Source organism: Herpailurus yagouaroundi, unplaced genomic scaffold (genome assembly GCF_014898765.1).
Source record: "Herpailurus yagouaroundi ecotype Mexico unplaced genomic scaffold, PumYag 193, whole genome shotgun sequence".
NCBI classification, from domain to species: domain Eukaryota; kingdom Metazoa; phylum Chordata; class Mammalia; order Carnivora; family Felidae; genus Herpailurus; species Herpailurus yagouaroundi.
In genome coordinates, this window is record NW_024412424.1 from 2,101,281 (window position 1) to 2,169,358 (window position 68,078).

The 68,078-nt window shown below is 55.9% G+C and overlaps 3 protein-coding genes across 10 annotated transcripts in view; all 3 read left to right on the forward strand.

Moving 5' to 3' along the window:
- MAP1S (microtubule associated protein 1S) overlaps positions 1-6,022 on the forward strand; it is a 20,747-nt gene extending 14,725 nt beyond the window's left edge. For 2 of the 3 annotated variants that reach the window (XM_040444879.1, XM_040444880.1), the window contains exons 6-7: positions 1,452-1,687; positions 2,501-2,746. In XM_040444879.1, coding sequence (XP_040300813.1) covers positions 1,452-1,687; positions 2,501-2,656 — 392 coding nt within the window. In that variant the 3' untranslated portion in view covers positions 2,657-2,746. Of the gene's footprint in view, positions 1-1,451; positions 1,688-2,500; positions 2,747-3,107 lie in introns of those variants that run through there. The other variant, XR_005781448.1, reaches the window with a different exon arrangement.
- A 9,474-nt stretch (positions 6,023-15,496) lies between these two features.
- Positions 15,497-41,829, forward strand: FCHO1 (FCH and mu domain containing endocytic adaptor 1). 6 transcript variants are annotated; one of them, XM_040444881.1, is made up of 29 exons: positions 15,509-15,571; positions 20,800-20,844; positions 21,076-21,162; positions 21,606-21,676; positions 24,773-24,864; positions 25,896-25,970; positions 27,020-27,161; positions 28,511-28,663; positions 28,763-28,867; positions 30,195-30,293; positions 30,387-30,483; positions 31,454-31,498; positions 31,616-31,694; positions 31,947-31,971; positions 32,298-32,355; positions 32,790-32,968; positions 33,054-33,078; positions 33,404-33,455; positions 34,295-34,386; positions 34,745-35,020; positions 37,112-37,224; positions 37,341-37,428; positions 37,565-37,673; positions 38,370-38,525; positions 38,849-38,981; positions 39,461-39,660; positions 40,551-40,606; positions 40,977-41,141; positions 41,549-41,829. In XM_040444881.1, exons 4-29 carry the CDS (start codon positions 21,650-21,652, stop codon positions 41,569-41,571), a joined length of 2,664 nt encoding a protein of 887 aa, XP_040300815.1. In that variant the 5' UTR covers positions 15,509-15,571; positions 20,800-20,844; positions 21,076-21,162; positions 21,606-21,649; the 3' UTR covers positions 41,572-41,829. The 6 variants fall into 6 exon arrangements, with proteins under 6 accessions (XP_040300820.1, XP_040300815.1, XP_040300819.1 ...); XM_040444882.1 differs by lacking the exon at positions 15,509-15,571 and adding an exon at positions 18,876-18,951; XM_040444886.1 differs by lacking the exon at positions 21,076-21,162 and having other exon boundaries at positions 15,497-15,571.
- Positions 41,830-62,671: 20,842 nt separating this feature from the next.
- On the forward strand, positions 62,672-67,037 carry B3GNT3 (UDP-GlcNAc:betaGal beta-1,3-N-acetylglucosaminyltransferase 3). Its single transcript, XM_040444888.1, is given in 4 exon segments — positions 62,672-62,735; positions 63,771-64,369; positions 65,974-66,210; positions 66,212-67,037. Coding segments are annotated over 4 exon segments (1,206 nt in total). The 5' UTR covers positions 62,672-62,680; the 3' UTR covers positions 66,527-67,037.
- The last annotated feature ends 1,041 nt before the right edge of the window (positions 67,038-68,078 follow it).

Genomic DNA, 68,078 nt, shown 5'->3' on the forward strand with positions numbered 1-68,078 from the left:
CGGTTGCAGGTGCCTCGGTGGCCCTGCCCTCCGGAAGCTGACCGATGTCCCAGGCTTCTCTCGCCCCGTGGCTTGTCGTTAGTTCCCAGCCTCGGTGCCCCCCTGAGCTGCCCCCTCTTGATCCTCGTTGGGCACTTTCCGGGGGAGACACCTGATGGGCCCCTGCGAGCTCTAGCAGCTCAGGGGTCCCCAGCCCAGAGTGGCTACCCAGGCCTGTGGCCGAGGCTGGCACCTGGAGGCTGGGAATCATCCGAGCCCCTGTGTGCCTGGGCGTTTGGCCCCTTGAGGGTCTCCTTCTCCCGCTGCCTCGGACAGACTGACCCTCTGCTAGTGTCAGCAGACTGTGTCTTAAAAGGGCCAGAGGGTAAACGTTGCCAGCTTTGCAGGCCAGGTGGTCTCTGTCCCAGCAACTCGACTCCGTGCCGCGGCAGAACAGCAGCTTCGTATGGAACCCAAAGGGCGTTCCGGTAAAACTGCGTTTACGAAAGCAGGCGCTGCTGTAGTTGGCCGGACCCTGCCCCACCCCGTCCTCCTGTCCTGCGGCCTCTGCCCATGTTCCCCTTGTCTGGCTGTTCCGCCTCTGCTGCTCCTGTCTCCCTTGGGCTCGTCACGGCCGTGGCGGCTTTCTCTTCTTGAGACTTAAGATCCTCACCGCCACTGTTCCCAGCTATGAGTGAGGGATGCCGCCTGCCCAAAGCTAGGGGATTCACTCACCCCGCAGATGCCGCGGCAGCCCTCTGGGCCCACGCCCTGAGCCAGGCAGTGTTTACGGTCCAGAGATGTCAAGCATCTGGCCAGTTTCCCGTGCCTCAGATCCCGATTTGTCCTCAATTGATTATGATTATGAGACACTCGCCTGGGACCGGTGGCCTCATTCCCCTTTGCATAAGCTCTAGGTTCAGGGCCACGCATGAGGCTCTGAAAGCAATGCCACGTCCAGTCTCCCTCTTGCAGTTCTGTCCTTCCCACACCCACTCTGTCTCCCCATTGCCCTTGGGGGCAGGGATTTTTGTCTGTCTGGGTCACTGGCACGTCCCCAGTGCCTAATGCCCGGGAGGACTTGATAAATGCCCTTTGAGTAATTGAGCAGATGGATGCTGCAGAAGCAGCAGATTGTTCTAGATACTGGCTGCCTTGGGAGCTTAAGCTCTAAAGCCCCGTCTTTCTGGAAGCCCTCCCTGATTGCCTCCTCCTACCCTCCTTACCTCTGGCCCTGGGCATGTCTGTGTCCAGGGACCAGCCAGGGAGGGTCCAAGCACTGAGGATATGGCCAGGGGTCTTTGCAGAGTTCGTTGAGTAACTTCCCATGCCAAGGAGAGCTTTAAGATAGTGAGATCAGGCGTCCTCCTTGAGGAGGGAGCCACTCAGAGAGATGTAGACAGAGGTGGGAGCCCCTTCCCAGGCCCTGGGTCCCAGGAGCTCAGGTCTGACCCCGTCCTTCTTGCCCGCAGGGTCAGCTGGCAGCCGGCCAGGTGGGTCAGCAGCCCCTCCCGGCTCCCCCGTCTACCTCGACCTGGCCTACCTGCCCAGCGGGAGCAGCGCCCGGCTGGTGGACGAGGAATTCTTCCGAAGGGTGCGTGCGCTCTGTTATGTCATCAGTGGCCAGGACCAGCGCAAGGAAGAGGGCATGAGGGCTGTCCTGGATGCACTGCTGGCCGGCAAGCAGCAATGGGACCGTGACCTCCAGGTGCGTGACCACCCCGGGGTCCCAGACAGTCTTGGCACGAGGTCAGGCCGCACACCTCCTGGCGTGTTCCTGTTGAACTTAGTCCTGGGAGGTCTGTGTGACCTTCACCCGCCCACAGGAGAGGGAGTGGGGCTCAGAGAGCCCGAGCTGTGTCCCCAAGGCCACGGAAATGAAGGCAGGTTCATGGGTCCCACCAGCTCTCAGGACTCTGTTCCCGTTGTCCCCTCCGTCTGGAGCAGCCTGGATGAGGGTGCAGGACGGGCCCGGTTTGATCCGCTTCCCTGACTCCTGGGCTCTTAACCATCCCAGTCACGAGAATTGGCCAGGAGGAATAGGCGAGGTGTCCACGTAGCTGCGAAAGTTGAGAATTGATCCTGTGGGCTGGGGCTGTCCCCCAAGGAAGCCTTAAAGCCCATCCTTGAAGGTGCCTGGCCACCCATCCGGCATGTGAGGTGCCGACGCCCAGCCTCTCAGGGAGCATGCGCAGCCCCTGTCCCCCCCCCCCCCCGCACCCCCTCCCACCCCACAGCTTGTCGGGAGCCAGGACGGAGGGTTCCGGGCACCGGGTGGAGGTAGGGCAAACTTGGTGTGTGTGAGGGAGGAGCCGGAGAGGGGCCCGGGTCCTTTGGGTGCCGTGGGGACAGGAAAGGACCTCAGGGATGGGCGGGTGCAGACAGCCAGGCGAGAGCTAAGGGAAGCAGAGCAACTGTGGTCAGAGAAGAAGGGCCTCAGATGCCGAGGGTGGAGCAGGGGCCTGGGCCCAGAGGTCACAGGTGCTCCCCCTCACCGTCAGCCCGTCTGTCCCACCCACAGGTGACCCTGATCCCCACCTTCGATTCCGCGGCCATGCACGAGTGGTACGAGGAGACACACGCCCGGCACCAGGCGCTGGGCATCACCGTGCTGGGCAGCAACAGCACCGTGTCCATGCAGGACGAGGCCTTCCCCGCCTGCAAGGTCGAGTTCTAGCTCGGCGCCTGACACCCGCCCCCGCAGCCCGGCATCCGCCCCGACCCTGAGATTCACCTGCGTCACAAATAAACCAGGTACTCCACCCGGCTGTGGCCTCAGTTCCTTCCGCTGGCGGGAGACTTGGCAGCCTCCGGGACGGTCATCGCCGCCGTGTCGGCCCCCAGGTCAGGCGTGCTCCGGCCTCCGTGTCGCAGGCCGCAAAAGCCAGGCCCGGGGAGGGGGTGTGCCTTTCCGGTAGTGACCGCCGGCAGCCGGTGCCCGCCGCTGACCGCGGCCCTCCGGCCCGACCCGGCAAGCGTGAGAGGCCGATTTTTACTGGCGGGGAAGCTGGAACCCCTGAGGGCAGCCGGACTCCACTCTGCCACACAAACCGGCCAGGGACGGGGTGAGACTGGAACCCCAGGCTCCGTGCTCCGAAGCGATAGAACAGGTCACTCTCCGTTCCTAGAGATACCTCATGCTGGTGGCAGGAGAGTCACATGCCACAGGGAGGTCTTAGAGGAGAACCTGGAACCCAGAGATTACAAAACATCCATTCCCGAAGAACCCCTTGCCTGCTCTCTGCACGCGTGGAGATAACCTAGCTAGAACGTTAGACGAGGTGCCCTGCGTCCTGGGTTGAACGGCGACCCGAAAAGCGTACATCTGAGCCCTGACACCTGATATCTGTGAGTGTGACTGTTAAGTGAAGGCTCTTGAGATTCTCTGGATGGGCCCTAAGTCCAATGACGCGTGTCCTTATAAGAGACAGAGGAGGTGACACAGAGGGGAAGAGCACGCGGAGATGGAGGCAGAGACTGGGGTGATGGGGTGATGGGGCCGCAGCCAAGGAATGCTGCAGCCCCAGAAGCTGGTGAGGAGTGATTCTCCCCTAGAACTTTCTGAAGGAACCGACCCTGTGCACACCTTGATTTCAGAGCTGGGCCTCCAGAACTGCAAGAATGAACTGTTGTGTGTGGGACCTTGTAACGGTCCCGGGAGATGTTCTGAGCTGGTCGGCACACGGCTCGCTTCCCCCCACACGGTGGCCCGAGTCCCTGTGCGTGGTCGCGTAGGTGTCCTGGTACAGACTCCTTCCTCCGGCCGTCTCGGGCCCCGGCTCGGCGCGTCCAGGCTGCTGTGGCACAATACCAGGCGGCTTCCCCGACAGACGCTTCCTTCCCGCAGCTCCGGAGGCTGGACGGCTGAGACCAGGGTGCCAGGGGTCGGCCGAGGGCGGGCCCTCCGGCTTCCAGATGGCTGCCTTCTGGCTGTGTCCCCGCGTGGACAGGGAGGGGGCGTGGGGGCACATCCTCTCACGGCCCCTCCTTCGGCAGCACCAACCCCGGGATGGGACCCCCACCCCCCTGGCCTCCGCGACCTAACCCCCTCCCGAAGCGACCCCCTCCAGACACCATCACGAAGGGGAGTGGGGCTCACGCATAGGAAATGAGGGGGTGTTTTGCACTAGTTAGGGCTCAGCTGATCGATGACTAGTGTCGTGGTTGGACTGGCCTTTGTGGTTCTGCTTACAAGACGCCCTTCCTCCGGACACCCATCGGGAAACTGAAAAAAAATAAAGGTTTCTCACTTACCAGACCTGGAGATCACCCAGCGCCCCCAGGGCCACATAGTGAGAGGGGCGAGGGGGGACTGAGACAGAGCTGCTTGGTCACTGGCTGGGCCTCTGCTCTTATTGGGTCCAGGATGGGAGCCCAGGGTTTCCAGGGCCCATTGTTTCTTGGTAAACTTAAAACCTCCCGGTGGGAATTTAAAGCGATGGGAGGGAGCAAAAACAAAACAAAACGAGTGGCCCGAAAGGCCAGTTACCAAAATCAACCAAGACCTCTAAAACAAGGAGCCACAGTCGGGGCAGGCAGCCTCTTTCTCTAGAGGCGTGGCTGGCGAGTAGGTTCATTCCAGCTACCATCTTTGAAGAGGATGCCTGGGCAATCAAAGCTTACGTCCCGCACTCGCATCACAAGAAGGAAACAAACTGGCCTTACCCCACAGGGGGGCACACAATTCCGTCTGGAGCTGGCAGGGCCGCAGCAGCCAGGGACACGTCTTGCCTACCAAGGGTTGGTTTGTGGGACCTGACTGCTTCGTGTGGGAGCCACCGAACCGGCGTCTGGCGGTCTTCCTGTGGGATGTCGGGACTTGGCAAGGCCGGGCATCAGGAAGGGCAGGTGGACGCCAAGGGAACCTGCGTGGGCGCCCACAGGGACAGGGCCCACAAGGGCACCGTCGCTGAGGCCGCGACCAAGGTCAATGCGCACCTGGCCGGGACAGGTGCGGCAGCCGCCTGGGGAGCTCCCCAGCGCCTGGGACCTGGGTCTGTGACCCTGCGCCCTCTGTCCGTTTACTGGGAAAGCGGAAGTGCTGGGATCCGAGCGCCCCCCCGCCAGGCGTGTCCTTCGCAAAGCATGCGGGTTAGGGTTACGGCCCTTTGTCTTGCCTTTTCCTGTTGCGGTAAGGGTGGGCTTCTTCGCTCAGGGCCTGGGGGCGGGCCGCTGTTTATAACACTGCCCGAGGTGACATTTTGGCCAGACTGCCCTGTGGCAGGTGCTGCCTCCAATTCTCCATTTCGATTATCACCAGGGAGGGTTTCGCATTGGTATTAATTGTTTAATTGGCTGCTTCCACTGTTTTATTATAGGTGTTTCTTCTCACTGATACGTCACAACTCTACTTTCTCAAGAAACGTGAGAAGGTTTTTAATTGTGCTAAAAAACACGTAAGATTTACCATCTTAACCATTAAGCTCTTGTGCGGTGAGTTTGTTTCCCTCCCCCCCCCACATCTTTCCACTTTATGAACAGTTTTTCTGTAAGCATTTTGTTTTCATGGTTTTCAAACCACAATCTTTAAAGGTCTTCCTCGCGGCTGGCACAAGTTCTCCCATGGTGTTTTCTCTGTGTTTCTCATGTTAACTTTTATTTTTATCCGTCTAGGACTTATTTGGGCATGAAGAGAGATGGAGGCGTTGCCCGAGCCCCAAGGGCCAGCCGATTGTCCCGGGCCTGGTGCAGATTTGAAACGCTCCCTCCTCCCTAAGACCCCAGTGGGTTTGCGTCTGTTTCTACATCTGCTCTAATCCATCACCAGCTTTTCTGGCCCTCTCCCCTCTATTTTCACTGGTATATAGTCTGGTGTCTCTTAATAGCTGCTTAGCAGGTTCTTTCTCCTTAATTTTATTTTTTCCCTTCTTAAATTCCCAGCTGTTTTCACATGCTCCTTCCTCTTGGGAGTTCTAGAATCTGCACAGAGGGCCCCAAACACATGTATGAGAAACGTCACGGGGGCGCCTGGCTGGCTCCTCTGGTAAAGAATGTGACTCTTGATCTTGGGGTTGTGAGTTCTAGCCCCACGCTGGGTGTTGAGAGGACCTAAAAAATAAAAATCTTTTTTTTTTTTTTTTTAATTTTTTTTTTTCAACGTTTATTTATTTTTGGGACAGAGAGAGACAGAGCACGAACGGGGGAGGGGCAGAGAGAGAGGGAGACACAGAATCGGAAACAGGCTCCAGGCTCCGAGCCATCAGCCCAGAGCCCGACGCGGGGCTCGAACTCACGGACCGCGAGATCGCGACCTGGCCGAAGTCGGACGCTTAACCGACTGCGCCACCCAGGCGCCCCAATAAAAATCTTTTAAAAAGAAAGAAAGAAGGAAGGGATGAAAGAAAAGAAAAGAGAAAAGAAAAGAAAGAAATGTTATAAACTTCTGCTTTTGACCACGTCGTAGACTAGATTCTCACGCCGATCTTCCAAGAAAAACAGTGAAAACTGCCGAGTAAAAAGAGTTAAATCTTGATGAATGCGTCCGTGGGCAAACAGAGGTGAAGGAGCACTCAGAGCCCAGAATGTCCACAGAGGCGGGAGGCAGCTTTTGCGTTAGGCTGGGTTTGGTCTTTCGTTTTCACGGACCTTCACGATGGTGGGTCTGTTACGTCAAGACCTCAAAGGGTGAAATCACAATCAAAATAAGATCTTCCCAGGAATGGAAAGGAAACTCGGTTATCTCCAGCCTGTCTGTTGGGAGGAAGAGGGGGGGTAGAATCTAGTCCAATGATTGGTGACCTCGCTTGAGTTTGCAGCTCTAGCGGTATCTGGGTGTCCAGAGGCCTGCAGTAGACAAAGCAGTTTAAAGTCATCCAGGGTGGTGGTGACCCTGAAAGTTTGCTGTTTGAGCCTCCAACCCCAGCCTTCGAGAACTCCCCCAGTCATGGGGCACCTGGGTGGCTCAGTCGGTTAAGCTTCTGACTTCAGCTCAGGTCGTGATCTCGTGGTCTGTGAGTTCAAGCCCCGTGTTTGCTCTGCGCTGACAGCTCAGAGCCTGGAGCCTGCGTCAGAGTCTGTGTCTCCCTCTCTCTCTGCCCCTCCCCCACTTGTGCTCTGTCTCTGTCTCTCTCTGTCTCTGTCCAAAATAAACAAACATTCAAAGAACTCCCCTAGTCACGTCCCAGGAACTGCGTATGAACTGCTATCGAAACTCAACCTGTCCACGTGGCGGGGGAGCCAGCGGTCCTGAAGGCAGCAGAGACTTCCAGCTCAGCATCATTAGACCCAGAATTAGTGCGTTTAATCCTGAAGTGTGGAACAAAGGGCAAGACATATGGAGAAGAGCCAAAAATAACTAAGAAATTAGCAAATAATGGAGGTCTCAAACACTGGATGCAGCTAACCATGGATTTGAGCTCTCCGAAGAGAAAACTGATGAGTTAGAAGATGGAGCAGAGTGTGTTGCCCAAATACGGGAAGAAAAGGGAGGGTAAGAGAGAAAGAGCAGAGGCAAACTCTGAAGAGGATGGAGGCAGAGAATTTTCCAGAACGAACGCGAGACGTCAATTCACCAGTATTCAGAAAGCCAACTGCGTCCCAAGCAGGGTGTATAAAAAGACGCGGCCGATTCAGCGCAGAAAATCCAAGTCAGCAAGAAAAAGCGAGCCTGAGGATGGAAAGCCAGCTTCTCAGACCCAGAGCCTGGAACTCAGGACCCAGAGGGGCACCACATTCAAGGCTCTGAGAGAAAGCAGCAGCCCAGAAATGCTCACCCGACAGAAATGGTAGAGAAGTGAAGATCCCCGCTGGAACAAATTCTGAGGGAACTGTTTCAGGCAGAAAGAAAATGAGCCAGGTGGAAGGGCTGACACGCAGGAGGAGACAGCAGAAAAGGTGGGAAATGCCTGAGCAGAGGTGAAGAAACATCACCTTCATTAGCAAGGATTAAAATGTCCAATGGGTACGATTAAAGTCTAAATTAGACAACAATGGCAAAACATAGCCGATTGGAGTCAGGCTTTAAAATCTTTGTATCTAGCAATTTTTACGAGCTGAAGGCTTGGAGCAACCCTGTGTTGAGCAAGTCTGTCAGTGCCGTTTTTCCAACAGCATCTTCCACTTTGTCACGTTTTGGTAATGCTTGGTAGTATTTCGGACTCATATTTGTTATGTTGACCTGTGATCAGTGATTATTTAAGGTATGTGCATTTTCTTAGACATAATGCTATTGCACGCTGAATAGACTACAGTACAGTGTAACTATAACTTTTATATGCACTAGGAAACCACAAAATTTGATTGACTTTATTGGAATATTTGCTTTATTGTGGTCATGGTCTAGAACGCAACCCACAATATCTCTGAGGTATGCCTGTATTGTTTGAGGAGAGTGTGACATATTACCCGGTTGAGTGGAGTAGGAACATTAATGGTTGTAGTAAATAATAAGAGACTAGAACTAGTCTATAACTTCCAAACTAGGAAGGAGCAAAAATTAGAATGAAAAGGAAATAATCCAAAATAATCCCTCCATAGGGAAGGAGGGACAGATAGCCCAAAATAAAATAATGGAAATGCATAAAATTTACTAGTGATTACAATAAATGTAAATGGTCAAGATAAAAGACAAAAGATGGTCAGACTGTTAACTTTTTTTTTTCTTCAAGTGTATTCATTAATTTTGAAAGAGACAGAGGGAGAGAGAATCCCCAGCAGGCACTGCACTGTCAGCACCGAGCCGGACCCAGGGCTTGAACTCACGAACTGTGAGACCATGACCTGAGCCAAAATCAAGAGTCAGATGCTTAACTGACTGAGGCACCCAGGTGCCCCAGACTGTTATCTTTTTTTTAATTCAAGTTTTTAAGCCATCTGTAAGAAATATCTAAACATTTATGCGTAGATGCTGAAAACTTTAAAGGTAGGGAAAAAAATAAACCTGGCAAATACTGAAGAAAGAAAGCTCACATACATTAGTAAAGTTATATTTTTGTGTATTTTTAGAAATAAGGAATATCAATAAGGAATATCATATCAGAACTTTTAATTCACCAGGAAGATGTCACCATTCTGAACTTTTATGCACCTAACAATGGAGCCTCAAAATAACCCCTGGAGGGGATCATAAGTTTACCTTTTTTTTTCTTTTTACCCTGTTAGTAGGTTTTCTAACACTGATCTATCCTCACATTCCTATGAATAACTCCACTTTGTGTTTTTATTTTAATAAACTGGGAAGGGGGCGGGGCCAGGGGCGGGATCTGGGCTTTTGCCCTCCGTCCTTGGTGGATCTTTCCCTACCCTTCGGATTTCTGGCGTTGGCTCATCACCCTCGCTGAGCCCAGCATTACAGGACTCTTACTGCCTAGAATATCAGGTGGCAAGGCGGGAAAGGAACACGGTGAGTCAGGGCTTCCTACCAGAAAGTGACAGTCCCACTTGTCATTTCGCTGATGGAAGTGGGTCACATGACTGCCCGACTCTGGGGCTGAAGGGAACACTCCTCCCTGGATGGAGGAGAATCAGAAACAGTGGTGAAAATCAACTGATTACTGACAGGTCCCTCTTGCAAAGACAGAGTTTTGTCTTGGCCAGGGGCTGGCAAACTTTCCGTAGAACCAGTTAGTAAATTTTTTCAGTGTTTCGGGCCATACGGTCTCTGTTGTAGCTGAACAGATGGAAATGACTGCATTAAAAACTTCAGTGAAACTTCACAAAGAGGGGACGGGGCGCCTGGGTGGCTCAATCGGTTAAGCGTCTGACTTCAGCTCGGGTCACGATCTCATGATTGGTGTGTTTGAGCCCTACATCAGGCTCTCTGCGGTAAGCCAGACCCCGCTTCAGATCCTTTGTCCCCCTCTCCCTGTGCCCCTCCCCTGCTTTTTCTCAATAAATTAATAATAAAAAATAAATTTTAAAAAACTACACAAAGAGGCTGTGGGCTAGAGTTGGACTCTGGGCTGTGGCTTGCCAGCTCCTGGTCTGGGGCATCTGACTCTTTCGCATCTATAGCTAGAAGGGGTTGGGGCCTGGGGTCTCACCCCTCCGTTTCCCTCTTTCTCCCCTCTCTCTCTTTTCTCTGTGTCTGTCTTCTTCCTCCCTCTCCCCACAAGCCGTCCTGACAGCTGTCTGGCCCAGCCTCTGCCAGAGTGCGCACTAAAAATATCCCGGCAACAGCCAAAGCACCTGGGGGCCCTGGAGCATGCGCCAGGAGCCGGATGTGCGACCTTGGCCCGGGCACTCTCAGCACAGCCTGCTCACGGGCAGCCCCTCCCTGCTTCCCTGAGCCCGGGCCACAACTGCCCCCTGATTTCTCCATGTTCCTTCAGCATCCAGGTCAGACCTCCAGGCCTCTGCACCCATGCTGTCCTCTCTGGGAGGCCACCATCCAGCCATTCATCAGTCAACAAATACTGGATCCTCACGGGGAACCGTGTCCGGTGGGAGAGTCAGACACGGAGGGCGATACAAGCACCCACGGTGTCAGGGGCGGGGGGCGGGAAGCACGGGGCCAGAGGAGGACCCACGTGCCCCTTGGGGATGAGAGAAACCCTCGAGAGGAAGCAGAGAATTAAACCACTTTAGGGGAGGAGGAAGAGCGCACCTGGCGGAGGGACCACAGAGGCCCAGGCTCGGTCTCTTAAAGGAATGGGGGGGGGGGGGGACGGGTAGTGTTGAAGCTCCCCAGGGGGAGGCTGCTGCGGGGCAGGGTGGGCCCTACAGCTGCCCGGACACCCCCCACCCCAAACACTTGGGGCTTCTGCTTCAAGGGGCTCGGGGGAGCAGTGTGGGGCTGGGAATCTGGGGCATTTTTCTGGGAAGAAGTGGACTTTTAGGAGGTGGTTATGAAGGAGGGGATGGCTGCCTCTCCTGGGAACAGCAGTGCAATAAGCTCTCGTCTTCAAGCCCCACCTGCTAGGACCTCTCCTCCAGGAAACCCTCCCTGTTCTCCCTCTGGTTCTGTCCTTCCTCACTCCAGGCCCTCCTCTGGCTCTTCCCGACCCACTCCCTTTAAATGCCAAGCTGTCCACCAGAAGTCACCCTCCTCTGTTTCCTTCTCATCTGTAGCCTGGGTTGCAGCCATGACGGGACAAGGTGGGCACCCATCTACACACGATATGTGCCTTTACCCTGCCTGGCACATAGTAGGTGCTCAGGAAATGTTGATTGCACTGCTGGTGACCTTGGGGACGTTACTTAACCTCCCTGTGGGCCCCTGCCCCCACCTCTCCCTATCTTAGAAGGAAGAAAATTGGCCTGAATTTCAAGGTGGCCTCAGGGCTTGAGGCCTCCCCCCCCACCCCCACCCCCAGGGCTTCCTTCCCCAACAGACAGTTCTGCATCCTGTCCTTCCCATCCCCACAGCATCGGTTTTTAGGAGCCAAGGTCAGGGCCGGTGAGAGCTTTGGCACCAGTGCACCCGAGTCAAGTCTTGCCTCTGACCTGTCTTCGGAGTGGGACTTCAAAGAGTAGCTTCTTGTCCCGCAGCCTCAGAGCCTCAGTCCTGTAACATAAGAATCACCACCTCCTTTCCCCTGGCCGGGGCGGGGGGGGGGGGGGGGAGGCTGTTCAGCATTGGGCCGGAAAGAAGCCTGTGCATAGAAGCCTGGAAGGTTGTGGGGAAGGTGTGGGGGGTCTTTACTAAGGGTGCTGACCCCTCAGGAGAGGGCTTGGAGCTGGAAAGGAAGGTGATCTGTCTCTGTCTGGAAACTCCGCCCAGACCCAGGGGCACATGTAAACATCCTGAAACCACCGTGCACACACTGGAATGGGGCACTTAAGCAGAGGGTGGGGGCCAGGTTTCTCACCATCGGCGAGGCATGTTATAGACAGGCAAGGGGAGGAGACTAGAAGGATCCGTCTGCTAACGGATTAGGTGTGGAGACATCTGCATGAGTTCGTGTGTAACTTAATATAGACACAGTTACATATGGAGATATTTACAGACCTGTGTATATACACAGTTAATAGACACATTTTGGATCCTTGCTCCGTCAGCTATGAGGGCCTAGAAGCAATGACACCCCGGTGGCAGGCCACACACACACCCGCCCAGATCTTGGTTTATATTAATACAGCACCGCGCCCTTTATCTGTGGGGAATACATTCCAAGATCCCCGGTGGATGCCTGAAACCACAGATAGTAATGAACTGTATATCTATCCTATGTTTTCTCCTCTCCATCCATACCTATGATAGAGTTTAATTTCTAAATTAGGCACACAATAACAATTTACTGCGGTCTGTCTGTCAGATTAGCATCTTGTACTGTACTCGCTCTTTTCGCTCTTCTCATGGTGATGTGAGATGATAAAATGCCTATGTGAGGAGATGAAGTGAATCGAATGACGCAGGCGTTGTGATGTAGCACCAGGCTACCGTTGACCTTCTGACCATCTGCTTCTGGACTGCGGTTGATCACAGACCACTGACACTGTGCAAAAGGGGAGACTATTTGTACTCTCCAGCAAAAGGCACCAGGGCTGCTCCTTGGAGAAAAGGCCGACGGTCAGAGGGGGGGCAGGAAATATACAAGAGGAGCATGAAGTATTTCGTAGGGACAAAGTAAGGAGGTGCTATGGGTGGAAACCATGGGTGTCATGGGGGCATGTCAAAGAGCCCTGGGAGCCAACTGAATGAGCTTCCGATGGCCAAAGCTGACACAAATTTGAGCAAGAAAATCAACAAAGTAGTATTGGGTTTTAACCCAAAGTAGGAAATAAATATCCATGACTCCATAGCGATGTGAATGATTGAAGAGATAAATAAACAGGGAGAAGAGAGGAACTCAAAATAATTTGTGCAAGGGGAAACATGACTCCCCACCCCTCAGGCGTGGGCTGCACACCCCGACTTCCTTCCACGGGGCACAGCGCCAAAAGAGGGAAGAGACTAACTTCACAGTAGAGACACTTGAGAGATGCCACTTCCGGCAGGTGAGCAAGGTCAACGTCACAGTCAAGAGTCACGCTCGTGGCATGTTCTGTGGACTTGGTGTGACAAGAAGGGCACTTCACCTCTGTGGTCTTCCCCAGAGCTGTCACCACCCCACCCCCCCCCCCCCCCCCCAGGCCAACCATGAAGAAACACCAGACAAATCACGGCTCAGGGATTTCCCACAATACACTTGACCAGTTCTCAAAACTGGCAAAGACATCAAAAACCAGAAAGCCCAAGGGGCTCCTGGGTGACTCAGTCAGTTAAACCTCCGACTTCAGCTCAGGTCATGATCTCCTAGTTCGTGAGTTCGAGACCCCCATCGAGCTCCCTGCAGCCAGCTCAGAGCCTGCTTCGGGTCCTCTGTCCCCCTCTCTCTCTGCCCCTTCCCTGCATGTTCTCTCTCTCTCTCCAAAATAAATAATAAACATTAAACAACTACAAGGAAGTCCAAGAAACTGTCTAAGCCTAAGGAGACCTGAAGACGAAGTGAAACATGGAGTCCTGAGACAGAGAAAGGATATTAGGGAAAGTGGAGAAAATCTGAATAATATATGGACTTTAGTTATTAGTAATGTCTTGGTATTCAGTTCACAATTGTGACAAATATACCGGATTGATTTAAGGTGTTAATAATCGGGGAAATTGGGCATGGGGTACACAGGAACTCTGTACTATCTTCACCATAATTCTGGAAATCATAAACTAAAGTAAACTGTGTATTTTTTATTTTATTTTATTTTATTTTATTTTTTTAGAGAGAGTGTGAGCGGCGGGGAGCAGAGGGGGAGAGAGAGAGAGAGGTAATCTTAGGCAGGCTCCATGCTCACCACCCTGGGATCATGACCTGAGCCAACATCAAGAGTCAGGCTGTTTCGAAGGGACACATGCACCCCCATGTTTATAGCAGCACTATCAACCACAGCCAAAGTATGGAAAGAGCCCAAATGTCCATCAATGGGTGAATGGATAAAGAAGATGTGGCCGAGGGAGTATTACTCGGCAATCAAAAAGAATGAACTCTTGGGGCGCCTGGGTGGCTCAGTCGGTTGAGCATCCAACTTTGGCTCAGGTCATGATCTCACAGTTTGTGAGTTTGGGCCCCTCATCGGGCTCTGTGCTGACAGCTCGGAGCCTGCAGCCTGCTTCGAATTCTGTGTCTCCCTCTCTCTCTGCCCCTCCCTTGCTCATACTCTGCCTCTCTCTGTCTCTCAAAAATAAATAAATGTTAAAAAAAATAAATTAAAAAAAAAGAACTCTTGCCATTTGCAACTATGTGGATGGAACTGGAGGGTATTATGCTAAGTGAAATTAGTCAGAGAAAGACAAATATATGACTTCACTCATATGAAGACTTTAAGACACAGAACAGATGAACATAAGGGAAGGGATGCAAAAATAATATAAAAACAGGGAGGGGGGCAAAACAGAAGAGACCCTTCAATGTGGAGAACAAACAGAGGGTTACTGGAGGGGTTGTGGGAGGGGGGATGGGCTAAATGGGTAAGGGACATTAGGGAATCTACTCCTGAAATCATTGTTTCACGATATGCTAACTCATTTGGACATAAATTTAAAAAATAAAAAAAATTTTTAAATAATGAATTAATTAATTGTAAAAAATAAATCAATGGGGAAAAAAAGAGTCAGGAACTCTACCAACTAAGCCACCCAGGCGCCCCTAAAATAAATCGTGTATAAAAGAAAAAAACAGAACAAAACAAAAACCCTATAGTTGCCATGGGAACAGGGACTGTTCTGGGCAGGGGTGGAGGCAACCAGAGGCCCAAGTAGGAAGCCAAGGCAGCATCCAGGCTGGAGATGACTCGGCCTGACCTTGAGCCACGGGGTGGGGTGAGGAGTTACAGGAAAATGGACAAATTGGGGTGTTTCAGAAACACAGGGCCAGCAGGACCAACGTGTGGATGACAGGAAGAAAAGACTATGGGACTCGGGGCGCATGCTCTTGGGCTACCCTTACTGAGCTAGGGGAGCAGGCCTGGGGCCGGGAGATCATCCTAGTGTTCCGATGGAGGGCTGAATGACAGGTACATTGTATAAATCTCATTTTATGAGGGCCCAGGTGAGGGGGGCGGAAGCCTTTCTGATTTGTGACATGACAGCATTCTTGGGGGATAGTTCTTCCCAGTCCTGGGGCCAAGGATGCGGACTTGCTGTGTGGCCTCCGAGGGAGTTCTTCCCTTCTGAGTCTCATTTTCTCCATCTATAAACTGAGAATCAATAAGGTCCGATAAGGTTCCGCCCACAAGCTTGTCGGTGGGGGACATCAAATAGCTCTGTTCAGTACCTGGCACACAGTGGGCCCTCAATAAACTGTGGTCACCCCGTCCCTCTCCCCCTGGGTCTCAGGTGGCGGGAGAGGAGCCTGTTGCTTTAACTTATGCAAATAAGCTGCGGGTGGTGGAAGGGGGGGGTGATGAAAAAAAAAGGAGCCGCTCCTCTGGATCAGCCAATCAGCTCGCCGGACCGACGGAGCCAGCCGCCTGAATGGCCCAATGGCGGACCGCGCGGACTCCAAGCCCGCCCCTGCCCCCGGGCGCCGTCGGGTGGGTGGGGACTCTCTACGCCACGCCCCGGGGGCGGAGCCAGGCGGCTGCCGCGCCGCAACCGCGGAGGTAGGGGCGGGGCGGGCTCGGGTGTCAGAGACCGAGCCGCAGGTGGCGGCGGGCGCGGGGCTCGGCCAGAGCTCGGGAGGTGAGTGCAGTCCTCGGGACCCCTCGAATCCCCTGGCCCGCGCACTCCCTCATGCGTACCGCGCCCAGTAGCCCAGGAAGCCCCTGGGGGCAAAGGCGCGGCAGGGCATGAGGGATGGCGAAATTGGGGGCTGGGGGCTGCGCGGTGGGCGCCCGGCCTCCCAGCGGCCATAATCGGGGGTCTTTGGAGGGAGATAGGGACCCTTCTCCAATGCCCCCGTCTCCTGGCCTAGAATCGGAGCGTGCAGGAGGGCGGCTATCACGTGAGACCCCTCCCCAAATCTCTTTATTCTAAGCCTGGATTTGGGTGCAGGTTCCAGGGCTGCAAAGATGGGGGCGCCGCTCTCCCTCCAGCCTGGGACCCAGGACAGCCGAAGTGGAGACCACTCTCAATTTCCCTCTTCCCAGCTCTGGTCTGCAGACCCCTGAGGACAGAGATGAAGAACCCCCTTCCCTTTTTTCTCCACTGTGAACCCTGATCTGCCTGGAGGAGGAGCTGGGGGGTGGGGGGTGGTCCCCGGGCCCCTCCCCTGGACTGTTCTATCCCAGCCCCCTACCGCAAGGATGAGGTGGGGGGCGTTTCACGGGCATCCTCTGCAGGGACCCCCCCCCCAAAGTTGGAATTCTGGGGAGGGGTCAGCATGGGGACTGGCCAGGCAAGGCCTGGAAGGGCCTAGAGCACGGACTTGGGGGTGGTCCCTGTCTCAGTGGGGGGTGGGCAGCCAGCATCTGTTCTGGAGATTAAAATAAATCGAGGTAAATTAGGATCTTGCCGGAGGCTGACTGCGAGTGGGGTGCGGAGGAGGGTTGTGGGGTGGGCGGCCCCTCCATCTGCCTCAAATCTGGGAGTTGCCTGCCCCAGCCGCAGTGGGGACCAGGAGGCAGCTTTGATGGACCTGCCTCACTGGTGACCTTGGGCAGGTGACAGCACCTCCCTGAGCCTTGGTTTTCTCCTTTTTTTTTTTTTTTTTTTAATTTTTTTTTCAACGTTTATTTATTTTTGGGACAGAGAGAGACAGAGCATGAACGGGGGAGGGGCAGAGAGAGAGGGAGACACAGAATCGGAAACAGGCTCCAGGCTCCGAGCCATCAGCCCAGAGCCCGACGCGGGGCTCGAACTCCCGGACCGCGAGATTGTGACCTGAGCTGAAGTCGGACGCTTAACCGACTGTGCCACCCGGGCGCCCCTGGTTTTCTCCTTTGAAAATGGGGCTGAGGGCTTCAGAGGCTGTATTCCACAGATCCTGAAATCCACACACTCCATCAGTAGCCAAACTAGAACTTCCCCTTTTGCTTAAGATGTCAGTGGTTTGGCGGTGAGAGGGCAGTGGGTTGGGAGACCCCCTGACATGCCTTGCCGGCCTCTGAGCCTCAGTTTACTGCACCGCAAAATGGATTCGTGGTCACTCTGGCATTGCTGGAAGGGCTATTCTGCTGGACGGTAGAATATATTACCAAGCTGCGATCATTGGAACAGGGGCTCCACCACCCTGGTCTTACCGGTGGGACTGCCTGGGGCACACCCTGACCCACATACTGTCACCCACGCCAGGGGTAAGCCAGTTCCTGGGTGAGGTCCCGGGTAGGAGGAGGTGGGAGGCACCAGGCCAGCCCATCTCTTGTCTCTGCAGTGGACACAGGGCTGAGTGTGGGCCTGGGAGTCCAACACCCCCAGGTTTAAATTCGATTCTCCCCCCCCACCCCCCACCCCCACCCCGGGGACTTGGCGTGTTCTTCTGTGAAATGGGCTGAATCCCCCTTGGAAGATCATAAGAGACGTGGGAATATGGGAGCACTGTAAATACAGACATGGTCATTATAATACTATTACAAAATTCGTGATCATAAATGGGGTCACAGCTGCCTGGGAGCAGGGAGGAGAGAGGAGAGTCTTCAAGGGTGTTGCCTGCTGTGTCTCTAGAGCCCGGCATCCAGGTAGACAGTTGGTGCTCAATAGGTGTTTGCCAAATAGATGACAAAGAGGGAAGAGACTAGTGGGGATGGGGAGGACTGAAAACTTCCCGAGCCTGACAGTTTGGGCGCCGTATGACATGGGGCGTGTGCCTCAGTTTCCCCAGCGGGGTAATGGCCACACTGAGACACCGCCTTGAAGCGAGAATGAACCCGGATTGTGCAAAGGTCACTGGTGGCTGGGCCTGGAAGGGAGGAAGTTCATGACAGAAGATGGTCATTGAAACAGCAGGGCCAAGAGGCCAGTCACAGGAAAGGAAGAGAAAAACCCCAAACGGGCCCTACTGGGTACAGAACTGGAGTCTGCGGGGAGCAAAATGTCAGAGCCTCTTCCATAGGACCCTGGAGGCCCAGAGGTCAGGGTAGGCCCAAGGTCACAGCAGGAGGTCAGGGGCTGTGGACAGGTGGCTTAGAGTTAGTGAGCCCTGCCTTCTTTGCTGACTCTATTCCTGTCTTTTTTTTTATCTGCTCCTGGGTCTGCTCACATGCTCGACCCAGTGCAGAGCCCCAGGTTTTGGGGGGAATTGGTGCTGGCAGCTCCTGGGGCAGGCGTCAGACAGGCTCTGTTCTCTCCTCCAGGCAGCCAGAGGATGGGGGCATCCCGGTCAACTGACAGCCTGCTGTGTGACCTTGGGCAAGTCCCTGTCCATCTTTGGGCTTTGCCCTGGTGCTATGGACCTCTTTTCTCCATCAGATACAGAGGCCACCGTGTCTCAGACACGATACTTTGAGAGGTCCGTGGAAGTGTCTTAACCTCTTTCAAAATCAGAAGGGAAGAAGATGAGCTTTGGGGTCAAAGAAGACATTTTCACATGTAATATTAATATAGGCATTTCTGTGCCAATGCAATCGTAACATGTAGTTTAAATTCTTTTTTTTTTTTTTTTTTTTTTTTGCTAGAGGAAGGGGCCCATGAAAGTTTTCACGCAGCCCTGCGTTTGAGCCTCGGCTGTACAAACACGAGCATGTGGTCTCCCCCCCCTCTCTGAGCCTTGGTTTCCCCTCTGCAAAGCAGGCATCATTAGCCCACCTCAGGATGGGGAGATGTGGAAAGCTGAGCCCAGGACAGATGCAATTTAGGGCATGCTGTTATTTCACAATTGTTGTCATGATTGTTATTTGTTGGGTAATAACAGCCCCAGCCGTGGGGCCCCAGGTTCAGGTACCTCAGTTTACCCGTCCTCGGCCCGGCCCAGTTCCAGGGAGGTCCCAGGGGTGCTGGTCTGGTGGGGGAGGTGAGGTGGCGGTTGGGAGGTAGGCGGGGCAGGGTAAGCTTCCTGTCCCCCAGGCACACAGGCCTCCTTGGGGCTTGGTGCTGACTGACGGAAGTGGCAGGGGCCCGCGTGGCTATCTCCTGGTGCCCACCCTGTCTGTCGGGGGGGCCCCCAGCCCCGCTCGCTGCCCTGTCTGGTGAGTTAGAGCCCTGCCAGGAGGTCCCCATTGCCCCCCTCAGGAACAGAAGTTGGGGGGGGGGCTCTGCCTGGCCTGGGGTTTCTGGAGAAGCAGCAGGTGTCACTTCCTGGGCCGGGCAGGAGCTTGCGTGGCGGCCACCTTTCGCTCTGCCCCTCTGCCCCCCATTACGGTTCGGAGTGGTGAGCCTAGCTGTGGGGCAGTAGGGGGGTACACGGACCCCCAGAGCCGCGTGCGGTGGTTCCAAACGAGAGTTCTTTGGCAGGCAGGCCAGGGACAAAATCACAGGGACCTCGGGACAGTGAGTTCTTTCTCTGTGGCTCAGTTTCCTCATCTGTAAAGCTGGGGTGGAGCCCCATGGTGTGGCTGTGAAGGCTGAATGAACAGGTACCTGTGGGGGGGGTGCTGGGTACCGACCCACAAACATACTGGCTCTCGGCGCGTTGTGGGGGGAGGGGCAATCTAATCGGAGCTGTGAAAACAGTTGAGATTCTCGGTTTCTGAGGAACTTGGGCCCGGGGGCTCCTAGGATCCTCTAAGCAGCATCTTCTAGCAGAACTTTCTCTCTGTGTGCTGTCTGATATGGTGGCCACCAGCCCTGGAAGCACGGTTGGCTCCAAGGAGCTGGGAGGGGGGGGGCGGGGGAGGGGGCCTTCATTGTATTTCATTGCACTTCGTTTAAAATTCACTTGCCACATGAGGTTAGTGGCTCCCATGTCACTCAGCTCAGCCCTAAGGGATCTGGAGATACTCTGGGTCCAAATCATGGTCAGGAATGAAGAAATGAGATGGGAATTTAGGGCTTTTCCCCCTTGGGAGGTCAGCCTAGCTCCGGACCAGACTGGGTTTCCTCTGGGAGGGCACAGTGACTAGGGTTTCTCAAGGTCCCCAGCATCACCCCGGCACAGGGTGGTTATTGGAAGTAAATATTTTTTTTAATACACGTATTTTTAAGTTGACTTACTTATTTTGAGAGAGACAGAGACAGCATGAGTGGGGGAGGGGTAGAGAGAAACAGAGAGAGAGAGAGAGAGAGAGAGAGAGAGAGAAAATCCCAAGCAGGCTCCGTGCTACCAGCACAGAGCCCAATAGGGGGCTCGAACCCACCAAGCCGCGAAGATCGTGACCTAAGCCAAAACCAAGAGTCCGATGCTTAACGAACTGAGCCACCCAGGCGCCCCGGGAATATTTGCTGAATGGAATAATTTTTTGCCTGGTGAACTCCTATCCATGCTTTAACCTCCCACCTCCCATGCCCCCCTCCTTCAGTCCAGGCTCCCACAGTCCCTTCTAACGTTTGGCCCAGCCCTGATCCTGCAGGACTGGTGCGTCTGGCTCTACACCCCTAGGCTGGGGGCTCCTCAGGGACCAGACCCAGGACCCAGACCTCGGGTCCCTCTCGTGGACCCTTGCATTGCCCTGGCCACATGGGTACATGGTAGGTGCTGGGTGACTTAGAGAAGTCAAAGGACCTGGGGCTAGACGACAATGGTTCAAATTAAACTCACTTTTAAGATTAGCTAAACTGAGGCTCGATGAAGGCAGCCTTGTCCAAGGTCCTTGCTTGGTCCTTTCCCAGTGAGGCCCAAGGAGCTTTCCCTTTTGCGGTCACCAGCCCTGTCCCTGCTGCCACTGTGCCTCCTAGGCTCCCAGCTGCTGCTGAGCTGCCCGAGGGGTCATGAATTATGGATGAGGCCTGCGGGCTCCTGTGACAAGCCCAGCGTCGAGAACGTGCCAAGGACACCAAGTGTCCCTCCTTTGCCGGGCAGCTTGGCCCAGCCCCCCTCTGCGGGGAGGCCTGGGTTCCCCCAACAAGACCCCTTCTAGGCATTCCCTCTTGTTTTGCAGATGGGGAAACTGAGGCACAGAGCTGGATAGTGACTCAGACACCAGGTGAACGGTGGCTTCTGGGAGTCGGGCTTGGGACTCATGGGGGCCCCCACTGCCGGCTGGGTCATCATGGTGAGGGGTGAGCTCTCCATTCCAGAGCGTGCATGAGATGCGGACTGGTGTAGAGGGATTTGGGAGACCCCCAGGGGTCCTTGGGGACACTTCAGGGACCCCAGCCCCCATGTGGCTGATCACAGTCCCAGTGTCCATTTCTCAGCAGACCCTTTCCAACAGGAGCTGCCCAGCGTGGAGCTGAGTGCTCAGGTCTCGATTCAGCTGGCCCAGGGTGAAAATCTGTCATTTCCTGGCTGTGTGACCTTGGCAAGTGGCTTCCCTCTGCAGGGGGCGGGGGGGGGGGCTCAGTTTTTCCATCTGTGAAATGGCCCTGAGGTTTTCTGCTCAGGCTGAGGGGCTCATCCAGTATTCCAGCCCCCAGTGAATTCCTATTTGTGCTTAAAAACCCCTACTCTTGTGCCTTTCCCTCTAGACCAAGCTCCCCAGCCCCTATCCTTCTATCTAGTCCGGCTCTGACTGCACAGGACTTGGGACATCTATATCCTGATCTGTCCCCGCTAGAATGGGGGCTACTTTGGGCCAGGCCTGGGGATGAATCATCTCAGGGGCCCTGGCATGCCAGCCTTGGGGCTTTTGGTTCCTCCTCCATCCTTTCTCTTCCTCTTTCACAGGGAGGATAGTTGGAATTTCCCCTCTAAGGCCCAAGCTGGCCATGGCTTTGTAGCTCAAATTTGCCTCTCTTTGGACAGGCACTAAACAGGAACCTGCGGGGGTCTCCACAGAGGCCATCAGGATGTCGTATTTTGGGGAGCACTTTTGGGTAAGTAAGATGCACTTTTATTTTGATGGGGGCTCCTGGAAGGGCTGTGGGGACTTTTACAGAGCTGGGGGTATGTGGCGGCCTATGGGCAGAGCCTTGGACAGGTGGAGGGTCTGCAAGGTATCGAAGTTAATGTGGGAGGAGTCAGGCTGGATATGAATCTATACCCTCAGACCTCATGGACCTTGTGACCTTGGACAAGTCCCAGCTTCAACAGGGAGACTAAGGCCCAGAGTAGGATTCTTTTTCCTAAAGTTGCCTAGTGAGAAAGTGCAGAGTCGGGGCTCAAACCCAGCGCCGGACTGAACTTCCAGGATCCAGGGTCATTTCAGCCAGGGAATTTCCAGGTCTTTCCCACCCTGGAGAGTTGCGGGGTTTCTTGACTTGGCCCCTAGTGGCCCCCCTCAGCCCTGTGCCTTCCGGGCTGGGGACCACATACTGTGACCCAAGGCGGCCAGTGAGACAAAGTTGTTTTCATTCATTCATTTGCTCCCTCCCTCCCTTCCACCATTACTCCGCACCCAACCTACTGTGGAACCTGAGGAGGCCCCCAAGAGGCTTCATCCTGGCTCTGACCCCAAGAAGCCCCCAGTCTGGGAATCATAGAGCCAGCCAGAGATCCGCAGCCCTGCAGGGTCGTGGCTGGGCCCCCCAACTTGGGGGCAACCAGAGGAGGGCTGAGAGCCATGTTTCCCCTGGGCTTGGAGGGCTGAGATTTTCCAGGATGTAAGAAAGGCATTCCAGGCAGGGGGAACAGCCTGAGCAAAAGCCCAGAAGCTTTGTGACAAGGTTGACTAGTTGAGGGCACAAGGACTCCTCTTCCAGGGCCGGGCTACTGGGAAGCCACAGGGAATGTATGAACAGAAGAGTCTAGGAAGGACCAGGGCAGAAAGCCCCTTCCCCAGTTGCACGCCCTGAGCTTGCCAGAGGAAGCTTGTTGCTAGGTAACTGGTTGCCCCTGGCAACAGGCCTTCTCCCTCCCTTTCCCCTCCCCAGCTGGGGCTCCTCTTACTGCCACTTGCTTTCTTAAAGGGGCCTCACCCCCTTGCCACCTGCTGGGAGGGAGTGGGGGGAGGGGGCAGAGGGGGGAGGGGGCCTGACCTCCACCGGCTCCCCAAGGGTCAGATTCCCGGGATTTGTCTCTGAATAGCTATGTGACCCCAGCAAGGGGCCCCGCTCCTCTCTGAGCCCCTGTTGGTGCCTCTATGTAAGGAGGTTGACTGTTTGCTGATCAGTTGTTGCCCACGTTTTGGAACCCTGACAGCGGCACCTACATTTATTTTAAATTCCACTTAATGGCATGAGGCACCTACATTTATTTTAAATTCTTTTTAATTGCATGAGGCATGCAAGCTTGCTGCAGAAAATCCAGATCAGCAGAGAGAAAATAGAAGCCACCCCCGATGCACTCCCCACCCAAAGATAGCCTGGTGCAGAGTGGATAAGGGCTTGGAGTTCAGGATTTGATCCGGGGCTCTGCTGGGAGCCCTTGGGCAAGTGACTTTGTGTCTCCAGGCTTCAGCTTTCCCATCTGGGAAAGGGGATATAATTCCTGCCTCCCAAGAGGACTCAGGGAAGACCCTGGGATGTCTTTCACTGGCAAGGTTTCTTTTAATCAATTGTCTGTAATGGTGGCTCTTTGCTGGGTGTCGCTGGCCTGAAGGAGGCTCCTCCAGTCAGGGGAGATCAAGCCAGAGAGGGAAGCCCTGGTCCCACTGGGCCAAGGCAGGGCTGGAGGCATAGAGGGCACTGGGGAGCCATGAGGGAAGTGTGAGCAGGACAGGGACATCATCAAGCTGTGTTAGAAAGATCCCTCTGGGGTTGGCCTGGGGGCAACACTGGAGTCCAGAGAGGTTCTGATAAGAGACACAGGCCCAAGACACCCCCTCCTAGGACCCTCACTGCCAGCACAGCCTGAGAGAGGCAGATACCACTGGGGGCCTTGCCAGGTCTGGGAAACGGGCCAGTGGTTGGCTGCAAGTCAGCCCCAGATGCTGGCCTGGCCAGCGGTGCCTGGTGCAGCCTTACTCGAGGATCCCCTGGGTGGGGCAGGCGGGGGTGGGGGTGGGGGCTGCTGGGCCTGTTTGCTGAGCCCTCCCCACGGTGCAGGAAGCCCTGTGTTCAGCACGCTGCGAGCCTCATCCCACCGAGACCTGTGGGAGGTGGGTGCTGTCCTTGTCCCCATTTGTCAGATGAGGAAACGGAGGCCCAGAGAGGTGAAGTTACTAGCTCAGAGTGACCCAGGGCACAAAAGGAGGCTCTGAGACACACCCCTGGGAAGCAGGAGGGAGCACCACTGAACATTCAGGGAAGTGAGCGTCTGAAGAGGGTGGGCCTGGAACGGATCCTTGACAGGTGGAAGGATTTGGATGGATGGGAAGAGAGGCACCCTGGTGGGGTGGAACAGCCCAGGCAAAGGGACAGTGGTAGGAAGGCACGGTATGTCTTTGCACATTTTTCTGGCGAGGTCAAGAGGAAGAAGCTGGGGGATGGGATTGGAAAGCCAATTTTGAGGGGCGCCTGAGTGGCTCAGTCGGTCCAGCGTCCAACTCTTGGTTTCAGCTCAGGTCATGATCTCACCGTTCACGGGCTCAAGTCCCGCGTTGGGCTTCGTGCTGACAGTGTGGAGCCTGCTTGGGATTCTCTTACTCTCCCTCTCTCTCTGCCCCCGCCCCTCTCTCTCAAAATAAATAAATAAACTTTAAAAAATGAGGGGCACCTGGGTGGCTCAGTCGGTTAGGCTTCTGACTTCAGCTCAGGTCATGATCTCGTGGTTCGTGAGTTCGAGCCCCACACTGGGCCCTCTGCTGTCAGTACAGAACCCGCTCCGGATCCTCCGATCCTCTGTCTCCCTCCCTCTCTCTCTCTCTGCCCCTCCTCTACTTGTTCGTTCTCTCTCTTTCCCTCTCCCTCTCTCTTTCTCTCAAGGCCCCCAAGGGGATAGACAGCAGGCTGATTGGCTCAGGCCTGAAGCAATCCCCGCCGCCAAGGGGTTGGGCTTCCGCTGGTTGGCTCCTCCGGCCACGCCCCCGTTGCTAGGCAACCTTTGATGCCTCCTCCACCCCTTTTCTCAGTCTCCACGTCCATCCCCTGCAGGGTGAAAAGAACCATGGCTTTGAGGTCCTGTACCACAGCGTGAAGCAGGGGCCCATCTCCACCAAGGAGCTGGCCGACTTCATCCGGGAGAGGTGAGGATCCCTAGGCTCGGTCCGCACCTGGCCACGCCCCGCAGCCCAGTCAGCCCCGCCTGCCTCGTGGCCCCGCCCCGGCTCCGCCCCACCTCTCCCCGGCCCGTCCCACCGCCTCCACTCCACACCCTGCCCAACCTGCTCGAACGCCCTGGAAACCAGCGGTTCTCAACACTGTCAGCCCTGTGCCCGCTTGTCAACAATTCCCAGGTTTCTGACGCCTCCTCCTGAAGAGACGGTGATATGACCTACTTACAAGGGGAATTCTGAAAACTCAGTCTCATGCCCTGAATATGATAAAACACACGTATGAGGAAATAATCGACATTTCGGCATGGAAATGCTCTGCTCCGACATCTATATCCCAGAAAACATAATCCATTGAAATTGCAAGGCAGCCTTCTGCCCCCCGGCCACTCGCTAGCTGAATGCGCGTTGAATCCGGGCAGAGTTCAAAAGATTATAACCAGGTTTTTCTCTTTGTGGCTGTCTAGCGAGACCTGTCTGCGCTGTCTAGGACAGGGGCCACTCTTTATTTAGAGAGCCCTCCCGGACCCATCCACGATTGCCCGTGGTACCCTCTGGGTGCCTCTATCAAAAAATGAGCCCGTGGGTAGTTGGTTTTCACGGGGCATATTGTGGCCCCAAACAAAATTGAGGTTCTGTTAACCTGGACAAAAATGTGAGTGGAGATTAGGTAGGCATTAGCGGTGTCTGTCCAGAGGCAAAAAGGTAATAGAAGTTCGTCTCCCGCAGTTAAACAAGACGAAGCATATAAAGCATTTGTAGTATGTGCTCAAAAATTTTTTTATCTGATGCTGTTACTTCTGTTACTCCTGCTGTCGTTAGTAAAAGCATATTACTTAACCTCGCCCATGACTTTCCAAAATGCCTCCTCCCAGCAGGGGACTATACCATCCTCCTTGAGAGCTACTGCTCAGATGTCTGAATGAGGAAACTGAGGCCCAAGGGGATGGAGCGTCTCCCAAGGGCGCCCAGAACCTTCTGCATCTTTTCTCCATTCTGTTCAGGGCCACCATCGAGGAGACCTACTCAAAGGCGATGGCAAAACTTTCCAAGCTGGCCAGTAACGGGACCCCCGTGGGGTGAGTGGGCCTTGGCTGAGGCAGGGGTCGCCAAGGATGCAGGGTCCTGGGGTATCAGGGGCCTACTCTTGGGTGGACATCTCTTCACACAAGTGATATGTAGAATAGGGAGTCAACCCTCCCCCACGCAAGGGGCTAATTGGACAGGAGAATATAAATCATTCATTCGCTTCCTCCTCATTCATTCATTCAACACATATTTATCTGTTGTGTGCCAGGCACCATTCTAGGTACTGGAGGCCCAGGAGCGATCAAGACAGATAAAACCCCAGTCACCTGCATGCCACGTTCATGTAGGGCGTGCGGCAAGATAGATGTTAACTACAAACATGAACAAAGTCCCTTCCTGGGGTGAACAGCTCTAGGAAGGGGATGAAATGGGGGCGTGAGACAGGTGCTTCCTCTGGGGGTGGCTTGGTTCCGTGAGCTGAGACCTTGATAGCGGCGTGGAGCCAGCTACAGGGGTGTCTGGGTCAGAGACCCAGGCGGGCAGCTGAGCCAGTGCAAAGGTCCTGAGGCAACCATGGGTTTTGCATGTTCGAGGAAGAGCAAAGAGGCTGGCTGCAGGGTCTGAGTGAGGGACAGATGAGACGGTAGGTTGGACAAGGGTGGGGGGGGCGGTGCACGCCCGATTCACAGGTGACGTGGTCCCATTGGCATCTGCAGGATTTCCTGGGGCTGCTCTGGGGCAAAGGTTCTGGGGTGGGGGAGGGGGGGGAGGCCAAAGAGGTCTTCTGACGATGTAGCCCTGTGAACTTGATTTGGGCAAGTTGAGCCTTAGCTGCCCTTGAGTATCAGCTGGGGCCTGGAGTCCAGAGTGAGGATGCTGGGGCCTCAGAGCCTGGGTTTCAATTTCCTAAGGAGCCTTGGGTGAATTGTGGAGCCTCCTATGCCTCAGTTTCCCCATCTGTCACAGACCTGCCTCCTAGTTGTGGTGCAGCTGCCTCAGCAGGGCCTGGGGCGCGCGGTGGGTGCTGGCAGTGCTGTTTGAGGGGAGCCCCTGGGGGGTGGGCCCCGCCGGACCCTGGGTGTGTGTGATCTGTTTCCAGGACCTTCGCCCCGCTGTGGGAGGTCTTCCGCGTCTCCTCAGACAAGCTGGCGCTCTGTCACCTAGAGCTGACACGGAAACTGCAGGACCTCATCAAGGACGTGCTCCGCTACGGCGAGGAGCAGCTCAAGATACACAAAAAGGTGTGTGTGTCGGCGCGGGGCGGGTGGTGACAGTGGCAGGAAGGACCCCAGAACTTACGGGGCCTTTGAACCTCCAGCTCCTGGCGTGTGTTCCTCCGCGAATTCTATTCCTGTCCAAAGAGGGAGTTGGGGGGCTGCCTGGGTGGCTCAGTCAGTTAAACGTCTGACTTCAGCCCAGATCCTGCTCTCGTGGTCCGTGGGTTTGAGCCCCACATCGGGCTCTGTGCTGGCAATGTGGAGCCTGCTTGCGATTCTCTCTCTCTCTCCCTCTCTCTCTTTGCTCCTCCCCTGCTCTCTCTCTCTCAAAAAAAAGAAATAAAGCCCCCCCCCCAAAAGAAATGTTTTTTTAAAAATGGCTAACATGATAGATTTTATGTTATGTGTGTGTTACCCTGAGTTTTTTTTCTTTCTTTCTTTTTTTTTTTTTTTTTTTCTTTTGGAACTGGGGGACAAGGACGTTTTCTGCGGGCTAATACACAATAACCTTGGGAATAGATTCTTAAGATGAATAAGCTGTGACTTAAACAGAGGTTGCCCCTACTTGTCATTAAAAAATGGCCTAGGGGCGCCTGGGTGGCGCAGTCGGTTAAGCGTCCGACTTCAGCCAGGTCACGATCTCGCGGTCCGTCAGTGAGTTCGAGCCCCGCGTCGGGCTCTGGGCTGATGGCTCGGAGCCTGGAGCCTGTTTCCGATTCTGTGTCTCCCTGTCTCTCTGCCCCTCCCCCGTTCATGCTCTGTCTCTGTCTGTCCCAAAAATAAATAATCGTTGAAAAAAAAAATTAAAAAAAAAAAAAAAAGGCCTAGAACAAACACATCTGCTTGTCTATGTGCTGATTATTTCTGGAGACAGATCTACTCCTAGGCAGAGGCTTGGGAGGCTGGGGATCAGAGAGGGGTAGGTTTTTCCCTGAGCTCACCCCGTGAAACTTTCTGAGATAGGAACTATGTGTAACTATCCCCTATTTTAAAACGTTAAAACTTTTTTTTTTTTAATTTTTTTTTCAATGTTTATTTATTTTTGGGACAGAGAGAGACAGAGCATGAACGGGGGAGGGGCAGAGAGAGAGGGAGACACAGAATCGGAAACAGGCTCCAGGCTCTGAGCCATCAGCCCAGAGCCTGACGCGGGGCTCGAACTCACGGACCGCGAGATCGTGACCTGAGCCGAAGTCGGACGCTTAACCGACTGCGCCACCCAGGCGCCCAAAACGTTAAAACTTTTGAAAGCAATAGAATACTCAGAAAAAAGTAATCGGTGGAACCTGGGTTTAAGAGCCGGGAATTTCCCAGTGGACACCTGCTGGGGGTTTCAGGGCCACCCACGCTCCCCCTGCCCCCGCCCCCTGCAGTGCAAAGAGGACGCGGTGGGCACCCTGGACGCTGTGCAGGTCCTGGCAGGTGTCAGCCAGCTCCTGCCCAAGTCCCGCGAGAACTACCTGAACCGCTGCATGGACCAGGAGCGGCTGCGGAGGGAGAGCACCAGCCAGAAAGAGATGGACAAGGTGGGCCTTCGGCTGCGGGTCCCCGGCTGCCGTCGGCCCTCTGCAGACCCAGGGGATGCTTGTCCCCTCCCGACCTCATCCCCTCCCTGTGCCTCCTAGGCAGAGACCAAGACGAAGAAGGCGGCAGAGAGCCTGAGGCGCTCGGTGGAAAAATACAACTCAGCCCGCGCAGACTTTGAGCAGAAGATGCTGGATTCGGCTGTGGTAAGAAGCAGGCATCGGTGCCTTGGAGACCCACACATCCCTTGGCCCAGGATCTATGGGCGCCGGAAGTCCAGAACCTCTGAAACCCTCGCCTCCCGGGAGCCTTAGAATCACAGGTTTAAAGGCATAGAATTCTAGAGACTGTTAGCTGTTGCGGTGGTGGTTGTTGTTGTTGGCATTATTATTTCAAAAGCCAAATCCTTTTTGTGCCTCGGGTTCCCCATCTGTAAAATGGGAACAGTAACAGTACCTGCCTCACGGAGTTTTTGTGAAGATTAAATGAGCCACTCTATGTGATGTTTTCAGACTCGTACTGGGTGCATGGACACCTCTCTAGGAGGGATTACAATTTCTTTTCTTTTTCTTTTAATTTTTTTTTCAACGTTTTTTATTTTTATTTTTGGGACAGAGAGAGACAGAGCATGAACGGGGGAGGGGCAGAGAGAGAGGGAGACACAGAATCGGAAACAGGCTCCGAGCCATCAGCCCAGAGCCTGGCGCGGGGCTTGAACTCACGGACCGCGAGATCCTGACCTGGCTGAAGTCGGACGCTTAACCGACTGCGCCACCCAGGCGCCCCAGAAGGGATTACAATTTCTATCGTTACGGATGAGGTTTTTGAACAGGGCAGGGCAGGGTTTAGAAGCCAAGAGCCTACTGATGGTTCATGGTGGCTGAAAGACCTGAGTTCTGCCCCAGTCTCCATTCTTCACCAGCTATGTAACCTTTTTATAAGACGCTATACCTCTCTGGAACTACTCAAATGTGTGAAAAGCAGATTGGAATGTCAGGGTTAGGAATCGGGGATTTTTTTTTTTTCTGACTTTCTATCTGCAAGTGATAGAAAGTTGCAAATGATAGAAACCTTCATTCAAACTGACAAGGAAGATTAAAGGCTCAGGGGACTGAAAAGTTTGAAGGGAGAGCTTCAGGCATGGCTAGATCCAGGTACTCAACTGGTGTTAAAGTTGTGCCTCTCTGCTTTTTGAGTCTGTTTTTCTCCCTGGGGACTTCACTCCCAAGCAGAGATGCCCCTCCTGGGTGTGCGTGGGTGTGTTTGTTGCGGGGGGGCGGGCAGTGGCACACGCTCGCAGCAAAGTGGCCACCTGCAGCCTCCACATGGATCCCACCATCTCATTGACTCAGGGTATGAAAGTGTCTCTTTTCCCATAGTTTTAGCCAAAGTCCCAGGGAAGACTCTCATTGGCTCTTCCCCGCCCAGTCACTGAGGCCAGGGGGGTTGGAACGTTCTGATTGGTCAGGCTGGGTCACCTGGCCGCTCCTCGTGGCCTCCACCTTCCTGTTTGCCCCTTCCCTCCCGGCTCAGCGTTTCCAAGCCATGGAGGAGACCCACCTGCGGCACATGAAGGCACTGCTAGGCTCCTACGCCCACTCCGTGGAGGACACCCATGTGCAGATCGGGCAGGTGAGTGGCCCCAGGGGTGGGAAGCGAAGCAAAGGGTGCCAGGCAGGAGGGCCCCGGCCGTGCCTGGTTACACGCTTCATCCGCCTGGCCCAGGTGCACGAGGAGTTTAAGCAGAACATAGAGAACGTCAGTGTGGAGATGCTGCTGAAGAAGTTTGCAGAGAGCAAGGGCACAGGCCGGGAGAAGCCTGGTGAGTTGGGACATCGTGGGGATTGGGTTCTGGGGCCACAACTACAGGGAAGGAACAGGACTCAAGAGGCAGGAGACTGAACCTCCCTGCACCTCGGTTTCCTCATCAGAAAAACGGGCCGATGACAAATCTAACTCCCCAGCCCACATAGGAACAGTATTTGATGCCCCATCTTTTAATTATTATTATTATTATTATTATTATTATTATTATTTTATTTATTTATTTAAGTAATCTACACCCAGGGGTGCCTGGGTGGTTCAGTCGGTTGAGCGTTGGATATGGGGCTTGAACTCACGAACCGGGAGATCATGACCTGAGCTGAAGTCAGACGCTTAATTGACTGAGCCACCCAGGCGCCCCTTCATGGCCCATCTTATGTGTAAATCTCTTACAACCAGATACCAGAGGGACCTCGAAGGCCAGGCCCATCCTTTCATACTTTACCCTGAGGGCCCAAGGGAGCCATTGAGGACTGTTGAGCAAAGGACCAATTTGAAAAAACAATGTCCAAATGAGAGGTCAGGGAGGAGTTGAAGAGCAAAAGTATTAGGGTCAGATCTGGGTTTGTGTCTGTTCCTCACTACTTGCTATGTGACCTTGGATGTCTGTCTTGACTTCTCTGAGCCTCAGTCCCCTGTACAGACTCACGGTCCATCCCCTGACCCACTCAAGTGCCTGTGAGCAATGCCGGAAGTAGAAAAAGTAACTCAGAAAAAAAAAAAAAAAAGAAAGAAAAAGTAACTCAGGCATCGCTCCGTCCGGTGCATCCCCAAGGGGGACCTGGACCCCTGGCCCATCCCACTCATGACCATCTCTGGGGCTGGCTCAGCCCCTTGGCTTGCGCACTGGATGCCCGCTGGCCTCGAGCTCCGATGCAGGTGCCATTGTGAGCCCGCGGGTGCTTCGCTGCCCTTCCCCGGGCCGGGTCTCCCAGCCAGGCTGAGTTTCTCCGTCTCTTCCATCCCAGGGCCTTTGGATTTTGAGGCATACAGTGCAGCTGCCCTGCAGGAAGGCAAGTACGTCTGGGCCTGGATGCCCAGGCTGGACGGACGCTGGGGGTGCGGGAGGCAGATCTGAATGGGAAGAGGGCACCCCCAGGGCTCAGCTGCACCCCCTCATCTGTTCTCAGCAATGAAACGTTTGCGGGGAGCCAAGGCCTTTCGCCTCCCAGGACTGAGCCGGCGGGAGCGGGAGCCCCCTGCAGCTGTGTGAGGAAGCACCCCTGCCCAGCCCTGGCCCAGGCTAGCCCGGGATCCCTTCCCCCTTCCCAGGCTATCCCAGAAGTCCCCTGCCCCCAGCCCCAGGCAAACCCCTGGGTCCTATCACCGGGAGGACCAGCTCAGGACATCGTGGCCCAGGGGCCACCCCCAGGCGCCATGTCTAGTGTTGGGGGGGGGGGGGTCGGGAGCATGCAGGTGAGGTGGGAGAGCTGACATCGGTATCTCTTTCTCCATCCCCAGAGATTCCCTGGAGCCCGATTCAGGGGTGAGTACCGGGCTGCGAGTGCGAGGGGTTCAGTCCCACCTTGGGCCCCAAGCCTGGAGCTCAGGGGGCTAAATCTCATCCCCGGCTGCGTGTGGAGCCATGTGGGAGGGACTGATGTCCCCACTTAGCTTCAAGGTGCCCCTCAGTCTTACCGCCATGGTGTACTCTGTTCCCTCAAGCCCCTGCTTGCACCAGGGAAGACTGTTACTGCCACTGGGGCTGTTTTTAGGTCCGAGTCCGGGCCCAGAGGTGGGAGGGGCCGTGGCAGGGAGAGACGGGAGGGAGGTTCGGTAGCGGGGAGCCTGACTCCCTGCCTGTCCCCGCAGACGTGTCCAGAGGTGGATGAAGAAGGTTTCACTGTCCGGCCTGATGTGACCCAGAACAATATCCTCCTGGTGCCCCCTGGCGGCAACTGTGGGCACAGCAAGGACAAAGAGCTGTGGGGCAGGGATCCCTCCACGAATAGCGACCCTCTCTGCGTACATCCTGGCGGGGGGGCGGGGAGGGGGGGGCGGCCTTCAGGGTAGACAAAGCAGATTGAAACGAAGAATCCTCAGGGCTGAGGAAGAGAGGCAGGGCGAGAGCCAAGGGGGCTTCCTGGAGGAGAGGGCACCGGTGTTGGGGTTTAGCATCTGACCAAGAGTTTGCTGGTTAGGGCCGGGCGTGCTTGTGCAAAGACTTGGGGGCAAAACCGTGGTGTCGAGGCCCGGGTGGCAAGTGGTGATAGACCGGATTGTGCAGGGCCTTGAAGGGTTTGAGCAGGAAGGGGTGGGTGACCCCCGTGTCGGGATCCGCTTGGCCCCTTGACTGCGGTGCACGCACGGCGGAGCCCTCCCGCTTTTCCTCCAGCGACTCGGACTTCGATGATGAGGAACCCCGCAAGTTCTACGTGCACATCAAGCCCGCCCCTGCCCGCGCCCCGGCCTGCAGCCCCGAGGCAGCTGCGGCGCAACTCAGGGCCACGGCTGGCAGCCTCATCCTTCCTCCCGGCCCAGGGGTGAGGCGTAGGAGGGGTGTTCGCGGGTGCGGCCGGTGGGGCTGGCTGGCTGCGCCCGACCTGACGCCACCCACTTTGTCCACAGGGCACCATGAAACGCCACTCTGCACGTGAGCAGCCTCCGAAGGGGTCTCGGGTGTGGGGAGGAGCACGAAGAGGGGCGGCTGGGCCTGGAGTATGAATCCCAGCCCTGCCGTGTTAGCAGGCTGCTTACCCCTTCTGACCCTCAGTCTCTTCTTCTATAAAATGGGGTCATTGCGAGAGTTAAATGAGAGCTGAGACAGGTTGGCTCGGGCGCAAAGCCCTCTCTGCCCGACTGGCTGATCACCTTGGACAGCTGGCTGGACAGACCCAAGCCTTAGTCTCTTGGTCTGTGACAGAGGGGGCACTGGAGGCAGGGTGACAGGAAGGCTCAAGGTGGTGTATCTCTCATAGGGGACGCTGCTGGAAAACCACAGAGGCCTCGATCTGCCCCAAGAGCCAGCAGGTGGGTCCTATAGCGGGGGGGGGGGGGTTGATGGGGACACACTGGGCCAACATGAATGAGCAGGTGGGGGCTGTCCCTGACTCCTCTCCCCTCTTCCCCTGCTGCCTCCCTGTGTCTCTGCCTCCCCTCCTCTCACCCTGGCAGGGAGTCGAGGGCATGCTGTATTTGAGGAACCGCTTAGTCGTTCATTTGACGAGCATTTATTGAGCACTCGCTGTGTACTCCTTCTATTCTGGGTTCAGAGACATATGCCCAAGATAGGTCTTCCTTCTCAGATTCACATTCTCGTGGCCCGGGGTTTTTTTTTTTTTTTGTTTTTGTTTTTAAGCGTTTATTTATTATTGAGAGACAGAGAGACACAGAGCCTGAGCAGGGGAGGGGCAGAGAGAGGGGGGAGATACAGAATCAGAAGCAGGCTCCGGGCTCCGAGCTGTCAGCGCAGAGCCCGACGCGGGGCTGGAACTCACGAACCGTGAGATCATGACCTGAGCCCAAGTCAGCCGCTTAACCCACTGAGCCACCCAGGCGCCCCATCGTGGCTCGGGTTTGAAGAACAGCAAACAAGTTAGAGCACGTTGGATACTTCCAGATGCTGTGAAGAAACTAAAGCAGGCAGTGTGGTGGGAGATAGCAGCGGGCAGCTTTAGTGGAGGCCCGGGAGGCTGCTCTGGGATGGGGATGGGAGGTTTTGAGCCCAGCCTTGAAGACGGCAGGACGTGGCCTCAGGGAGGGCTGGGGACACAGAGCTCGGGACCAGGAACGGTCTGTGCACGGGCCCTGAGGAGGGGAGGAGACATGGAAAGGATAGAAACCATCCCTGTGTTCCGCTTGGTCCACAGCTGTGCGGAGAAGCTGCAGTCAGATGAGCAGTTTTCCAAGAACCTGTTTGGGCCGCCCCTAGAGTCGGCCTTTGACCACGAAGACTTTACAGGTGATGGGGGTGGGGACTTCGGGGCCACAGGCTTGGCTAGCGAGATGGGTGGGTCCATTGCCAGGGCAGGTTTGGCGGGGGACAGGCTGGAGGGAGCACTTGGGGGTCCTGTGTAGGCAACTGAGAAGAGAAGACTTGGCAGTGAGATGGTGGGCGGGGCCGACGAGAAGGCGGGTAGTGTAGGTGACGATGGGCAGATGGGCGGAGCATCGGTGGAGATGGAACTGACCAGAGGGCCAGGCCTGAGGGGGGTGGGCCCCTCCTCGGCGTGGGCGTGGCCTGCAGGAGGAAGGAAAGGGCCTCCGTGTGGGCGGGGTCTGGAGCTGGCGCCCCCACCCCCCCCAACCCCCCCCTCTAGGCTCCAGCAGCCTCGGCTTCACCTCCAGCCCCTCACCTTTCTCCTCCTCGTCGCCCGAGAATGTGGAGGACTCCGGCCTGGACTCGCCATCCCACGTGGCGCCTGGCCCCTCCCCGGATTCCTGGGTCCCCCGCCCCGGCACCCCGCAGAGCCCACCTAGCTATAGGGCACCGGCCTCCGAGTCGAGGGGGACACGGCCCCTGCCAGCATCGGACTCGCCGCAGCCCCTCGCCCCATCCCCGGGTCCCTGGGGGCTGGAGGCTGTGGCTGGAGGAGGTGAGTCCAGGAGTCTGAGAGTCGTCAGAGCCCTGGGTGGGGAAGACTGAGCGCCTACTGTGGCCAGGGCCTGAATGGGCGGCTGGGGACACAGCCCAGAACCTTCACCCTGGCAGGGACAATAATGAGATAGACATTTCTCATGAGATAGACATGTCTAATGAGATAGACAAAGTGGAGGTCGCAGGTGCCTGGTGAGGGCTCCGAAGGTTGGAACCTCCCTGAGGAGGTGGCATTTGAGCTGAGATTTGTTGGAGGTGAGGAAGGAGCCATTGGGATGTGGTGGGGGGTTGGGGGGGGGTTGCTTCCCAGCAGAGGGCGCATCCTGTACAAAGGCCTTGTGGTGGGTAGCTGCCTAGGCCCTCTGAGGAACAGCTCGGGGGCTGGGGGGTGGGCCGTGAGGCCAGAACAGAGTGATGACCCGGAAGCGGAGGGAGAGGAGGGAGTGATGTCAGCAGGGAGATGGGCCCGTGCGGGGTCTGGGACCTGATGGGAATGATGTGAGCTTTACTCCTAGCAAGGTCTGGGCCACAGAGGGGCTGTGAGCGGAGGAGAAGCGGCACCTGGCTCAGATCGCAGGCTCCCTCTGTCCACCTGGGGGGCGAGAGTGGGAGCTGGAGACCAGGGACGGGAGTCCAGGGAGGTGGGGAGACGCGGGCGCGAGGGCACAGGGCTGAGACAGCAGAAGGATCAGGGAGGAGGGCTTGCGGGCAGCTGGCTGTTCTTCCAGGAAGGGACAGGAGGGGCAGGGAACGTGGGGTGGAAGAAGCCCGGGGCGTGTTGGGACTGGGCCTTTAGATGTCAGGCGGACAGTGGGCCCTGAGTTCGGGGGAGTCCAGCTTGGGGCACCCCAGGCACCGCTGTGTGAAGCGGGAGGGGAGGCCACCCGGGGGGAGGGCAGGGCCTAGTGCTACAGGTCGGAGGAAGAGGCAAGTGAAGAGGGTGGGGGATGGGCTCTCCTGGGGGCCTGAGTCACAGGGCTGTGGGCTTCGACCCCATGAGGTCCCCAGAAGTGGTGACAGGGGTGCTTGGCACCATCCTTTTTTTTTTTTTAATTTTTTTTTCAACGTTTTTTATTTATTTTGGGGACAGAGAGAGACAGAGCATGAACGGGGGAGGGGCAGAGAGAGAGAGGGAGACACAGAATCGGAAACAGGCTCCAGGCTCTGAGCCGTCAGCCCAGAGCCCGACGCGGGGCTCGAACTCACGGACCGTGAGATCGTGACCTGGCTGAAGTCGGATGCTTAACCGACTGCGCCACCCAGGCGCCCCGGCACCATCCTTGAATAGAGAAAAGAGCCGGTTCGGAGCTGGGTCAAGGAAGGGCCCAGGAGAGTGAGTGTAGACCACGGTGTAGACTAGTCCAGTTGAGTTGTCTGAGCGGCACTATGGAATTAGGGCTCTCAACCAAGCCTGTTCTGCCCCCTGGGGGACACTTGGCAGTGTCACCCGTGATATTAGACTGTCACCACTAGGGGGGGTGGGTACTAGGGACATCTGCGGTGGGTGGAGGCCAGGGAGGCTGGTCAGCGCCCCACGGTGCCCAGGACGGTCCCCCCGGAGAATGCTCCAGCCCCAGGCGTCAGCAGCGTGGCTGAGCAGCCCTGGGGAAGAGAGGAGCACGTCTCGGGGGTGGGTGGCAGGGGACACCGAGGAAGCAGGGAAGCGAGAGGAAGCTGAGTTTTATACAGTCACTAGTTAACGGATGAGACTCAGACAGAGGCCAGGGTGGGAGGCTACTTCATCCTCACAGAGAGGATGAAGGTCACGGAACTGCTGATGTTGGATGAAAACGCCTGCCGCTTGCCCCCCCCCCCCCCCCCCGCCCCCCGGACTGTGCCTGCCTCCTGAGCATCCAGCCCTTGTTTGCGCACTCCCAGTAACCTCCCGTCGGGCTGGTGTCTGGGAGGCTGGGGGTTGTGGACGGCCTCTGCAGTCCTGTCCAGCAATTCTCTCCGCGGCCCCGAGACCTCAGACCCAAGGGGTGTCCCCAGAAAAGCCCGACTCCCAGTCTGGGGCCGAGTCCCTTCTCTGGGGCGGCCTGAGAGGCCCACGGCAGCATCTGAGCTCTGTCTAACGCTCGCTCCCCAGACCTGATGCCTGCCCCTGCTGACCTTACAGCCAGAGACGGTCTGGCAGCCCCGCCCCGGAGACCCCGCACCAGGAAGGTGTCGTGCCCCCTCACGCGCAGCAACGGGGACCTGGTGAGGGTGAGGGGGCGCGCGGCAGGAGTGGGGCTGGGGGCGCCTCTGGTGGGGGCACGGGCAGCCCCAGGGCACTGCTTCTGGGTGATCGCAGCTCGGCCTGTCTCCTTCCCCAGTCCCGGTCTCTGAGCCCCTCCCCGCTGGGCTCCTCGTCCGCCAGCACCATCTCAGAACGGCCTAGCTTCTCGTCGCAGGCAGGACACGGTATGGGGGGCGGCCCTGGGCCCTTCTCGGGCATCACTAAGTGATGCGTTGGAGGTCTGGCGGGCAGAGGGTGGGTTCTGGAGCCAGGGACCTGTGCCCACTCTGTCTGTCCCTGTCCCCTCCCCTCCGCCACCAGGAGTCTCCCGGGGACCCAGCCCTGTGGTCTTGGGCTCCCAGGATGCCCTGCCTGTGGCTACAGCCTTCACCGAATACGTCCACGCCTACTTTCGAGGCCACAGCCCCAGGTACGCAGTGGTCAGGGAGAGTATAGACAGTGACAGGGACAAACAGGACTCTCTGGGGCCTATGCGTCTAGGGTCCAGGAGAAACAGCCTTCCGGTGTGTTTCCTGACCTGCTTTACCACGGAAGGGCCTTGAACTCTGGGCCAAGCAACCAGGCCCCTGTCCCGAGGGCAGTGGGAACCACAGAGGGTGTTTGAGCAGGGGCCAGGCCTTGCTGTAACCACAGTTGAGAGCAAGTCCCCTAAGGCTGCTGTGGGCATCACACTGAAGGGAGCAAGGCCCTTGGCGGGGTGGGTTAAGGGTGAGTTGAGGGGCCAGGAATAATCTGGGAGCAGTGCTCAGCAGGAAAGATCAGACCACACATAGGAGAGAGTATTAGGCCTGAAACCCAAGCTGAGGACCGTATTATAACTGTTTTGGTTTGAGCTTCCTGGCGGCCTAGAGGAAAAGAGAACTAGGGAAAGGGGATGTTTCTGCCTTCTTCAGCCCAGTGTGGTTTCTTCCCAGTGCCTGGATGGCTGTCCAGGCAAGGACACAAGGAGTGTCCTGGGAGTGAGGATGCCGGACACGGTCAGGGCCTTGCTTCTTCTGGGGAGCCTGGGGGGCCACAAGCTGCAGCAGAGCCAGGAGAGAGGGGAGGACGAGGTACCAGGCAGAGCCCTGAGCCAACACGCAGTCTCCTCACCCCCCCACCTCAGCTGCCTGGCTCGAGTAACTGGGGAACTGACCATGACCTTCCCTGCTGGCATCGTGCGTGTGTTCAGCGGGACCCCACCCCCACCTGTCCTCAGCTTCCGCCTCGTGCACACGTCCGCCATTGAGCACTTCCAGCCCAATGCTGACCTGCTCTTTAGGTACTACTATAGGGGGAGTGGGGGGGTCAGAGGCAGGGGGGCCCGGGAGCTCCCCGGCGGTGAATTCCTGCTCTGCCTCCTGGGATTTGCTGTGTGGCCCTGGGCAAATCACTGTCCCTTCTGAACCTCATTTTTCTTTTCTCCTTTGCTTCCCATCCCCCGCCCACCCTCCCCCCCGGGGGGTGGGGGGGGTCATGCTCTACTGGCCCCAAGGTGAGCCAGGGAATCTGCATCTTTAGGAAGCCCTTGGGGTAGGTCAGATGCCGAGGGCCTTGGGGAAGGGGCCTCTCAGGGGTTGGGGTGATTATTCCTGGTCTCTGTAGTGACCCCTCCCAGAGCGACCCTGAGACCAAAGACTTCTGGCTCAACATGGCGGCTCTGACTGAGGCCCTGCAGCACCAGGCGGAGCAGAATCCAGCTGCCTCCTACTACAATGTGGTGTTGCTAAGATACCAGGTGGGCGTGTGGATGGGCCCGGACGGAGGGAGCAGGGAGCAGGGAGGGGCTGGGCTGGCAGGGAGAGCAAGCAGTGGCAATGGGGGTGGGGGGGGGTTGGGGAAGGGGGGGTAAAGAGAGCAGAGGGAGCAGGGGAGGGAGTCAGGGAGGGAGCCAATGAATGGTGGCTGGGTGGGCGTTTGCCGGTGCAGATGGCACCATTATGGAAATTAGAAGAGGGCCTGTCCCAAGGGCCCTGCACCAGCACCTGCCCACCGCTCTGTCGAAACCGGGCGCTCTCTCGCCCTCTGCTGGAAGCATGGCGTCACGCGGACCCCGATCTGCGGTGTCTCTGAGGGAGAAGGACTAGGCCCCACCGAGTGGTCTATGCGGCAGTGACGCTGAGCTGGGTCTGAGTTAGGTCCTGGTGGAACAGCACGTGCTGGGGCAGGACCAGAGGGCCTCAGCTGTGTGCTGTCTCCTGTTCTCGCCCCGCCTAGTTTTCCCGCCCGGGTCCCCAGTCTGTGCCTCTGCAGCTGAGCGCCCACTGGCAGTGCGGGGGGACCCTCACTCAGGTGTCGGTGGAGTACAGCTACCGGCCCGGCGCCACGGCCGTGCCCACGCCCCTCACCAACGTCCAGATCCTGCTGCCCGTGGGGGAGCCCGTGACCAACATCCGCCTACAGCCAGCCGCTACCTGGTGAGGGTGTGCGGGAGGGAGGCCGGAGGAGGCTCAGCACTGGCCCAGGACCCTCCCGGGCCTCCCCTCGATGCAGCAGCTAAAGGGTCCCCCGTGGGTCCAACCGTTCCGTGTGCACTCGCCTTGCTTAGAGCCGAGGACGACACGCTGAACCATAATAATGTTGGACACCAAGGGCTTCCTGTGTGTCAGGCGCGTTCCACGTGCTCCATACACGCTGACCGGCTCAGGGCTTCTAGCAACCCCTTGAGGTGCGGACTGCCATCATTCCCACTTACGGAGGCAGCACTGAGGCACAGAGGGGCCGAGTCGCTTATCTGAGGTCATACCAGGATTTGAACCCAGACAGCCCCTCTCTGCCCTGGGCTATTTTTTTGGAAGTTTATTTCTTTTGAGAGAGAGAGTGCACACGGGCGTGTGCGCGAGCGGGGGAGGAGCAGAGAGAGAGGGAGAGAGAGAATCCCAAGCAGGCTGCACGCTATCAGCACAGAGCCTGACCTGGGGCCGAACCTCAACGAACCGTGAGACCACGACCTGAGCCGAAAGCCAGAGTCTGCCACTTGACCGACTGAGCCGCCCTGGCGCCCCTGCCCTGGTCTCTTAGTCGCCACGCAGCGTTGCCTTTGTTTCGTGCCAAAGCTAGAACCTGGCGCAAAGAAGCCAGGCTTAAAGGACTTGAGTGTATGATCTAAAGATGCTGCGAGGCCCTGGGGTCCCCGGGGACCAGCTGCTCCATACCCCACACCCATTTTACAGATGGGGAAACTGAGGTGGGGGAGAGGGGACCTGGCTTGCCGGGGTCGTGTAGCTTGAGAGGTGACCAAGCTGGGACCCTGGGCTCCCCGTGTCCTCTTGGGGAGAGAGCTGACCAAGCTTTTTCTTGATGCCAGGAATCTGGAGGAGAAGCGGCTCCTTTGGAAGCTTCCAGATGTGTCTGAAGCAGGGGGTGAGTTATGGCTGTGCAGGAGATCGCGGGGGTCTCGGGTGGGAGGGGCTTATTGAAAACGGGGGAGAATTGGGGATGTGCTCGGGGTGGCGGAGCGTGGGCACGAAGGAAAGCTTGAAAGGGCTGTGACAAAGCTGTGAGGGAGGACATGGCGGGAGGCAGGCATAGCAGGTACAAAGGCCCTGAGGCAGAACTCCTTTGCAAATTACACATAGCCCCACGGGGCCAAAGGAGGAGGGTTCCGGGGCACAAGAGGAGGTCAGAAGGGGCAGACGGCGGCCACAGATCAAAAGGCCCGGGAAGAGCCCAGGTCACAGCAGGACTCGACTCGGGCTGAGGCTGGGGCACAGCTGACCTCAGGCCTCCCCAGGCTCTGGCCACCTATCCGCCAGCTGGGAGCCCTGCTCGGGGCCCAGCACGCCCAGCCCTGTGGCCGCCCAGTTCACCAGCGAGGGGGCCACTCTGTCTGGCGTGGACCTGGAATTGGTGGGCAGCGGCTACCGCATGTCGCTTGTAAAGAGGAGGTTTGCCACAGGTATGCCCCCCCGCCATCCGGCTGCTGCGCATCCCTGGAGCCGGGCCCCCTGCTTCTGCCAGGGTGCGGGGGGAGGGGGAGGAGTTGGGGCGTTTGGGAAGGTCGGTGGGCGTTGGGCCCTGGAGGCCCAGGTTGGTGGGCACAAGTGGGGAGGGGTAGCAGGGCCCCAGTGGGAGGGGTCAGGAAGGGCCCCCGTAGGGTGTCCCCGCCAGGACCCAAGGCAGAAGGCCAGAAGCCTCACTGCCACGCGGCTCCCAGGCCATTCTCCTGCCGCCACAGGGGCCGCTGGGGCCCACGGGGCACCCGGAAGAGTGAATTACAGGGGTGCTTTGAGGAAGATTGGGAGGTCCCAGGGTAGGGGCAAGGGACCCCCCTCTTCCTCCCTGCTCACGGTGCCACCCGCACAGGGATGTACCTGGTGAGCTGCTGAGCCCGCAGAGGCCGACCGGCACCGCTGGCCCCAGCTCTGCACTGTCCTGGTGCTCGATGACTGATCCCCGCCTTCCTGCCGGACCCTGGGCGCCCCCCCACCCCGCTCCCCGACTCCGCGGAGAGGAGACCCACACCCAGCCTGGCTGAGCCTGAGGGTCACTCCTGCTCCAGCCAATTCTCACGCGGGTCCTCGGACTTTTAATGTTCTTTGAATAAACACTTTATTTTCTAATAAAATAAATAAGCCTTTTCCTGCTCCAGGAAATTTCCTTCACGTCGCCGGAGAGGAGAGGAAGGGAAGATGGCTGGATGGGTGGGGAAGATATAATAGCCCTAATGTTCCCTCCTCACCCCGCCCCCTGCACTATGCAAGGCGGCACCAGGGGGAGAAAAAGCCAGACACAGGCGCCCCGGGCTCCATGGACATCTGAGCTAGCAGAAGGGACTAGAGGAACCCAGAGGGGGATGTCAGATTCTTCCTAAGGAGAGGGCATTATAAATGGGGCTCTGACGTATGAATAAGAGTTTGCAAGATGGGGATGGGCATCCCAGGCAAAGGAATGGGGACTTGTGAGTCCTGAGAGAAATCAGTCAATCCACAAACATTAATTGACTACCTACTGTATGCCAGGCTGTATGGGACGTGGCTGTGAGCAAGACAGTGCTCTTGGAAGCTATGAGGCTCTGAACCCAAAAGGTCTGGGTTTAGAGCCTGCTTGGCCACCGGTGGCCGTGTGACTTCGTGCGAGTGACTTAACCTCCCTGGCCTCAAGTTTCCTCCCCTGGAACCCACCTCAGTCGGAGGCTGTAGGGAGGTTGCACACTTTGAAGACCACCTGATACGGAATGAGCTCCCCCGAAGGGCTGGGCTGGCAGCTGTTGGGAGCCAGGGCGGAGGGCGGCACACATGGGCAAGGGGTGTGGCCTGAGTGGGCCCCGGGTCAGTCCTGAATCCCGGTGGACACGTGAGGATCCTGAGCCCACACAGATCCCGAGGACCAAGCCGGGGCCAGATGGTCCTCCCACTTGGTCCTCCCAAGACACAAGGCACCGACCGTGTGTGGGCAGGGGGGCGGGGGAGGTCTGAGTGTGCCTCGGTTTCCTCATCTGCAAAACGGGGGGAAAGCCTCTAGTTGGGAGACGTCTGGGGAGCATCAACCGCCCAGTGCATCATCGTCGGTGCCTGCATGGACGGCAGTTTACAGGAGTCGCTGTAACAAACGGGGGCGTTCCAGGCGGCGACGGCTCCAGGCTCCAGCGTGCTCACTTTGTCGCCTCAAACAGGTACGGCGTTGAGACTTCAGAGCCAACTGGGGCGCCTGGGGTGAAGCGTCCGACCTCGGCGCAGGTCATGATCTCACGGTTCGTGGGTTCAAGCCCGCGTAGGGCTCTGTGCTGACAGCTCACAGCCTGGAGCCTGCTTGGGATTCTGTGTCTCCCTCTCTCTCTGCCCCTCCCCTGTTTGTTCTCTCTCTCTCAAAGATACATACACTTTTCTTAAGTGAATGATTCAGTGACGTGGCACAGCCACAATGTAGTACAACCATCACCTCTATCTAGTTCCAGAACATTTCCATCACCCCCCAAAAGGGGACCCCGTCCCCATCAGCTGTCACTTCCCCTCCCCTCCCCCAGCCCCTGGCAACCACCAACCTGCTTGCTGTCTCTGTAGACCTACCTGTTCTGTACATTTCCTATGAATTGATCGCGCACTATGTGTGGCCTTTTGTGTCTGGCTTCTTTCACGCGCTGTGTTTTTGAGGTTCAGCCGTGTCGTAGCGTGTGAGCGCTTTATTCCTTGTTATGGCTGAGTAATAGTCCATTGCAGGGGTTGCTAACCTTAAAAATAAGCAAATATTTTACCAGCAAAATTGGTTTATTCGAGCTCAACAGAGGAACTGCAACTTGGGACACGAAAGCTATGGTAAAACCTAGGCATGTCCAAGAAACAAAGGAGAGGTATGTTGTTTCATAGAGGAGGAGGAAGCCCGGATGGGGTTGGACTAAAGTCCATCGGAGAGAAGTGGGAGTTGAGGGGACAATTTCTTGTAGGAGGTGCAATGCCCCTCCTTTCCTGTTGGGGTCGCTAGTTGATGATTCTTTCCCCTCGAGGATTCGTCTGTCCGAGTCTGTAATTGACCGTCCTTCCCGTCACTGATGTTGAGGGGTAGGGCTCCCTCTCCGGGGGCCACTTTTTGTGTCTGTTTTGGGTTTTTTGTTTCGTTTTGCTTTTGTTTCAAGGTTTCCTTTAAATTCTAGTTAGTTACCATATGGTGTAAATTTGCCCAGATCTGAGAGCAGCCAACTAAAAATATTTATTGGCACCGGGGCTCGTGGCTGGCTCAGTCGGTGGAGCGTGAGACTTTTGATCTCGGGGTTGTGAGTTGCAGCCCCATAGTGGGTGCAGAGATTACTGAAAAATAAAATCTTTAGGGCACCTGGGTGGCTCAGTTGGTTAAGCGTCCGACTCTTGGTTTCCGCTCAGGTCACGATCTCATGGTTCGTGGGTTCAAGCCCCAAGTTGGGCTCTACGCTGACAGTGTGGAGCCTGCTTGGGATTCTCTCTCTCTCTCCCTCTTTCTCTCTGCCCCTCTCCTGCTAGCACGCACTTGAGCTCTCTCTTTCTCAGAATAAACTTAAAAAATATTTTTTAATACAAATAATTTTAAAAATGAATGTATCGGCACTTATTCCAACAGGGGAGAAAAGTTCTCTCTATGGAGGCAAACCCAGAGTCGTGTATGCCTCCTGGAAGTCCCTGCTTAAAGGGGGCATGAAAACAGAAGAGTGACTACGGCAGGAGTACGCTGAAGGAATTTACCAGATGCATTTGGGAAGATACGGGGCAGGCGACAGCTAGTGAACTTTTTGCAAAACAGCACAACTTCTAAGAAAAGGTATGCAGGCCGGCTCCGCGGACATCGTGGGGAAGTCGTCACGTCAGAGGTCACCGGCTTCAGTTCTGGGAAGTCTTTACTTACGAGTCACCAGATGGTACGCAGGCCCAGCCAGGGTTAGACAAGTCACGTGAACCCAAGCCTGTTCTCTGTGGCGTCTGGTGGCACAAGGGTGGTTAGCGGTACCTGAGAAGGGCCTTCCCAGCGAGGCTGAAGATCGCCTCCCCGGAGGTGTCTCTTCCAAGAGGTGAAATCACCAGGTTGGCAAGGGGTGATGCTTAAGGTCGTCGGCCCCCAGGGAGCGGGCTGTGAAAAGATCTTTCTACCACAGCAGGGTTAGTTTCTCCTAGAAGCTATTAGGGTTTTACAGTTGGTTTTTTTTTTTTTGGTTTTTTTTTTTTAACGTTTATTTATTTTTGAGACAGAGAGACAAAGCATGAACGGGGGAGGGTCAGAGAGAGAGAGACACAGAATCTGAAACAGGCTCCAGGCTCTGAGCTGTCAGCACAGAGCCCGACGCGGGGCTAGAACTCACAGACCGCAAGATCATGACCTGAGCCGAAGTCAGCCGCCTAACCGACTGAGCCACCCAGGCGCCCCTTAAAGTTTGTTTTAATGTCAATTATTTTTGAGACGGAGAGAGAGAGAGAGAGAGAGAGAGACAGAGAGACAGAGCTTAAGCAGGTGAGGGGCAGAGACAGCGGGAGACCCAGAATCCGAAGTGGGCTCCGGGCCCCAAGCTGTCCGCACAGAGCCCGACGCGGGGCTCGAACTCAGGACCGCGAGATCGTGACCTGGCTGAAGTCGGACGCTTAACCGACTGCGCCCCCCAGGCGCCCCCCAGAGTTCTCTCTTTTTATCAAACCAACAATTATTAGATTCCCAATATTGTTTTTTCCTTTTCTGGAGCCAATTATTGGATGTCTCTGGTCAGTCGTTTCCAAATTATCGTGTGGGAGAATGTCCCTTTGGACCATGACAGAGGTTTAGCTATTGGCTTTCTGGAGAGCAGCATTTGGGGCAGAAACATCAGCGAGGTGGTTTATTTTGTCCTCCAGGGATTTGAGTCTGGAATGCCTGGCCATCTTAATAATAGCCTGAGAAACCAGCACATGTATGGCAGCTAATAAATTTTGGACACAGGAGCCATTTTTTTTAATTAAATTTTTAAAAATGTTTATTTATTTTTGAGAGAGAGAGACAGAGTGTGAGCAGGGGAGGGGCAGGGAGAAAGGGAGACACAGAATCCGAAGCAGGCTCCAGGCTCTGAGCGGTCAGCACAGAGCCCGACGCGGGGCTCGAACTCACGAACCACGAGATCACGATCTGAGCCGAAGTCGGACGCTCAACCGACGATTGAGCTTGAAGAGAGAAGTCTGGCACCCAGTTCTGCCAGTAGTCCTCCAGTCCAAGAAAGCCTCGTAATGGGCACTTATTTTCAGATTTGGGGAAATTCAGTATGCCTTGAAGGCTGCCTGGATCCAAACTTGTTCTGAGACCAAGGGAGCGAATAGCAATTTTTCTTTGGAGGCTTTATGGCCCTTTAAGGTCACAAATGTTAACAGGTGGATGCTGTCTTTCTGTGAAGAGGTTTCAGAAGGGGAGCAGAGAGGCAACTCCTGGGCATATGGTAACAAAGCAGAACCTTCAGGAGAGGTTATGGTCATCCAAATCAGCTGCGAAGATTTGTGAAAAGTAAGAAGGACCTTCTGCGAAGCCGTAGGCGTTCCTGCCCAGGTATATTTCCATCCTTCCCAAGTGAAAGCAAAAAGGTATTGGCTTTCCTCATCAATTGCAATACTCAAAAAACTCACTGAGGGATGCCCGGGTGGCTCAGTGGGTCAAGCATCTGACTTCAGCTCTCATGGTTCATGAGTTCGAGCCCCGCGTTGGGGCTCTGTGCTGACAGCTCAGAGCCCGGAGCCTGCTTCGGTTTCTGTGTCTCCCTCTCTCTCTGCCCCTTCCCAGCTCTCTCTCAAAAATAAATAATAATAGGGATACAGGAGTGCTGATGCATAGGGGCACTTGTACCCCAATGTTTCTAGCAGCACTTTCAACAGTAGCCAAACGATGGAAAGAGCCTAAATGTCCATCAACTGATGAATGGATAAAGAAATTGTGGTTTATATACACAATGGAATCCTACGTGGCAATGAGAAAGAATGAAATCTGGCCTTTTGTAGCAACGTGGATGGAACTGGAGAGTGTGATGCTGAGTGAAGTAAGTCCTACAGAGAAAGACAGATACCATAGGTTTTCACTCTTATGCGGATCCTGAGAAACTTAACAGAAGACCATGGGGGAAGGGAAGGAAAAAAAAAAAGTTAGGGAGGGAGGGAGGCAACCCATAAGAGACTCTTAAACACTGAGAATAAACTAAGGGTTGATGGGGGGGGGGGGGGGGGGGCAGGTGATGGGCATTGAGGAGGGCACCTGTGGGGATGAGCCCTGGGTGTTGTATGGAAACCAATTTGACAATAAATGTCATATTAAAAAAGTAATAAATAAATAAATAACAAAACGTTAAAAAATTCGACAACTCACTGAATAAATCAATTACAGAGGAAAACACTGGCTTTCAGTGGGAATAGGTCTCAGGGAATGGGAGGCACAGGGTGCTGAGGGGTGACAATGCTATTTATTGCTCGGAGGTCCCGGACAAACCTCCACCCTTGGCCTGTTGGGTTTTCTCCCAGGTAAAACAGGGGTGTTACCGGACACGTGCAGCACATAATGAGGCCATGAGCCTTGTAGTCCTCCATCGTGGGCCCGATGATAGGCTTATTATCATTACATATCATTATTTATAGGCTACTCATTAATTCCAGGGAGAACTTTTAAGGGAGCTATTTGAATCTCGCCGCGAGGGGCTGTGAGTTCGGCGGCCATCCGTTGAAGATCTGGCCCGGGGAAGAGGACGCAAGCTGTTCCCAAAGGGACAAGCGCTCAGTGCCCGCAGACTCCACGGGTCGTGCTGTCAGACGCGGAGCAAATAAAAGATGGCAAAGGGTCCTCTGGTCCACCTGCTGGGTGACTTTGATTACCACTGTCAAATGCGAGAGTTATATTCCCCCTGTCGGACGGAAGAAATCCCAGCGTGGTACTTTTCTGAGAAATCTCGGCCCAACACATGAATGGGAGCAGAGGAGCTAAGGAGAAAAGGGTGTGCGTCTCTCAAAGGGCGCAAAGGGGATAAGTTCAGAGACAGGAACATGTTGAAGGCTATCAGAGCCCCGGACTACGTGGCTCCAGGCAGGGGCTGCTGGAGAGCAGCGGGGTTGAGCTCTGAGGGTGGCTCTGCTGTCCGTAAGGACACAGAGAGATTCGTTCCCCAACTGGAGACAGGTTTCTCTGAGCCAGTTAAGAGGGAGGACTGGGAAGAACCCCAGTCCCTGAGAATTAGAAGGGCGTTGGAAAGGCTGGCTGGGGGCTGAAGGCGCCTGGGGCACTTAAATTGGTAACAATCTTTTTTTCCAATGTTCTAGCCCTTGGCAATAATAGCAGAAAATGGCCGGGGGCGGGGGTGGCGGGGGAGGTTGGTGTGGGTTGGGGGCCTTCATTTGCTGGAGCTGAAAATTGAGAATTAGCAGGCTTTCCTCTGGCTGACTCATCTAGGATGTCAGAGAGGTGGTTTGCCAAATTAACTAAATCTGGAGCGGAGACAGATTTCTCCTTCCATCCTGGTCCTTTTAACTGGTTCAGCCCATTAATAAGACAAAGGGTTGAGGGTTGAGGCGCCTGGGTGGCTCCGTCGGTTAAGCATCTGACTTCGGCTCAGGTCATGCATGATCTTGCGGTTCGTGAGTTCGAGCCCCGCGTCGGGCTCTGTGCTGACAGCTCAGAGCCTGGAGCCTGTTTCCGATTCTGTGCCTCCCTCTCTCTCTCTGCCCCTCCCCTGCTCATGCTCTGTCTCTCTCTGCCTCAAAAATAAATAAAAACATTAAAAAAAAATTTTTTTTTAAACAACAAAACCCAAGGGTTAAATGCTACCTGGGTGGATCCAACATCTAAAGGAAGACCAGAATTTTCTTTCAGGACAATTTAAGTGGCGCCTGGGTGGCTCGGTCGTGAAGTGTCTACCTTCAGCTCAAGTCATGATTTCACGGTCGTGGGTTCAAGCCCCACGTCGGGCTCTCCGCTATCAGGGCAGAGCCCACTTCACATTCTCTGTCCCCCACTCTCCCCGCCCCTCCCTTTCTAGCTCTCAAAAAAAATATGTAAGTAAATAAATAATAATAAAAAAAAATCAATTTGACATTGATTAAATGGCCCTGAACAAGTTCACCAGGCTTTTACGTACAAGCCTGAATTTTGTTCCAAAAGCTACTATAATTGCTCAGTGGAGATTTCCAGCGAGAATTCTAGCATCTTGCCACGAGTTAGGGGTCTGTTTCTCCAAATCCCTTTCAGGATGTTCTCACCAGGCTAGTGTGTGTCATCCAGTGTTTGGCCTGGCCCTCACCACCGCGCATGTGGATTAATTGGTAAAAATCTCAGAAACCAGCTGGGTAAGTTTTGAATAACGAGGCTAAATTCCTCAGCAAACCTATGGGGTTCCTCAGTCACCTTGGGAAACCCTGACCCTGGGGGCGCCTGGGTGGCTCAGTCGGTTAAGTAAGTACCTGACTCTTGATTTTGGCTCAGGCTGTGATCTCACCATTTAGGGGTTTGAGCTCTCACATCAGACAGAGCCTGCTGGAGAATCTTCCTTTTTCTGACCCTCCCCTGCTCACTTGCTCTCTCTCTTTCTCTCAAAAAAAAAATGGGGGGAACTCTTGCTCATAGTTCATACTTAATCCAGAGAACTGTAAGAAATTTGGGGTTTCTTTGGTTCCTCACTTTCATTATTATTTTTAATGTTTTATTTACTTGAGAGAGAGAGAGAGAGAGAGAGAGAGAGAGAGAGAGAGAGAGACACTGAGCAGGGAGGGGCAGAGAGAGAGAGGAAGACAGAAACGGAAGCAGGCTCCAGGCTCGGAGTTGCCAGCACAGAGCAAGACACGGGGTTCGAACTCACGATCTGTCAGATCATGGCCTGAGACGAAGCTGGACGCTTAACCCACTCAGCCACCACCCAGGTGCCCCTATTTTATTTTCAAGTTTATTTATTTTTGAGAGAGAGAGAGAGAGAGAGAGAGAGAGGGAGAAGTGCGGAGCCTGATGCAGGGCTTGAGTTCACCCAACGCGAGGCTCGAACTCACGATCCAGGGGATCAGACCGGAGCCGAAGTGAAGCCGGATGCTTAACCGACTCAGCCACCCAGGCGCCCCGGGACTGCACTTTCTAAACTTAAAACCGGCCGGGGTCCCAGTAAGGGGAGCTCACAGCATTTTGATGACTAAGATCCCATTTCTTAGAAGTTTCCTCTAGAGCAAGAAGAAAAACTCCTTAACAGCCCAGTTTCAACAGGAATAGCCCAGTTCCAGAAGGAATCGGAACAAAGGCCAGTACAGTTCCAATCGGAGCAGCTCAGTTCCGAAAAGGTGGCAGCCCAGAGGCGTCAGTTCCAATAGGAACAACCTGGTGCCCGAAAGGATGCAGACCAAAGGCCAAATGAGTCCTCTCAGAAAAGACAAAGCCTTAAAACAGATCCTGAACGAAAACCCAGAGAGCTCAAAACACGCAGACAGCAGAGCTTAAAATCCAGGAGAGACTTCCCCTCCATGGTTGGGAAGAAAGTATTAGGGCTCCGTTGGCTCTGTGGGTTCTGGCACCTCTTTGCTTACCAGCCTCAGGATTGTTGGGGTGGGGGTGGGGGTTCTTCTCTGGATCCCACTTGTGATCACCCAATAATGTTAATCTTAAAAATAGGGGCGCCTGGGTGATTCAGGTCGCCTCTTGATCTCAGCTCACTTCATGACCACAGGGTCCTGGGAGCAAGCTCCGTGTTGGTCTCTGTGCTGAGCATGGAGACTGCTTGGAAGTCTCTCTTTCTCTCTCTCCCTGTCTCCCTCTGCCCCTCTCTCTCTCTCTCTCTCTCTTAGAAATAATTTTTAAAAATAAAATTAAAATTAAACAGCTGGTTAGTTTACCAGCAAAATGGATTTCTTCGAGAACAGCGGAGAAACCACAACTTGGGACAAGCAAGCTCTGACATAACTATGGGCATGTCAAAAAACAAAGGAGAGGAGGAACAGTTGTTTTAGGGAGAAGGAGTTAGTTGGGAGGGGTTGTTTTGGCCTAAAGCCCATTGGAGAAAAGCAGAAGTTCAGGGTGATTGACTGCATTTACTGGCTGAGTTTGACACATTTAGTGGCCGAGGGCCAGGGGTAATTGATCTCTTAAGGGGAAATGCAAAAGTCTACCTTTTCCCCTTTAGGGCCTGCCATTGATAATTCTTCCCTCTTGATGGCTCTTCTGTTGGATCTGTAATTGACAATTCTTCCTGCAATTGACCAGTGGTATGGCTCCCCTTTCCCAAGTGGACTTTAAGGAGGTTTCCCTTTATTACCTTTCACAGAATAGACACTGTGTCCATCCACTGGTCTGTTGATGGACTCTGGAGTTGTTTCCACCTTTTGGCTACTGTGAATAGCTCTGCTAGGGACATGCATGTACGAGGATTTGCTTGAACACACCGGTTTGCAGTTCTCTTGGGTAGCTACCTACCAGGAGAACTGCTTGGGTGATGAGATACTTCCTTCTGGGTGCAACGTGAACCCAGGCCCTCCAGCACCCTCATCTGCCCGGGGAAGATTATGGAGTCACTCCTGCTGTCTCCATGCTTCTACCTTCAGACCTGGCAGGCCTCAGTTTCCTGCAGCCATTGGGGCTGGGCGTGCCTCAGCTGACTTCCTCCACCGTGACTCTGAACACAAGATTACACCTAAGTAAGTTTCCAGGGCAAGGGATGCAGGAAGTGTCTGTTGCAGAAGGGAGGGGCTGCTCCCTCCAGATCAGGCACCTGATGCCAGCTCCTTGTGCGGCCCATGAATTCAGAAAACCCAAAGGACCCCATAAGGTAAAAGCAAGGAACCTAAACTGAAGCCTGAGCTGACGCTCCCCACCCCCAACCCCGGGGGGGGGGGGGGGCGGGGAGAATTGACCTCAACAGGCTCCAAAGTTACAGCATTTTTCCTAGCAAGAAAGTGTGGGTGGGCACCCAGTGCAGCATGAAATGCCCACGTTTGGTGCAGTGACATTTGATGCAGTGGCCCTTCATACCCGCAGTGTATGGAGGTGACGCACGTGCTCTGTGTTGACCCTGCTCCCCAGACCTCTCCCAACTAAAAGAACCAGGGCTTAGTTCCTCCATTTCCGGCGGCAGGAAACTGAGGCACACCCACCCACGACGCGCCCCCCTTTCCTCCTTGGGGCGGAGAGGCAGGGGGTGATTCGAACCATCACCTGGTTCACACCTACAGAACTGGTTCTCCCCCAAACCAGAGCTCCCGACCCCAACGTGTCAAGACTAGAAATTTCAGACGCGGCGTGAGGCAGGATTCGGATCTTTACCAACCCCAACCGCAAGAACCTTCAAATCCGACTTCCAACTTCCAGAACCTCTCCCATCCCGAGGGCTGTGGGTTCAGGACAGGCTTTCGGGTTGCGGAGTCTTCAAACCCCTTGCAGAGATCCGAGGAGCCCCTGGGCTCAACCTGCTTTGCTGTCGCCCTTTCCATCATCTCTTCATCGAACACAGGGTGGATCAACCCTGCACGGGGCCCCGTGCCAGGGGCTGGGAAGGCGCTGCTTGCACACCCCCGGGCCGCGGGGAGCTCACTCTCTGGCTGGCGGGGGCGGGTGGGGGGAGGGCGGGACCCAATTGGGGTGGAGAGCCCCGAGAGGGCGCGCAGGAGGTGGTAGAGGAAGGTTGAGGTGGGAGCCGGCGGGCAGAGGTGAAGGGGCGGGGTCGGGAGGGGAAGAAGGGAGGGGCCGGCGGGGTGAATTTCTACTGGGCTATTAAGCAGCTCGGCCAGGCGCGGAGTGGGGAGCCTGGAGGGAGGTGAGGCTGGGAGGAGGCAGGAAGGAATTAAACCTGGGGGGGGGGGCGCCGGACGGAGGAAGGTATAGGCGGAGGCTCGCGCGCAGGTGAAGCTCTCCCTCCTGCTCGCAGCGCAGAGGAGCCAAGAGGTCAGAGGCTGGACCGTGGTCCGGGGTGAGTGTTGGGGGCCCCTGAGGACCTGGCGGCCCTCCGGGGTGGGGAGAGGAGAAGTCGGGGCTCTAGGGAAGCCCAGGCAGGTCCCTGGGGTCGGGTCTCCACCGCGCTTACCCTCAAGATGCCGGGAGATCCCGGAGCCCCAGGTCTCAATGACTCCGTGGCCCTCACCCATCAGTGATAGTCGTCGCCGGCGTCTCCAAGACCGGCTCGAGCCTGGCGGGCAAGGAAGCCTCGCCTGGCACTGTCCCGTCGCAACTCTGGACATAGGGAGGCGTCCCTGGACCCCTGTCCCCACTCCCCAACGCCCACTTCCCAGGAAAGGGCTGAATGTCTCGTTTGTGTCGAGATTGTTGGCGCACTGATAGGGTCTGGCAGGAACAGCACCCTGGTGCCCAGGCTGGGGTTTTTATTGTTTCTTGAGGGAACCGCCGCTGACCGCCAGCCTTCCCAGGCGCTGGGGACCTCAGCTCACGGCTCCCTCTGGGGTTCCCAACCCTCCCTGTTCGGCCAATGCCTGGCTCGGTGGCCTGGGCAGGGTGCCCCTGGTTTTTGAACTCACCTCAGCATCACCTCCCTGACTGACTAGGACAATGACTCAGCTTCCATTTGGTTGCCCGAGATGTCCGGCCAGCGGCAGTTTTTATGACGGGGGCCCCCTGACCCCTCGGGGACCTCAAGAGAGTGACTTTGGGTCTCTGAGTTTCCGTTCCCCTATGTGTCAAGGTGGGGCGGGTTGGAGGGGACTGTGGGGAGGGTCAAGTACGTGGGCTCGCACTGCAGCCGTGGAGTGGGTGGACATCCAGGGAAAGCCAGCTGTCACTATATTAAGTATTACTGTATCATTAGCCACCCTTCCAGGTTCCCCGGGGGTGCGAGTTTTTTTATGGCCATTTTTCAGATGGGGAAACTGAGCTCTCCCACTTCCCATCCCCCCCAGAGCCTCCTGTAGCCCAGCTTTGGGGCCAGCCCTGGGGCTACGGCGTCCTCGCACCGCCCTGCGGGTTCCTAAGGCGGCCACCCAGCCACCCGGCCGGGCAAGGGCTGAGGAGTCTGGAGGAAGAGGTGTGGACCCTGCGTCGGGCAGCGGGGGCCCCACTCAACCCAAGTGAGAGGATTGTTTGTCCAACCCAGATGGGCACCTTTCCCTTTCTCCCTCACCCGTCGGGTGTGGCAATTCCTTCCAGGTGACCTGGGTGTGGGGGAACCAAGGAGGGGCCTCGAAAGGTCCCTTCTCCAGGCCAGAGCTTGAGGGATTCAGACAGGCTTCCTTGGCCCAGGAACCCCAGGGCTGGGCTAGGTGAGCCTTGGAGGAGGAGGGAAGGTGTTACTGGACGCCTTCTCTTCCTGCCACTGCCTCTGAGGCCCAGAGTGGGACAGTGACTTGTCCCCCCACCCCCCATGAATCAAGAAGGCTACCCACTGTGATCCGGCCCCCTGATGGGAGTGTGGCTCAGCTTGATCTCCGTCATGGGGAGCTCACTATCAGCACAGCAAACTAAAGGAAGCCTCATCAGGCAGGGATTGAGGTCCTACGTGACCTTCCTTGGATGAGGGCTCTGTGCCTCAGTTTCCTTATCCATAAAAAACCAGGCCAACAAAGCCCTCCCTGCCAGTCGCAGGTGTGGTGGGTGGAGAGCAGGTGGTCCAAATGGGACCACACACAGGGCTTAAGCGGTGTTAACAGGTATTAACTCTAATCCTGACTGAAGGAGGGCATGAAGGTGTGGGGGGCTTTCGGGAGGCCCCCAGAGGAAGGTCCCGTGAGACCTCGATTCCTCCATCTAGGAAACAAGTCCAAGGATGTCCTTTGAGGCTCGGCTGGGGCAGGGCCGGCATTTAGTTCGAGGCCGCAGGTCCCCACCTGGCCCATCCCACGTACCCTGAGCAGTTTCTGAGGTGGCCTCTCCCAGGTCACCTCCTCCACGGAGCCATCCTGGACGAGCCCTTTTTTCCTGCCTCCCCCCCCCCCGCCGCTCTGCTTACAAAAATAACTTCTATTTCTTGCAAAAAGGGACTGGTCCATCATTACTGGGAGGCCTAGCTGGTATGAAATCAGTGATCAGGGTCCAGCGGATCAGGGTTCAAATCCTAGCAACCACTCTTGGCCTTGGTTGGATGTGTGACCTCTGGTGGGGGGCAGGGGATGAGCGCTCCCTTTCTGGGCCCAGCTCAATCACCTGGGAACTGGAGATTAGGTCTGCCTGGAAGGTAGTTCACGGGCTTCACAAGGACAGTCACAGGGATCACACCCAGGCCGGGGCCTCACACCCTCTCCTGCAAATACCCTGAGTCCCACCCTTGAGTCTCTTCCAGGAACTTCTCTAGAAAGCTGTCGCATTCACTGCCTTTCTGCTCCTGACTCACACATCAGCTCCGTGAACACGGGCGTTTCTTGCAGTCATCTTGGCCGCGTGCCCAGAACGTATACCAAGGGCATGGCACACACTAGGGTGCTCGGCAGTGGCTCAGCAGTCACAGCGTGTACGTGACAACGGTCACCGACGCGGATGTTAACTGGTCCTTGTTGGCGCTTCCTAAATGTGTGGTTTGGCTTACAGCCTGTCTCAGGACCCCGGTCGCCGTGTGCACAACTGGGGTTCTCCTGTCACCACCACACCCCCGCCCCTCCCCTTGCCTTCTGGAAGTCCCAGAACGTTCCATGCCCTTTTCAGAATCCCAGCTGAGCCTTGTCAAGTTAAGTACAGCATGAGGCCGGTATTCATTCACCTGCGGGAAGTGAGCCATGGGTTAGCAGCTGACAGCATCCGGCTTTGCAGATGAGGCCCAGAAGGGACCCGCTACCGGCCCTGGGTCCACCGACGGGGCCGCCACAGCCGACTTCGGGGGCTGTCGGTCTTCCCGGCTGCTGGGCGAGGGTTTTAGCCCTCACTTCTTTGATTCAGAAACTGAGACCCAGCGACTGGGGCAGGGAGTGGGTCTGACGGGCCCTGAGAGCCGTCCAGGACTCACCCTCTCCAGGCCTCAGTTTCGTCATCTGGAAAGTGGGAGCATCACGCGGGGGAATCCCCTTGATTTGATGGGACCCTCCAAGCCCGTGTCAGGCGGGCCCGCCATGGTCTCACAGGAGCAGGCGTCCTGAACGAACGAACGAATGAATGAATGAATTCTGCTGAGTGGTCAGCCCCTTCTGTGCTTCCCGTACCTCATCAATATTCAGTGAATCCTTAGTATTTAGTGCTGCGCATTTGCGATGAATCGTGGCCACCCAGCGACTGTATATTTTAGTCTCAGGACCCTTCAGTGGCTGGTTCATGTTCATTGTCATTTGTGTTCGTGTTCACTCATGCATCACGAATGCGAACGTGTTCCGTCGTATATTAGAACTCCTGGGTGCTTCCCGCGTATTTAGCCGGTCAATAACAGTTACGAACGTCGGGGTTCTTGCTCATTAAACGTATCATGAATATTTCAGCGCTGCGGAGATTTGGCTCTCTAGTGCATTAGTACCTCTTGGTCCTGTCTCTGCTCTACGGGCACTTGCTAACTCACCGTGACTGAATCGCCGTCGTCCCCCAAGGCCCGTAGGACAGACGGGGCCGTGGCACCTGTCACGTGCAGCGGGCTTTGGGCTGAAATGAGGCATGAGGAAATTGTTGATATGTGGGCCGTTGTCTTTTGGGGGCAAGACACCTGGCCCCACCTCTGGGGCTCCAGGCCGGTTGGGGAGATAAACAGGAGAGAAGTGAGTAGATTTCCCACGTGCAGTGGTGGTGAGAGCGGCAGAGAGAATCAGAGCTGGGGGCAGGGTGTTTTAGCTGGGAGGTTGAGGCCCTTCTGAAAAGGCAACATTGAGGGCACCTGGGTGGCTCAGTTAGTTAAGCGTCCCACTTCGGCTCAGGTCATGATCTCGCGGTTTGTGAGTTCAAGCTCTGTATCGGGCTTTGCAGTGACAGCGAGGAACCTGCCTTGGATCCCGTGTTTCCCTGTCTCTCTCTGTACTCGAACGCACGCTGTCTCTCTCTCTCTCTCTCTCTCTCTCTCTCTCTCAAAGATAAACAAAAAAAAATTAGAAGGCAGCATTGGGCTGAGCCTAAAGATCAATGGGGAAAGAGCAGAAGTCAAGCAGGTGCAAAGGCCCTGTGGCAGGGCTGTAAGAAGCTGACAAGGCTGGTGCGGCTGGAGCAGACCAGGAGGCAATGGTCGTTAGGGGCGGGGGGGGGGGGGGCCGGGCGCTGAGAGGTCCCATACCTGGCAGCCACACCCCAGAGGGAGGCTCTTGGATCTTGAAAACGTTGAAACAAGTGGCTTTTCCGTGTATAGTAGAAGACGCAGGCTCTGGGTGATGGCAAAATCGCACCAGTGTCTGGAAGGCGAACAGCCAGGAGCAGGATCAGCTGGTCTGGCAGTGAGGGTCCCTGAGAGTCAGCCCAGACGTCACTGCTGTGACTCTGTCCACAGCCGCTGTGTCTGATCTGCAGGGAAGAAGCATGAAGGAGGCCTTGCCGTGGGCAAGCAGTGGAAAGATGTGCTCCTCCATCAAATACCTGCTGGGCCTTCCTGGTTTACTTGCCATCGTGTCCCCACAGCTCTTGGCTGGACACCACACCGAAGTCAACCACTGCCCCAGTACATCCCATGGGAAAGGCTCCCAGCCTTTGTACACCGTTCCTCCCGATCCTTCCTTCTCCGCCTCCCATGGGCTTTACCCATTGATGACTCCCTTCATCGACTTTCCTGAATCCGCTCCCCTCCCTGCACCTCGCTGACCAGCCCCTGTCCAGGCCCCCACATTCTTCTGCCTGGTTGCTGCCTGGCCTCTACTCCTGCCTGATTGTCCTTATCCCCTCCGTAGCCGCAGGGGGCTTCTTAAAAGCATAGCTCGATCTTTTCCCTCTCCTGCTCAACCACCCCCTCCGTGGCTCCCGTGGCCCCTCACATGTGCCAACATAAGAGGTTCTTCGTGGCCTGCCCCATTTCCCCCCACCCTCCCCCTGGCATGGTCTGACAACCCCCCCTCATCTCCCTCCTGTCGCCCCATTCCAGCCACGGGGCCTCCCTGTCTCTGCCTTCGGCACCTTACATTTGGGGTCTGACCCTTTGCGCTTGCTAAGCCCCCGGCCCAAGATGCCCTTCCCCCAAGGCTTTGACCTTTCTATCTTTCCTTATTTTTATTATCCTTCAGGAGTTCCCAGGCTGATCAGGTGCCCCACCCATGGGCCCGCCCTTCTCCCACAGTGTTAATCAGGATGCTACAAGACGAATTACCTCCTTCTGGTGTTAACATCAGAAGAAAGGGGCTGGTTTAGTTATACCTGTTCATAGGTTCCACTCGCCTGTCTGCACCCAGGGTGGCCCAGCAGCGGAGTGTTGGCTGACCTGGGCTCCGGTGGTCTGTCCTTTGTCAGATGTTTAAGTGCGTGATTCCTTTGACAGATTCTGGAAGGCTCTGAGGTCCGGGTGGGGAATCTCCCAGAAATTCTGCATCTCGGGAAGAATAGGATAGACGGACTCCACCCGTCGGAGTCCTGGGCTCCAATTCTGCTTCACGCTGAGTCTCAGTGTCCCCATCTGCAAGCAGGGACTCTAGGGGCACCTAAGGAGCCAGTACAGTGACGAGGTCACTGAGTGGTTACCACACAGCCAGTGTGGTTAAAGCCAAGCGCTTTAACGCACAATTCCAAGTGACCTCGATGCGGGTGGGTGTCGGGGGGCTCAGCACTGCCTCGTCCAAAGGGAAGTGGCTGGCCAAGGTCAATTCGGGGCTGGGGTTCAGCAACGAATCGGGCTTTCCCACTCCTTGTTCACATACCCTCTGTGGCTTCCCCCGACCTCCCGGGAGATAGCCCACTTCTCAATCTGGCATTCAAGGTCTTTTACAGGGTCTGGCCCCACTCCCTAGCCTCGGAAATCACCCCCTCCCCAAATTCTGCTTTTCAGCAAAATAAACCACAGACGATACCTTGAATAGGCCTGTTTTCTTTCCCTTCCATGCCTTTCCGTTTGCTCTTTCCTCTACCTGAATTCCCTTCGGTGAGCTCCTATGCATCCTTCAAAGCCTTAGCTTCAATATCCTGGTCCCTTCTTCTGGCCTCAGGCCTGATCCCACAGGTACCTGGATTTGTCTCCCCCAGATTGGGAGCTTCTGGGGGGGCCGGGCCCAGGGTTGAGGCTTCTCAGGTTCCCCAGACCTATTTCTTGAATGAATGAAAGAATGCGTGAATGAATGAATGAACGGTTTTCATATTATCGGCTTTGGGGGGATAAGAGCTGCTGAGACCCTTCTCAGGACTGAAGGACCTGGAGACAAAGCAGGTTGTTTCTGTGGTGACATGAGGTACCCACTGGGCCACCCTGGGATAACTGTGAGCTCCGCCTCCCCATCTATGAAACAGGGGTGGTGATTTCCCCAGGGTTATTCAAAGCCCATGGACTTTACTGAGTTAGCAGCTGTTTGGACTTCTGTAAACCCAGTCATTCTGTACAGTGAGGACTGGAGGGGGTGGACAGCAGGGTCTTGGGTAGGGGTCAGGGAATTGGACCCAGGCCTGCAAGGAGTTTCTTTCTCACCAGCTACCTGGCCCACCCAGCAAAGGCCTCAGGCTGCCGCTCAGTAGCTTGGAGGAAGTAATAACCAAACCCACAAGGACAGACCCGTGACTACACTACCTGGGGCACCACCCACAGCGGCACCCAAGAAGGTTTACTAGACCAGTAAATCTTACGTGCTCTCAGCCTTGCTGACAGGGAGGCCCAGAAGTTCTTTCCTCTGCCTTGGTGGATGGCAAAAGGAAGGGGGTCTTGGATGCATTAATGGAGGTCTGTTATAGGGAGGAGGGGAAGTGGGTCTCCCTCCTCTGCCTCGAACTTGAGCTCTCAGACCCTAATCAGGAACCTCATGGGGGCTGGACTGGTAGGGTAAAGTAGCAGAATCCCTGTTTAATTTTTTTTTTTTTTTAGTGTTTATTTTTGAGAGAGAGAGAGAGACTGAGTATGTGTGGGGGAGGGGCAGAGAGAGAGGGAGACACAGAATCCTAAGCAGGCTCCAGGCTCTGAGCTTATCAGCACAGAGCTAGATGCAGGGCTCGAACTCACAAGCCTTGAATCATGACCTGAGCTGAAGTCGGACGCTTAACTGACTGAGCCACCCAGGCGCCCCAGAATCCCTCCATTGAGAGAAACCTTAGACCTGGGGAGAAAAAAATGGGGAATGCGGGTGGCTGTCGGTTAAGTGTCCGACTCTTCGGTTTCGGCTCGGGTCACGATCTCACCGGTGAGGAGTTTGAGCCCCGCTTGGGATTCTTTCCGTCTCCCTCTCTCTCTGTGCCTCCCCTGCTTGTGCTCAGTGTGTCTCAAAAATAAACAAACTTAGAAAAAATAACAGTAGAGCGCAAAACTCCTCCATATGACGAGTTTGTATAAAAACCCAGTGCAAGGTTTTGTGTTCCACCCTGAGTCTCCACTTCTAATCTTCCCTCGTTTTGAGTTCTCTGTTCTGGGTTTCTCTTGGTTTAGACCAGGATAGCTCAGCCTTGACAATGTTAATGTTTGCGGCTGGATTATCCGGAGGCGAGGCTATCCTAGATCCTGCAGGATGTTAATTGCAACAGCATCCCGGCTTCCACCCACTTAATGCCATTAACAGCGCCATATCTCCACCCTTTGCAAATGGTGACGGCCAGGAATGTCTCCAGATGTTGCCAAGTGTATCTTGGGGACTGAACCACCTGTTTGAAAATCCCTGATTTCAGCTCTAAACTGCAGATGGGGGCGGGGGGGTGCACCTGGGTGGCTCAGTCGGTTAAGCGTCCGACTTCAGCTCAGGTCACGATCTCGCGGTCCGTGAGTTCGAGCCCCGCGTCGGGCTCTGGGCTGATGGCTCAGAGCCTGGAGCCTGCTTCCGATTCTGTGTCTCCCTCTCTCTCTACCCCTCCCCCATTCATGCTCTGTCTCTCTCTGTCTCAAAAATAAATAAAGGTTAAAAAAAATTTACTTATTTATTTTAGAGCGAGCGAGCATGGGCAGGGGAGGGACAGAGAGAAAGGGAGAGAGAGCATCCCAAGCAAGGTCCGCACTCTCGGTGCAGAGCCTGACTCGGAGCTCGAACTCACGAGCCACGAGATCGTGACCTGAGCAGAAACCAAGAGTCAGAGGCTCAACCCACTGAGCCACCCAGGCACCCGTTTTCTATCCTTGTAGCTCGGGGTTTGCCTGGGAACCACACCTTTCCCGTCGTCCATCCTAAACTCAGGCCTCTCTTCAGTTCGGGGAAAATGTCCTTCCGGGATTCCATTCACTCTTGGGCCTCATCCATCGGTGCACGGTTTTATCCCAAGGTTATTTGCCTTTTGGGGTCTCCCAGACCTGCCCTCCAGCAGCCTAGCCCCGCGCCCCCCCCCCCCCCCCAGGCCTGGCAGCCAAGCTGGAATGTCGCAGCGACAAGACAGGCCCTATGCCACCCGCGGACAGGGTCCTGAAGCTGCTGAGGCTCCGCCAGCTCCATGCACCTGCCTTTCCCTCCCCTGGGACCTTGCCCCCAGACCTCAGCCACCCTGGCTCTTCTGTGCCACTCACATCCAGCTGGCATGCCCGCCAGACCTCAAAAGCCACACCTGCCACCAGGCCCCATTTCCTCCTGTGCCTTTTGTCACCTCGTGTCATTTCAGTGAGGTTTTAATTTGGCGTTTGTTCACCCTCAAGAGCGAGGGTTCCATAGTGGAGATGGTTAGGTACCCCGTGCCTCTGGAAATCCAGCATTCATTCGTTCCTCGTCCGTTCAGCACCCATTTAGCGCCTACTGCACACCAAGCACAGTTCTGGGGGCTGGGAATAAGATGGGGACCGAGACAGGAGCTCATGTTCTGGTGGCGGAGATGGATGAGAAACCATATATATACTTTTTAATGTTTGGCTTGATTTTTGAGAGAGAGCGTGAGTGGGGGAGGGGCAGAGAGAGAGAGAGAGGGAGACACAGAATCCGAAGCAGGCTCCGGACTCCGAGCTGTCGGCACAGAGCCCGAGGCGGGGCTCGAACCCACGCACCGCGAGATCACAATCATGACCTGAGCCGAAGTCGGACACTGAACGGACCGAGCCCCCCGGGGGACCCTGAGAAACAACACATTTTTCAAGTTTCTCATACATTTTAGGAGATGTAAAGTGCCATGGAAGAAAAAAAAAAAGGAGAACAGGGTCGGGGACCAGGGCTGCTAGTGAGATAGTGTGTCCTGAGGAGGGCACGTTGGAGCAAAGACCAGAAAGGTGTGAGGGAGGGAACCGTGTGCACGTCTGGGGAAGAGTATTCCAGGCAGAGGGAATAATCTGTGCAAAAATCCTGATGCAGGATCATACCCAGCGTGTTTGAGGTTAAAACCCCCACAAAACCACTCTTACGTGGGGTTAATTCTCCCCGTTTCACATGGAGGCTCAGAGAGGGCAGGCTTCTTTTCCAAAGTCACACAGCAGAGCCTGTGGGGTAAGATCTGAGCCCTGTTTCTGGGAGACATCTGGCCGGAGGGGCTTGGCCGGGCAGTGTGCAGACACGTTAGGGAAATGGCCTCGTGGATCCAGGAGGAAGGCACCCTTCCCGGCTCTAGATGGAAATGGGAAGCCGCTCTCTTCCAGGCCATAGCTGGGTGGGGTCGCTTGGGGCAGGGGGAGACTTCCGGAATCCACTGACTGCCTCACATCTTCCAGGTGCCGGTGGGCAGAACAAAGAGACCCCAGAACAGCACAGGCAGCCTGAGGTAAGTCCTGAGGTCCACGTATTCATTCAACAAACACTCGTTGAGTGCCCACTAGGTGCCAGGTGCTGGGAGCTCCCTTCATGCTTGCACAGTCCTGTGAGTTGGAGGTGGCTCAGATGTCCCCCCCCCTTTTTTTTTTCAACGTTTATTTATTTTTGGGACAGAGAGAGGCAGAGCATGAACAGGGGAGGGGCAGAGAGAGAGGGAGACACAGAATCGGAAGCAGGCTCCAGGCTCCGAGCCATCAGCCCAGAGCCTGACACGGGGCTTGAACTCACGGACCGTGAGATCGTGACCTGGCTGAAGTCGGACGCTTAACCGACTGCGCCACCCAGGCGCCCCAGATGTCCCCTTTTATAACTGAGGGAAACCGAGGCCCAGGGTATAGAGGACGCACGGGGAGTGATGGCAGCGGGATTGAAACCCAGGAGTGGGGCTCTGGAGTCTGTACCTCTCTGGGGTGAGTCAACACGACCACGCATCTGAGAATGGGTGAGTCCTGCCTTGGGTCTCATCCAGTAGGTTCATGCTGCGCCGGAAAACAGACCTTCACATTTAGGACTGAAAAACACTAGAGACACTACCTCTCCAGACGAAAGGACATTAAGGGAATCCAGGGAAGCCCGGGAAAGGGATCTGGAAGGGAGACCGAGGGCTCTGCCTGGATACGGGGAAGGAAGGCTTCTAGGAGGAGGCGACATTAGAGCTGGGGTTTCGGAGGATGAGTCAGAGTTTACCAGAGAGAACCTTCATGAATTTACTTTTATTCATGAATTTACTTTTATTCATGAATTTATTCATTCAAACACTCCCTGCTTCCCCCATGTGTCTGCCCCCTGCTGGGCAATTCAGGGACCCTCAGGAAGTCACCAGTCTTAGAAAGACAAAGCTAAACGCAGACACCCCCGTGGGATCAAGACTGGACCAGAGAGGGGTAGACAGAGCTACAGGTGCCAGACAGAATCAGGAGTGTTCCCGAGGGGTTAAAGAGGGCTTCCTGGGGGCGCCTGGGTGGCTCAGTCGGTTAGGCGTCTGACTTCAGCTCAGGTCACGATCTCGCAATCCTAGAAGCTCGGAGCTTCCTAGTGGGGCAAGTGAAAAGGGAAGCAGGAAGCATCCTCATAGCTCTCAACGGATAAAGAGGGAATTCTTTGGGTTTCTGGGCCATCTCTGCCGCAGGGACGTGAGGAAGACCAGGTCAAAAGCGGGGGGGGATTCCGGGCACACCGAGCCTGGGAGGCTCACCTTGGCATCTCCAGGCCTCGGTTTTGTCTGTAAGGATTTAATCCCCCGCAGGGCCTGGGCACCTGTCAGAGCCAACGTGGGTTGAGGGGCGGGAGGAGGTGTGGGGTGTGGGGGGGATAGGAGAGGGTGCGTTTCGATATCGTACCGACCGGAGCGACTGTAGGGCTGCACCCAGGTGTTGGGGTCCACAGGTACCTCAGGGAAGGCGCTTGACCCGTCTGGTATCTTCAGTGCCTGTTACTCTTAGCAGGAACCACCAGGCTGGCCAGGATGAGATGTTCTCGGCCCCGCAGCACAGAGGTGGCCCTGCCTGTAGCTCTGAGCATCGTCACCTTCTTCTTCTTCAGTCTGTACATGTCATCGCCCGCCTTCCAGAGCCTGAAGGAGCCCCAGGACAACCCCGTGGCCCTGACCTGGCCCTCTCTGCCCTCTCGGCCCGCCCCGCGCCCCCCGCCCGCCCCCTGCAGGGCCAACGCCTCCGTGGCCACCCTGCCCAACTTCAAGGGGCAGCCACAGCAGGTGCGTGACTTCCTGCTGTACAAGCACTGCCGTGACTTCCCGCTGCTGCAGGACGTGCCCCTGGGCAAGTGCGCGCCGCCCGTCTTCCTGCTGCTGGTGATCAAATCCTCGCCCAGGAATTACGAGCGGCGGGAGCTGGTGCGGCGCACTTGGGGCCGCGAGCGCCAGGTGCGGGGTGCCCCGCTGCGCCGCCTCTTCCTGGTGGGCACGGCCCCTAACCCCCTGGAGGCTCGCAAGGTCAACCGGCTGCTGGCGCTGGAGGCACAGGCGCACGGCGACATCCTGCAGTGGGACTTCCATGACTCCTTCTTCAACCTCACGCTCAAACAGGTGAGCCCGCGGGGAGTCACCTGATGAGGGCCACCCCCTCCTCCCTGCCCCCTCACCACCGCCTCCTCTGAGGGGCCCAGGGGCCCAGAAGTCCCCATCCATCCCTCCCCGCTTTCTTCGCTGCCCTCACGGCGATCGGAGTCGCTAAGGGAGGCGGGGGGAAAGGGCAGGGTGACCCGATGTACAAGCCCGGCTGGCTCTCGGAGCCTGATGCCCTAGGTTTGAATTCATGCTCTGCTGCTTGCTTGATAATCATTTACCACTCGGGGCTTCCGTTTCCTCATAGTTATCAAGGAAATGGGATTGCTTGGATCTGCCCACCTCCCTCCCAGGGCTGTTACGAGAATTACAGGAGATAATATTTACAAAGCTTCTAGAGCAGTGCCAGATGTTCAAATGACGAGCGGGGGTTTGGGGCGCCGGACAGAACATCTTGTTGACTTGTTCTGTCTCCCCGTGAGGCCCACGTCTGTGCCACGGGTGCTCAATAAAGACCTTTTTGGTGGACCAGAACCCACAAGAAGTAGAGAGAACCCTGCCTTGACCCAGATAAGGAGTAGCCTTAGGTGAGCCTCCCAGGCTCGGTGTGCCCGGAATCCCCCCCGCTTTTGACCTGGTCTTCCTCATGTCCCTGCCTCAGAAATGGCCCAGAAACCCAAAGAATTCCCTCTTTATCAGTTGAGAGCTATGAGGATGCTTCCTGCTTCCCTTTTCACTTGCCCCACTAGGAAGCTCCGAGCTTCTAGCATTCTGATACACACCATCACCGACATTCTCTAGACCAGAATTAGAATGAGATTAGAATTAGAGGCTCTGAGGACCTACCCAGGAGTCAAAGGGGACCCAGTGGAGGTCCCTGCTTATAGTTGGCACAGACGGGTCTGGGCTCAAGACCTTAAGTTGCTACTTATCTGTTTGACCTTGTCCAAGTCACTTTATCTGCAGAGCCTCTATTTCCTCATCGGTAGATGGGGTTGAAGATCACCCCTGCTTGCAGGAGAGACTCCAGGCAGGGTGGTGCCTGGCGTTGCAGCAAAAGTTATTACGGAGGAAACTGAAGCTGAGGCGGTTAGAGGGCCAGAGCCTCTCAACCTGCCACGTTCTTCATTCAAAACACAAAAGCATGTAAAAATGTCAATTTGACAAATCTGAATCCAGTACCTACGAAGCGATGACCCCACACTGGGTGCTCGGGAGATAACACGGGAGAGACACAGTCCACCCCCACCCCAGGGGAAGCCTAGAGTCTGGTGGGGAAGGTAGATGTTAAATAATAGACAGACGAGTAACTATTTACCAGCAGTGCTTGGCCAGGCAGAGTCAGAAGGAGCTACAATAAATGTAAATGTGACAATTTTCCAGCACTTGTTGGCGCTTTACCGAGCATCATCTCCACAGGTCCCCAACACTCCCGGAGACAGGTCCTCTGATGAGGTCTGTCCGGAAGGTTGGAGACTGAAGCTCAGGGTGGGGCCTCAAACCCATGCTAGTCTGGCCCGGGGACGCAGCCTCGTCTGGGCTCCTTGGGCTGGGCGGCCGGCCGGGACCCCACAGCTGATTGCCCCAGCCCTCAAGCTCATGTGCCCTGTCCGCCTCGCCTTCAGGTGCTCTTCCTAAAGTGGCAGGAGACTCGGTGCACCAATGCCAGCTTCGTGCTCAATGGGGATGATGACGTCTTCGCACACACAGACAACATGGTCTCCTACCTGCGGGACCATAATCCCGACCGCCACCTCTTTGTGGGGCAACTGATCCACAGTGTGGGCCCCATCCGGGTTCCCTGGAGCAAGTACTATGTGCCAACAGTGGTGACACAGGAGGAGCAGTACCCTCCCTACTGTGGGGGGGGGTGGCTTCCTGCTGTCCCGCTTCACGGCCACTGCCCTGCGCCGGGCCGCCTCCACACTGGACCTCTTCCCTATCGATGATGTCTTCCTGGGCATGTGCCTGAAGCAGGAAGGTCTGAAGCCCGCCTCACACGACGGTATCCGCACCGCTGGCATTGGGGCTCCCTCGGCCCGCGTATCCTCCTTTGACCCCTGCTTCTACCGGGAGCTGCTGCTGGTCCATCGCTTCTTGCCATACGAGATGCTACTCATGTGGGACGCCCTGAGCCGACCCAACCTCACCTGTGGCCAGCAGATGCAGGTCTACTGAGGTGGGATCAGGGCCCGAAGCCTCTAGGCTCTGGTCTCCACCCCCACTGGAAGGGGCTGCATCTTCCTCCCGGAAAGCAGAAAGCTCTGTTCTCCCAAGTGGGCCGGGCACAGCGGAGCGCCAGGGCGGGTTCGATGAGCGACTAGTCTAGCTGGCAAACTCCTAGACGTCCTGCAAAACCCACCCGGTCCTCGAACCCATGTTCCGTCATCCTCCCTAGCCTCTCAGCTGAAGGGGGACAATCTCTTCCCAGGGCAGCCAACTGCAGAAGCAGTTCTGAGTCAAGGTCCCGTTTCCCAGCTCCGACCTTGATCATGGGACGGACATTCCATGGTGGCCAAGCCCTCCTTGGTAGTAAAGCCACAGTGGTTTAATGGTAGGTGAGTTCCAGCCATGGTTCAAGGTCCGTTGGGAACCCTAGGTCCACGTGCAGCTGAAGTGAGAAGTATTTGGCTGGCTGGGAAAGGGGTTTTGTTCCCTCCCTCTGCCTCCCCCCCCCCCCCACACCCCGGGGTCTCTGCCCACCTCTGACCTCGGATGGTAGAAGGGGCTGGAGAGCCCCGTGAGTGGGACCACCCCCTCCCTGCTCTAATGGTGGAAATGTCGGGCAGAGGAGGCAGACGGCTGTCTGACTCAGGCTGTGAGAGCTCGGACTTTCTGGAGTCCCCGAGAGAGCCCAGCTCCCATATTTGTGCTCCCCCCAAATTCCGGGAACGAGATCAACACACGCACTCACCCCAGTGCCCAGAGAACGGGGCGATTCAAGCCCTTGGATGTCTCTGAGCTCTGGGGACCCAAGACCAGCCCCCACCCCAGTATGTTGGATTGGGGAGATCCAAGCAGAAGAGTGATACCCCCCCACCCCAGCCCTGCTGGCTCTGGGCAGATGTCGGGGGGCTTGGACTTTGTAGGCTTCGGAGCTGTGCTTGGGAGGGAGGAAGGGGGTACCTCGGCAGAGTGAGGACTGGGGAGTGGGCCCTCCGGGAATAAAATGTTTTGTGAGGACCTGAGTTTTGGGGGTTTTGTTGTTTTTAAAGCGGTTTGCAAGTTTTAACTGAGACCAGTCTACGATCTGTACAAGTCACGTTTGCAGTAGAAAACCCACCAACAAAAATGACTTGGATGAACAGGAGCTCCTGTCAACAGGTCTGACGTCATCCTGCCCCTGCTCACGTACCCTTGATGGTTGCCTATCACCCTCAGCTCATGTCACCCCACCCAGACTGGGTCTCACCGCCAGCTGGACAGCACGCTCGGGGCGGGGGGGTGGGGGGGGTGGGGAGAGAGGCACAGGGGTGAGACTGCTCCTGGCTGCGGGCCTCCTGCTTCCGGCAAGGCTCTTTCCAAACACCACCCAGCCCCTCTCCTCCCCAGACGCCCCTCCCACTAGGATCGTGGCTCCGCTGTCCTCTGTCCCACTTCCTGCTCTCCCTTCTTTAAGGATTTGTGCGCTTCCTGTATGCTGCACACCTTGCCCTATATTCCTGCTGCCGGTGCTGTGTTGGCAGATACCCACCCTGTAGTGAGAAAACAAAGCTGTGAACAAATAGGA

What these genes read in the sequence shown, in the direction of transcription:
- FCHO1 (XM_040444886.1), top strand. Translation starts at nt 21,650, where the DNA reads ATGTCGTATTTTGGGGAGCACTTTTGG. An exon ending in TGCAGCTGCCCTGCAGGAAG is followed by an intron (nt 31,499 to 31,615) that starts GCAAGTACGTCT and finishes ATCTGTTCTCAG; the next exon opens with CAATGAAACGTTTGCGGGGA. An exon ending in CATGAAACGCCACTCTGCAC is followed by an intron (nt 33,079 to 33,403) that starts GTGAGCAGCCTC and finishes TATCTCTCATAG; the next exon opens with GGGACGCTGCTGGAAAACCA.